At 35.3% G+C, this 72,089-nt stretch overlaps 1 protein-coding gene across 1 annotated transcript; it reads right to left on the minus strand.

Moving 5' to 3' along the window:
* Positions 1–23,826: 23,826 nt before the first annotated feature.
* LOC136205435 (CBS domain-containing protein CBSX6) lies at positions 23,827–29,734 on the minus strand. Its single transcript, XM_065996023.1, has 3 exons — positions 29,131–29,734; positions 28,640–28,992; positions 23,827–24,898 (listed from the first exon to the last, which is right to left on the minus strand). The coding sequence occupies exons 2-3, from the start codon at positions 28,981–28,983 to the stop codon at positions 23,968–23,970; spliced, it is 1,275 nt and encodes a 424-aa protein (XP_065852095.1). The 5' UTR covers positions 28,984–28,992; positions 29,131–29,734; the 3' UTR covers positions 23,827–23,967.
* Positions 29,735–72,089: the final 42,355 nt, after the last annotated feature.

A 72,089-nucleotide genomic window follows, 5' to 3' on the forward strand; every position in this document is an offset into this window, starting at 1 on the left:
GTTCGCAATTTATCAATGAGGTTCTCATTTGGCGATTCGAACCCTATGTGAAGTATATATAATTGCGTGGAAACCTTGCGTATAACTAATCTAACATTACAATGGATTATTGTGTATTTAAAATCAATAATAACTTATATGATGTTTGGAAATCAACAAGAGCTTGTATTGATTCTTGAAAGTGAGTTGGAGATGAAGCTTGAAAGTGGTTTGGAAATGAAATGGAAGTGATTCTTGAAAGTTTTTTATATATATATATACTAAAGGTATTTTCGAAAAATATGTATTGGAAGAGTCTAGTTTGGTAGCATAGAAAAATGAAAATGAGCCTCCTCATTGAGCTAATTTTGTAAAATTTCCATAAAAAAAATAAGGTTTCTTTACAAAATTACCCCAATAGGGAGGCCTATTGACATTTACAGACCAATTTAAACTCATTACACCAAACTAGACACTTCCGATTCAAGATCACCCATAACATCCTTGTTCTATCCAAACTCCTCACAATCTCAGTCATGTTTCAACTTTGCGAAAGAAGAGTGAATTGCGAATAAAAAAACGAAAGGAGATAATGGCGATAAAACCAAATCAAGTGTAAGTTTGACTTGAGTTATAAGTTTATTTTTTATAATTTAGATACTAGTTAAGTTTGACTTTAGTGGTTAAGGGTCTTAAGTTACTTAAACTAAAGATCTCAACATTGAGTCCTAGTGTATGCAAAAATTTTAATTGGGAGAGGATCCACCAACAAGATTCTTCAAGAGCCTCGGTGGTTCGGGTTTCGATGGGGAATGATGTTTGTCTCGTCCACAGGATTTTTCATCGCCCATTGGCTTCCTTCGCCCTGTATGGTGCCTGCAAGGGCTCTTGGACCTAGAATAGACTCGTCTATGTGACAAGCTTCAGGAAAATGCCCTAGGGGTCCCACATGATTCCCCGCTTGATTCATCCTTACAAGCAAGCTTTGCTCGCTCACCCTCTTTCACCTTCCTTAGTTTTCACCGCAGATCGACCATCTCTAGCTCATGAGTGGCTTTCGTGTCATCCATCTCTTTCTGCATGGCCACCAAGTTTTGGGCGAACCTTTGGGAGACCTCTTCAGCTATTGAGGGTCTAACTGAGGCTGGGGCTGGTATTGAGGGTCTAACTGAGGCTGGGGCCTGGCACACTGGTCCATTTATTCATCGTTACTCCGATGGGTTTCCAAATGAACTCGACTGGATTGAGCCATTGCTGAATATTCTGACAAATGGTGGATAATCGAGCTCTACGTTCACCGCACCAATGATAGCTTGTTACCTAAACTTGATCATGTGTCTCAACTGTGATGATGATCCGACGTCGTACTTGAGCCTACAAAAAAATAAGCTAGTCAAACGAGGCCGGAGTCCGGAAAACCCGCTTTGATGCCCAAGTCAGTTTGTGATTAGGAGTGAATGGAAGGGTATGGACTAGTTTAGAGATAGTAGTTAACGTTCCGAACCTTGTGCCTATACCTGTTTATTTATAGTGCATGATTAAGTTCAAAGGTTGTCATCTCCTTAGGAATCCTTACAAGCTTAGAATTCTATAACCCTCAAGGATTCCGAATCTTGGAAATAACCCTTTATCTCGTAGGATTCTAGAAGGTCCTTTGATGTGTTGAGGCTTAGAGGTTTGGACATTTGGTGATGGGTCGCTGCTAGTTGGGCTTGGACCGCATCAATGATTTCCATTCTTCTAAGGTCGTTTTGACCTTTGATATGCCTGAGCCTGACTGTAACGAGGATAATGATGACGCCATACCAGTAACAACTAATGAGCATATAGAATAAGGTCAATCTTCGGATAATCCATCAAATATGCTATAACTTGAAGTCCTCCTTATTAACTAGAAATCCTATCATTCATTTTTTTTATTTTTTTTGCATTATGAATTAAATCCACTCAATTATATTCCTATTTAATGGTGGTTGATGTATAGGATGTGAAATATGATAAATTTGTGTGGCAATAATTTGATTTCAATTCTTTGGAACTAGTTGATTGAGTTGATGGGGTTTATTTATTTATATATATATATAAAAAGAGTTTAATTACTTTATTCTTTTTAGTTCAATTATTCAATCCTAACCAAATACTTTAGATTTACGGTCAGTGCTGAATTTCGAAATTCCTAAATTAGACGGTATTTTTATCATAAATATTTTTACAAAGTGACTTAAAATCTTCAATTAGGTTTCTAATCCCTCCTATAATTGAAATAAAATTTGGTTTGATTTATATTTTCAGTTTTATTTGGATTAATATTCAATTTTAGTAAAAAAAAAAAACATTGTTTAACTAAATCAAAATATTATATCAAAATATTATTTATATATGTATATATATTATTCATTTCGGTTAGGTTTAGTTGATTTTTTTTTTTTTTTTTGCTAAAATTTAGCTCATAACTCAAACTGAAAATATCATATAAAATACTAATAAAAACAAATCGAAATTATAAAAGAAAATCGTTATATATAAAGAACCAAAATTTTTATTTCAATTGATGGAAGGATCTAATTAAGAGTTTCAACATATGTTAAGGATTTAATCGGTGAATTTAGAAGGTTAGAGATTTAGTTGATATTTAAGATGTAGTTTGCGGATCTAATTGATGACTTTAATGGATTAGGGACCTATTTGATTTTTGTGATATAAGTTAGAGATCTAATTGAATATTAAACCAAAAATTAACAATATAAATTTTTATTTTTATTTGGGATAAGGTGCAAACATATAAGCAGGAGCAATTTTACTCTTAACGTTTAAAATTGTGTAATTTTACTTCTAACGTTGGTAAGTTGGGTCAATTTTAGACTTTATTATAAAACACAAATATTTTGTTCCTTATTCTGCACCAACTGTACGTAAGTTGGTTTTAAAAAATTCATATTTTTTTTATTAATAATAGAATTGAAGATTAATATTTTTAAATTCGGTGAAATATTTGAATATTTTTTATCGAACTAGTATAAAATACAATATATTTTTTTTTTTTCAAAATTTTCACGTTTAATCATATGTTTGTGATCTATTACTAGTGAGTGATAAAATGACGTACAGATTGTAGATGGCAAGCTTCATGACCGAGAAGGCAATTTGATGAATAATTTCTCTAAGTGACCCAACTTGTCAACGTTATGGTAAAATTGATCTCAGCCGCCAATATTAAGGGTAAAATTGTATCATTTTAGACATTAAAACTAAAATTGCTCCTAAGTGTAAACATTAGAAGTACTTTTTTTCACCTTATCTCTTTTTATTTTTTTAAAAACAATATGATGCGGAGTATCTCCCTTGAGGATCGGGTCCGGAGGAGGGAAGTCGGAGGAGGAACCAAGCACGGACAATCAAGTGAGTAAAGGGGCCAAAAATAGTCTCACGCTTTGTTCTTTATCGCTGAAAAAAACTGAACTGAACTGAATTGAACTGAACTGAACTGAATGCTACTGAACTGAACTGAACTGAATGCTACTGAATACTGAACTGAACTAAACTGAATTGAATTTAACTGAAATTAAGTAATAAAGAACATGGTCTTATTGGATCAGCAGCCAATCCACGCATCCAGTGGAAATCCCACGCTCCGCATGGCTTTTGCCACGCTATGCTTGGGATCACTTAAAAAGCCTTGTGGATCAGCCTTGCTCCTTACTTCAGCTTCCTCCTATTTTCAACTCTGTCACTCCCTAATTACAACTCATGTCACTCCATATTTACAACCATGCCACTCCTTTACTATTACCTCAATCTACCCTTATCTTTACCTTTTAATTAATTATGTAATTTGCCAACTAGGTTGTGAGGTGATATAAATTCATTTCTTTCTCTTTGTAATGTTTAACTTTTTATCAATACAACTTATCATCTTCTTCATTGAAGCTTTTGTTAAGGTTTTCACCTTTAATTTTCTACGGATTTAGTCTGTAAAATCCGGGATTAACTCCTTCAAGTTTAGTTTGAGAAGAACCTCTATGTTAGTTTACGATTAAAACTAACACGTCCCGAAAACCGATCTGTAACAGACAACTGCCCTGTTTCGGCCACTTTGTACCATTTAGAGTAAAATAACAAAATGAGCTGCAAGAAGAACTAAATGAAAAGTGAAATATATATATATATATATATATATATATATATATATATATATATATATATATGAAAAACTTAAGTGTAATTTTTTTTAATAGTTTATTTCGATTTTTCGGTTCGAAACTTGTAAGACATTATTTAAGTGGATTCTCTCCCGATTAAAGTTTTATGAGTATTGCATGAACTTAAGTGCAAATTTTAAGTCTTATAGTGTTTGGAATATTTTAATCTCTAGATGATTAAACTAATATACATATATGCCCGGCTATCGGAACTATCATGATTAGGGGTAGTTCTGGTTCCACTGTCTCCATAAAATTTGAGGTTGTGGTGATTCCGGCCCTTCTGTCTCTAAAATTTTTATTGGAGTGTTGAAATAGCATCCCAAAATTAACCCAAGTGTCACAGGTCCTCTCTAAATCTAAAATTTTAATTTTTTTTGGGTCTATTAGACTCTCTTAAATCCAAATTTCTAAATTTTTTAGTCTGTTAGGCACTCCTTAAATCCAAATTTCTAATTTTTTTTGTCTATTAGACTTTCTCCAAATCCGGTTTTTTCTATTAGACAATCTTTTTTACATGTTAAGAATTTTAAACACAATTTAGCTTAATTTTGAGAAGTTTTACATTGATACTTAAAAATTGGTTTTTGACCATTCAGATTATAACACGTACATATATATGAAAAAAATTTAAACAAATTCGATGTAACAAAAAATTTTTACACATCCACCTATAAAATCCGCTCAACCGGCCAATCATGTATTCTCCACCATATATAGAGAGAGATAAAACTAGTAATTACTCATTGTTGAATGTTGATTGAGAATAATTTATCTTTTTATTCGGATGATGGAATACGTAAGAAAATGAATTTCTTTGTGATAAAAGGAATTGATCTATTATTTATATTCTGTTAACAAAAAGAGTAACATTGAAAATTGTCGTTTTAATCTTGTAATTCTCATAGGAATTTAAGATGATATAAATTAATAAATCAACGTACTATATCATTTTCTAAAAAATGCTATTATATCACCAAATTAACATATTAAGGGCATATTTGGTAGTTATAGTTAATAGCAAGAGAGGGAGATAGATAGTTGAGTGTTAAGTGTAAAGGACAGTACTTTACAGAGCCTCCGTATCTATTGTAAGGGTTTGTGCTCTACCTGTTGGAAAGAGTTCACTAGTGGATTAAAACTCAGAAGAAGGTATTCTGGGGACTGGATGTAGACAGAAGGCTGAACCAGTATAAATCGCTGCGTAACTATTTCTCTAACTCTTTCCTTCTGACATATTTATATTGCTTGCTTTTGTGTTTAAATCTATAACTTGTGCTTCTGACTATTGTACTCAATAGTGTGTTTAACTAAGTCACATAGAGGCTCTTCCAGTTAAGTGGCCTAGTGTTTAAAACGTTCAAAAGCAGAATCAAGCTTTGTTCTTGCCTAACATAGCAAACAAAGTTTGCATCTGATTCCGAGCTTGCCTTGTGCTATTGAACTAAATTTTGTGAGAAATTTATAAAAGGATTAAATTTATCCAATAGTTCCATTCACCCCCCTCCCTTTTGGAACTAGATTCTATCTCATAAGGGACCAACAAGTGGTATCAGAGCCTAAAGCTCTGTTTATTAAGATAAAACTATCTTGAGCCAGATCCCTAATGGCACACAATAGCACAAGTTTCCTTCCGGGAAATGAGACAACTCAAATCCTCCCAGAAGGATTGTCAATAACCAGACCTCCTCTGTTCTTTGGATCGAACTATACATTCTGGAAAAATAGAATGGAGAACTTCATCCAAGCAAAAAACATGAGTATCTGTTGGCTATAGTGAAAGGCCCCTATGAACCTTATGAAATAGTTCAAGGAGTTAAAACTTTGAAAACTGAAGATAAGTAGTCAGAGGATGACTTGAAGAAGCTCCAGAATAATGTCTCGGCTATCAATATTTTTCATTGTGCTCTAGATGCTGCAGAGTACAATAAAATTCCAGAATACGAGTCAAAACAGGAGATTTGGAACAAGCTGGAAGTCACCTATGAGTAGACCTGTCCACGGGCCCGGGTACCCACCCAGGCCCGTGTCCTTTGGGCCGGGCTTGGACAATGAAATTTACTCTTAGGCCCAGTCCGGCCCAGGCCCGCTAAAGCCCGCCTATTTTTTGGGCGGGCTTGGGCCATTTGAAAATATCACGAGCCGGCCCAACCCGGCCCGCCTAATTAATATTAATTAAAAATATTATATATTTATAAGTAAATATTTATTTTAAGTATAAATTTAATTTTTTATAATTAAAAATTAATAATATTTTTTTAGGTGGGCTTATATGGGTTGGGCTTGGGATTTGATTTTTAAGCCCGAGCCCGTCTAAATTAATACTGGGCTGGGCTGGGCTTGGGATGAGCACTTTTACACAAAAGCCCGTCAGGCCCGGCCCGAACCCGGCCCAGCCCGACCCATGGACATGTCTACCTATGAGGGAACCATCAAGGTTAAGGAGTCAAAGGTCAGTAAGAATATGAGGCTCTATGAACTCTTTGAGATGAAGGAAGGTGAAGGCATCTCTGAGATGAATGCTAGATTCACTAACATCATAAATGAGCCCAAGAGACTTGGAAAAGTCTTCTCAGATGAGGAGTAAGTAAAGAAGATTCTCAGAAGCCTTCCGAAAGGTTGGCAAGCAAAGAAGACTTAACGAAATACAAGTATGATGAGCTAATTGGATCCCTTCTGACTCACGAAATATCAATGAAGAATCTCGAAGCCAAAGAAAAGTCAGAAGATAAGAAACAGAAGTTAATAGTGCTGAAAGTTTATTCCTCAAAAGAAAGCACTACTGATGATGAAGAGATGGCAATGTGCACTCGTAAGATGAAATGGATGTTTCGGAAGAGTGATCAGTATCAGAAGCCATATAAAAGGTCTGAGAGACCAAAAAGAGAACATGGTGAAAGAAAATCTCGGAAGGACTCTCCTAAACCCATCACCTGTTTTGAATGCCACCAACCTGGACACATCAAGTCTAACTGCCCAGTACTAAAAAAAGACAAGAAGTCTAGGAAGAAGGCAATGGTAGCCACGTGGAGTGATAGTGATGAGTCTTCCTCCTCAGAAGGTGATGTTGTTGAGACGGTTCATGTTTGCTTCATGGCTGTAGAGACGGAAGAGTAGAGTGCTGATGAAGTAGAAGCATCAATTGTTGGGGTTTAGTGTCCTATAGACAATTGTTGTAGGATACAAACTTAAATGTAAATGAAGTGTTCTTTATATTATTTGTTTTAATGAGATATATGTTTTATAACTATATAAAGGCAAACCCTTTTTAAGCACTAAATAAAGTCTAATAAAAGGAAATCCGTAAGTTTGTTTAAAGTGATTATAAAGTGTTCATACAAGCATGAAGTGAGACAAAACTTTATAGTAAACTAATAAACTTAAAACCACCCCAAGTCAAGCAATATGTTTAGGATTGACATATCGCGGTTGAGACTTGCATGTAACAATGTCTTCTGTCCGACAGAAAGCTGATCTCACAAGCTTCATATATATAGATATCGGGACAGTTACATGGATCCGATGAAAGGTAGTGCATTAGGATTGGGGACCCGACTTGAGATAACAGGATGGGTAGATTCTTCCTTGTCACCTGTTCATCTCATTGGTATTAATAGGTATAAACAATCCTCAGACTCAAAGGAATGTTAATTGGTATTCTGGATTACGGAATGTGACGCTTTGACTCTGGTGTAACACGATCCTTAACAGAGATGACTCTGGGGTGTGAACAGCAGACGTTGGGTATCACAAGAAGTGATTGCGGGATCGTTATACATTGGATTGAGCATTTATCACTCCCGATAAATGGGAGATATGTCCATGGATCGCTTGTGGAAGTCTTGACTCTAAATCCTTGCAAGGTGATAGCTTGAGATTGAAATGAGATTTCTCTTAACCTATCTAATTGGAGTTGACTCGGCCAGAACAAGTAAAACGAACGTCTCGCTATATGTGACTTGACATCACCCATAGTCATAAGATTCAGTTCAAGGACGTAGTTGATAAAGGATCGAATTATACCATAACTAATACGGAAAGGTCAACGACAGAATCAACCTGTCTTCTTATAGCTCTAGGGGAATGATTACGGACTTGCTAATCACATACTCTGTACATCATTCCGTTATGCAAAGATTAAATATAATTCTTTGAAAGTTATTTAATAAGGTTGCATACGGCTAGAAGCGATAAGAACCTAATGGGTCACACATAAGACTTGGAACCCAAAAGAGAGACAGATGTTAATTAATTGATGGAAGCCCAACTGAGCCCAATAGGGCCCAGTAACCAAGGGGGGCAAAATTTATGTAGTGAAATACATAAATGATTAATTTGATTTTATCAAATCCTAATTAGATTAGGATTATGAATTAAATTAATTAAAGGATAAATAAGTTAGGAGTTTTAATTAGATTATATTACTCCTATCATTATCCAATAAGGTTATCATTATTATCTTTTATATTTAGATATATTAATAGATAATAATTAAGAATTCTATTCCGAATTGAATTCCTATTAAGTAACCTAATTCTATCTAACTAGGGTTTAGATACAAGTGATTATAAATACCCCCCTACTAAGGATTTTCGAAATCCGCGATCAATTCCAGGAGAGAGAATTCGAACCCCCCCTAACCGAGGACGAGTTTTCACCGCTTCCATCCGTTCAATTGATTTTCATCTCTTTCTCTTTATCCTTGATCTTGTGTTGATTAATTAGAGACAATCTACTTTGGTTGTTATAAACGGTTGATTCTAACTTGATCTTCCTTTGTTTTGTTTTGTGCTCGGGAACTCGAAGTAAGAGTTGTTGGCACTTCGTTTGCAACGGTAGATAGAACATCTAAAAGGTATTTCTTCTTATCTCTCTTTGTATGAAATAACGATTAACGGATCTTGGGGTTAATGGAAATAGGTTAAAATTTTTATATTTCCGCTGCTATACGTTAGCCTATTTTCCTTCATTGGTATCAGAGCCTGCGTTAAATCCGTTATTTCATATATGAAAATTTAGAAGTTTTTTCAATCAGATTGAATAAATATTTATAGTTAGGTTGATTAACAAAACTGTTTTGATTAATTAGTTCTAAAAGATAAATAAGTTTTAATTAATTGTTAATTAAAATAGGTTATGCACAAGTTCCTAATAATTTTGGTTGATAATCATTGTAACAAAATCTATTAGTTTTATGGTTAGATTGATAAAATCAATTTTATTCATTCTAAAAGATAAAACGGAAAATCTATAATAGTTTTTCCTATTTTCTGAAAATCGTTTTAAAACTGTTTTAAAACTGATATATATATATATATTATAAAAAAAATTACAGCAGTTCGGGTCGCGCCATACGGCGCGACCCGACTACTGTCGTGGTTGCTGCCGCGCCGCGCGCAGCGGCGGGTCAGACGCCCAGGGCTACTTCCAAACGGCAGCAGCCCAACCTCGGGCCCAGCCCGAGACCCACTTAGTTTTGAATCGTTTAAAAACTAGTTTTAAATATATATATGTATATGTTTCAGAAATTAATAGTTTTCTATTTTGATTATCGAATGAAAATTTATTTAAAAGTTTGTTTTACCTATTTGTAAATCAAAAGGTTTTTAATGAATTAAAATCAAAATAATTAGGACGTGCATAATTGAAAGTTTTGTATAAGTTATATTAATCTAAAAGTTTAATATAAAAGGATACGAAACTATTAGAAGTAAAATTGGATGAAAGTTAATTTGTTGAGTTAATGTGATTAACCTAAATATTACATAAAATACTTATGTAATCAACCAATTAAATTTATTTAATTGACTCTATGCATGTTCGGAGTTATGGACATATTTGGACCCTCTTTAGTCTTTTGGTATTTTTGAAATAGGGCATGCGAGTCCTGCCTTTCTACTATCTATTGTAATTTCTCCTCTCATCTAATTCCCTTCAATTCAATTGAAGTTTTCTTTAGTAGTATAGAAATTAATATGTAATTTCAAGGCGCCATGGAGAAGACGGAGGACCTAAAGAGAAATATGTAATAGTTAGTATTTCCTTAGGTTTGCCCTTTTATTCCGTCTCTGGCTCGACGAAATAATTTAGATGATATGTCCATAACGCCAATATATGTGTCTGATGTATGCTAAAGCAAATCAAGACTAAGTTAGATTATGAGACCTAAAATAAAATCCCTCATTAAAAAGTTAAGTAAATAAGCAAGTTATTAAAATCGGTTGCCCCTCCCTAATATTATAATTCAGCCGACAGTACTGAGGGCCTTTGGGTTGTTGAGTAAACTCAAGCTCGGGGTCTTACGGTAACATCTGAATTATCGAAAATCATTTTTGATGAATATGGGATAATACTTAAATTAGATTATGATAATTGGATGAGTAAACTCATGTTTTCATAAACTAATGGGCAATACGGTTGGGATTAATATGAATAGCATATTAGTTACTAATATAGTTAGTAACCCAATAACCTAGGAATCACATTAAAGATGTGATTGATTACATGAATCTACCTAACGAATGAGACTAGCTTGTTGAGTAAACTCAAGGCGAAATCTTAGGAGTTAGGATCCTAGCTCACTAAAGGATTTGTGAAATTCTTCGAATTAATATGGAGGGCTATTAATTTGACAAAATAGTGGGAGCAATCTGAAATAAACTAAAAGGCCTATAATTTTAGATTGATATACTTTAAAGCAAATGAATAACATACGTTTACTCTTTCTCACTCTCAGGTTTAATTAAACACTCTTAAAATCATGACTAAAACCAATCTGCAAAACATTCTTACTGATAACAAGTTGAATGGTTCAAACTTCACCGACTGGTTTCGTAACCTCAAAATTGTTTTGAAGTTCGATAAAATAGGGTATGTACTTGATACAACGATACCCCCTATCCCAGCTGATGATGCTCCCATCGAAGAAATTGATACTTACCAGAAGCACAAAGCTGATGATGATCATGTGGGATGCATCATACTTGCATCGATGACACCGGAATTACAAAGGCAACATGAGGAAATGGATGCCTATTCCATCATCATGCACCTAAAGGAATTGTTTGGGAAACAGACCAGGTGCGAACGCTACGAGATATCAAAATTGCTATATCGTTGTAGGATGCAAGAGGGCACATCCGTCATGACATATTGTGTCAAGATGATTGGCTATATTACCAAACTTTCTAGTATTGGATTCGCGATGGATAACGAACTAAGCATAGACTTAATTCTTCAATCCCTCCCGGAGAGTTATTCACAGTTCATTATGAACTATCAGATGAATGACTTGCAAACCTCTCTTGAAGAGCTTGCAAATATGCTCAAGTCAGTTGAGCCCAATATGAAAAAGGACAAGACAATATCAGCTCTTGTCATAGAGGGATCAAAGAAAAGGAAAGGGAATTTTCCCAATCCTAAATATCCCAAGAAAGGCAAGGGAGCCATGCCCGCTAGAGCTAAGGGAAAGGAAGTGAAGAAGCCCAAAGGAGAGTGCCACTTCTGTGGTAAAGACAGACATTGGAAAAGGAACTGCAAGGAGTACCTAGCCACCCTCAAGAAGGGAAAAGGCAGTGCTTCAACATCTGGTATGTTTTATATTGAAATAAATACAATCTCACAGTCTGAATCTTGGGTACTTGATACCGGATGCGGATCTCATATTTGTACAAATATGCAGGAACTAAATCAGACTAAGGAATTAAAGAAAGGAAGCATAAACTTGCGAGTAGGAAATGGAGCAAGAGTTGCCGCCCTCGTAATTGGAGATTATGTTTTAAATTTGCCCTCTGGGCTTGTAGTAGAATTAAGGAACTATTTATACGTTCCACAAATGTCTCGTAACATTATTTCTATTAGCCGTCTCGTTGACGACGGTTTTCATATTTCAATAAAAGAAAACCATTGTGATTTTTATAGAGATTTGATCTTCTATTTTTCAGGAATATCACAAAATGGGATTTATGTGTTAGATGACAAAATTTCTGTTTTCGCAATTGATACCAAAAGACATAAGCTAGATAATTCAACTTACTTGTGGCATTGTCGTTTAGGCCATATAAACAAAAGACGCATGCTTAAGCTACATCAAGATGGGCTTATAAATTCAATTGATCCTGAATCATTGGAAACGTGCGAAGCATGTTTAAAAGGTAAAATGACAAAGACACCCTTTAGCAATAAAGGTGAGCGTGTATCAGACACTCTAGGACTCATTCATTCAGATGTATGCGGTCCTATGTCAGTCCAAGCAAGAGGAGGATTCAGATACTTCATAAGCTTCATAGACGACCATACGAGATATGGTTATATCTACTTGATGAAGCACAAGTCCGAAACTTTTGAGAAATTCAAATGCTTCAAGAATGAAGTAGAAAATCAATTAGGAAAGAAAATAAAGACACTTCGATCAGATCGAGGTGGCGAATATCTTTCAGATGATTTTCTGAATTATCTAACTGAATGTGGATATGCTCACAATGGACACCTCCCTATACACCACAACACAATGGTGTGTCCGAGAGGAGGAACCGTACCCTACTAGATATGGTACGATCCATGATGAGCATAGCATTACTTCCAAAAACATTCTGGGGCTATGCCTTAGAAACCACCCTCTTCACCCTAAATCGAGTACCAACTAAATCCGCTAGTTCCACACCATATGAATTATTCGTTGGTAGGAAACCCGTGTTCTCATTCAAGAGAGTATGGGGTTGTTCAGCATATGTCAAACGCATCGCGTTCGACAAACTAGATTCTAAATCTGACAAATGTTTCTTCGTTGGATACCCTAAGGAAACTATGGGATACTACTTCTACCATCCAGATGATCAGAAAGTAATAGTATCCAAACACGCAACCTTCTTAGAGAAAGAGTTTCTCGAAGACACAGAAAAGGGAAGCATGATTGAACTTGATGAAGTTCAAGAACAAGAAACAAAAACTGAAACAACAGAAGCGGTTAAGGAACCCGATGAAGTCCCATTAGATGAGACTCAAGTGCCACCCCTTCGTAAATCACAAAGAGTTCGTGAACTCCCTATTAGATATGGTTTTCTAGTGGGAGATGATGATGAGGTTCCCGTGTTAGACGACGAACCCGAAAACTACAAAGAGGCTCTTAACAGTCCAGATTCTAAAGCATGGCTTGAAGCCATGGATTCTGAAATGGATTCCATGTATACCAACCAAGTGTGGACTTTGGTTGATCCACCCAAATGGATAAAACCCATTGGGTGCAGATGGATCTTCAAAAAGAAGACTGACATGGATGGAAAGGTTAGCACCTACAAAGCTAGGTTAGTAGCGAAAGGATATCGTCAGAAGCAAGGAATTGATTATGACGAAACTTTCTCTCGTGTGGCTATATCCAAATCAATCAGAATAATGCTTGCCATTGCCGCTCACTATGATTACGAGATTTGGCAAATGGATGTGAAAACGGCTTTCCTAAACGGAAACCTGCTTGAGGATGTATACATGATGCAACCTGAAGGTTTCATATCAAAGGATGCAAACAAGGTTTGCAAACTTCAGAGATCCATTTATGGACTCAAGCAAGCATCTAGAAGCTGGAACAAGCGTTTTGACGAAACCATAAAACAATTTGGTTTCGAACAAAATAGCGAAGAAGCTTGCATTTACAAGAAAGCAAGTGGGAGCTCTATTGCATTTCTGATATTATATGTGGACGATATATTATTAATGGGAAATGACGTAGCTCTACTACAGTCGGTAAAAGTTTGGTTATCTGGTAACTTCTCAATGAAAGACCTCGGTGAAGCAGCTTATATACTTGGCATAAAGATCTACAGGGATAGATCAAGAAGACTGCTTGGTCTTTCACAGGCTACATACATTGAAAAGGTGCTAAAGCGGTTTAGCATGCTTGAATCGAAACGAGGTAACTTACCCATGGTACATGGAGTAAAGTTAAACAATCATCAATGTCCTAAAACCGATGATGATAAGAAGTGCATGGCTGTAGTCCCGTACGCCAGCGCAATAGGTTCGATTATGTATGCTATGTTATGCACTAGACCTGACGTAGCGTTCGCGTTATCTATAACGAGTCGTTACCAAAGAAATCCGGGAGACGAGCACTAGATTGCCGTCAAAAACATTCTTAAGTACTTGAGAAGAACTAAAGATATGTTCCTAGTGTACGGAGAAGGGGATCTGAAAATAGAAGGATTTTTAGATGCAAGTCATCTCACAGATGAGAACGATTTTAAATCCCAATCAGGATACCTGTTTATCCTAAATGGGGGCGCGGTCAGCTGGAAGAGTTCCAAGCAAGGAAGCGTAGCTTTCTCTACGACCGAGTCAGAGTATATCACTGCTGCGGAAGCAGCAAAGGAAGCAGTTTGGATTAGAAAGTTCATTACTGAACTTGGTGTGGTGCCTGACATTGTAAATCCCATTACACTGTACTGTGATAACAATGGAGCCATTGCGCAAGCAAAGGAACCACGGTCTCATAATGCATCCAAGCATTACCTTAAGCGATACCATATTATAAGAGAAATTGTGGCAAGAGGAGATGTGAGATTAGAAAGAGTACCTACAGAGGACAACGTTGCAGATCCGTTGACAAAGCCCTTAACCCAGAAAGTACATGATCGTCATCTAACTTCTACTGGGATAAGTTGTAGAAACAATTGGCTTTAGTCCAAGTGGGAGTATGTTGGGGTTTAGTGTGCTATAGACAATTGTTCTAGGATACAAACTTAAATGTAAATGAAGTGTTCTTTATATCATTTGTTTTAATGAGATATATGTTTTATAACTATATAAAGGCAAACCCTTTTTAAGCACTAAATAAAGTCTAATAAAAGGAAATCCGTAAGTTTGTTTAAAGTGATTATAAAGTGTTCATACAAGCATGAAGTGAGACAAAACTTTATAATAAACTAATAAACTTAAAACCACCCCAAGTCAAGCAATATGTTTAGGATTGACATATCGCGGTTGAGACTTGCATGTAACAATGTCTTCTGTCCGACAGAAAGCTGATCTCACAAGCTTCATATATATAGATATCGGGACAGTTACATGGATCCGATGAAAGGTAGTTCATTAGGATTGGGGACCCGACTTGAGATAACAGGATGGGTAGATTCTTCCTTGTCACTTGTTCATATCATTGGTATTAATAGGTATAAATAATCCTCAGACTCAAAGGAATGTTAATTGGTATTCTGGATTACGGAATGTGACGCTTTGACTCTAGTGTAACACGATCCTTAACAGAGATGACTCTGGGGTGTGAACAGCAAACGTTGGGTATCACAGGAAGTGATTGCGGGATCGTTATACATTGGATTGAGCATTTATCACTCCCGATAAATGGGAGATATGTCCATGGATCGCTTGTGGAAGTCTTTGTTGAAACACCGTTCCACATAATTTTGATTTGATAAAATTGTTTAAGTATAATTGAAAAACATATTCTAAACACACTAAGTTTAAATGCTTTGATTTACTCTACTAATGTGTTTGTTCAATGTTGAGTTAAATTGTTTATAAGACATAAGGATTAAAAGGCCCAAGCCCAATACGAAAGTCAAAGCCCAAGTCAAACAACTCAAGATAACTCGGCCCGCGTTTATCAAAACGATGTCGCTGTGTACAAAACGCAACTCAGCAAGAGAAGGATCTAGAAGACCTTCAGGGAACAACTTCGGAACGAAGCTGCTGAGTTGATTCGACAAAGCGTACAAGACAGCAGCTGGCTAAGGTAAACTTCCAGACAAAGTATTTCCACTTTGGGTAAAGTTCAGATGACACAGTATGCTGTCTAGTTGACTTTACCATAAAAGGAGAAACATTCTGCCGAGCTGACCAAAAGCTGACCGAGGACAGAAGATACACAAATCTGATTGGCCGAGAGCTCTGAGCAAGTCAGGATGACAACGACATGAAGCCGTTTCCCTCCAACGGTTATTTCGAAATTCGAAATGACCGATGCCTCAAGACGTCTCTATAAATAGTGCCATCAGAAGCTTCATTTAACACAGAACTTGATCAAGCCATTACGCTGACCAAATTTCTACACAAGTTCTGCAAGCAAGAAGCAAAGCAATCTTACACTACATTTCATATATTTGTGTAAAAGTCTAGAGTGATTATTTAATCATCTAAGGTGTCTTAGCATTCATTGTTTAGGACAAACACTTATCATTTCTAGAGATTAGAAAGGAGAGGTTGAGTACTCGGTCATAGTACTCAGCGAGAGATTAGGATTGAGTAGAGGTATAGAGGAAGGTACTCTTGTTATACTCAGTTGCTAAGATTGTAAAAGGTTTGAGGCTCTACCTTTAAAGAGCTCAGTAGAGGATTCGAAATCTCGGAACGTGTTCCGGGGACAGGACGTAGGCTTAGAAGAAGCCGAACCTGGATAAATCTGCTGAGTAACGTATTTCTTACCTTAAACTCCTTATATATATTTCTTGCTTAAATAACCAAAAACTGACCAAGTAAAGAGGTCAAGCTGAGTTGTGCGCATCGAACATCTGAGCTCAGGAATAGACTTTAAGTGCTATCTCCTGACTCAAGTCAAGAAACTGACCTAGTCACCAGTTGACTACGCCAGTATCTTACTGATCACTCAGCGCCGCTGTTAAAACCTTTTCTCTTAAGAAAAGAAGTTTGCCCAAACTTAAGAAAAAGTTTAAATAGTTCCTAACCCCCCCTTGGAACTATACTTGCAACGTTATAAGGGACCAACAAGTGGTATCAGAGCTTAAAAGCTCACTGTAAAAGGTCTAACAACCTTGAGCTGATCCCTACCATGGGCGAAAACAGTACTCGGTTTCTCCCAGGAAACCAAACAACTCAGATACTGCCTGAGGGGCTGTCCATCACTCGGCCTCCCCTATTCTTCGGGTCTAACTATACCTTCTGGAAGAATAGGATGAAAAATTTCATTCAGGCTACAAATATAAGTGTCTGGCTATCTATAGTTCAAGGCCCATTTGTACCTGTCGAAGTTGTGGCTGGCCAAACAGGTGTAAAAGCTGAGGCCAAATGGACAGAGGATGATCTTAAGAAGCTTCAAAATCACGCTTCGGCTATCAATATGCTTCACTGTGCGCTCGATGCTGCAGAATATAATAAAATCTCAGGTTGTGAGTCGGCGCAAGAGATCTGCAAAAAGCTGGAAGTCACCTACGAGGGAACCAATAAAGTAAAGGAGTCCAAGGTGAATCAGCAGATGAGACTGTACGAGCTGTTCGAGATGAACAATGATGAGGGCATTTCAGACATGAATGCAAGGTTTACCAACATCATTAATGAGCTCAAGAGACTTGGGAAAATCTTCACTGAGGAAGAACAAGTCAAAAAGATACTCAGGAGTCTTCCTAAAGACTAGCAAGCAAAGAAGACCGCTGTTGAGGAAGCTCAGGATTTAACCACCTACAAATATGACGAACTCATCGGCTCGTTGCTGACCCATGAGATATCTATGAAAAACTTCGAGGTGAAGGAAAAATCTGAAGACAAGAAGCAGAAGTCTCTTGTCATGAAAGCTGACTCCACTAACGGGAGCTCAACTGATGACGAGGAGATGGCTATGTTTACAAGGAAGATGAAAAGGCTATTCAGGAAGAATGACAAATATTCTAAGAAGCCTTATAGAAAGTTTGATAAGTATAAAGCTGACTCAAGCGACAGCAAATACAAAAAGGACAGCTCAAAGCCCATTACATGCTTTGAGTGCCATCAAACTGGCCATATAAAGTCAAGCTGCCCCACGCTGAGGAAAGATAAGAAGAATGGCAAAAAGGCAATGGTGGCTACATGGAGCGACAGTGATGAGTCTTCATCAACAGAAGCTGAGGCCACCGAGTCAGCGAAGATATGCTTCATGGCTGACGAACTTGCTGAGCCATGCGTCTCTGAGCATGCTGACCCCTCCGTTGAATCTGACGATGAGGAGCAATCAAATGAGGTAATATCACTTTCTCTGCTCAGAAACGAAATGGGTAATGCCCTGAGTGATCTTTATACACTTATTAAAAAATGTAATAAGAAAATTAGAGCACTCGGCAGGCGCTGTGATGAGGTTGAAGAGGTTAAGCTGAGTGACCTCAGATTCCTTCTTCAGGACAACTCGACTTTGCATGATAACATGAAGATCATACATGAGTCTGTCTCTGAAGTCCAATCAGTTTCAAAGAAACTGAGAAAGGACGTCACAACTATCCAGAACCAATTAAAGGTTCCAAATAAAAGAAACATTCCTCTGAGAACTCAGTACCAAGGTACTCAGCAGAGATGGAATCCCCAGCGAAAAGTCCAGTGTGATTTTTGTGGGAAGAAAGGACACACCACTAAGGTGTGCTGGCACGCTCAGCACTGGGGTGCTGACAAGTCAGTGAAACATCCTAAACAGAAGGTCAGCTGTGACTTCTGTGGAAAGAATGGCCATACTGTCCAAGTATGTCGCCATAAAATGAAATATGATGCTTTACCTGTTGCACCTAACAAGCAAGGACCCAAAAAGAATTGGGTACCTAAAAGTAACTAGTTACAATGCAGGTAAGCCTGAGATGTGTCGAGAAGTCAAAGATGTGGTATATTGACAGCGCATGCTCAAGGCATATGACTGGTGATGAAACTCAGTTCATCACGTTTGAGCGTAAACGAGGAGGAAGTGTAAGTTTTGGAGACAACAAGAAGGGTAAGATAGTAGGGTCAGGAACCATTGGAGGTAATCCTACTATTGAATCTGTCTCCCTAGTCAGCGGACTCAAATATAACTTACTCAGCGTAGCTCAGCTATGTGACAATGGGAGAAAAGTTATATTTGATGCTACTGGATGTAAAATATACTAGGGTGAATCAAATAAGTTAATTTTAACTGCCCCTCGCATAGATAATGTCTTTATGCTAGACTTAGAGAAAAAGTTTTCAAAAACTGTATGCTTAGTATCAAAGGAAGAAAATTCCTGGCTATAGCACAGGAGACTTGGTCATGTAAGCATGGACCTCCTGGCCAAATTAGCAAGAAAGCCATTGGTTGAGGGACTGTCTGATCCTAATGGAACTATCCAAATCCTGTATAAAAGGGTATGGGATCAAAACCATTACCCAGGATGTGTATGAGACGGGTATGAGAATACCCCCAGGGTACCTGGTACCCGTCGTAATTCTTTTATATATTAAAAAATAGTATTGTTTTTTAGATGTAACATGTGATATTCAAACCTTGTTCTTCCTTATAAAAAAACCCCGTTCTTCAACCATTGAGTGATACTATTAAGCTACTTTATTCTTATTGATTAAGGTCCAATTTGTTCAAGTTTTAGATGGATGCTTTATTAAATTGGGTTCCAACTAAGCATTTTTAAATATAAGGCTCGTTTGCTTGTCGGAAAAAAAATTTGGTAAGGAAATTTTTTTATTGAAAAATAAAATATTTTCTAGTATTTTGCTATAATTTAAGGCTTAAAGCACTATTTGGCCCTTGATCTATTTAAAATTTTATCATTTGACCCCTGACTTATTATTTGGTCACATTTGGCCTCTGACCTATCCCATTTGATGAAATTTCATTCAGTTTGTATGAATACTTAACGGAATCGTTATCTCATTGACAAGTAACAGTATCTTGACACTTGAACTTAAAACGTGATATTTCTTAAAGTTTTGTTTGCCACATTATGTGGAAATAATTAATTAGATTAAAAAAACAAATCCTAAACTAGAATCTAATAAGTTCAAGTATCCTATTAAGTTTGAATACAAATTGGGTGAAATTTCACCAATTGGGATAGATAAATGGCCAGATGTGACCAAATAATAGGTCAGGGGCCAAATGATAAAATTTTGGATAGATCAGTGGCCAAATAGTGCTTTAATGGTTTTCAAAATGGTAGGAAGAAATTGAGTAGGATTCCAAAAGGCTAACGAAAACATTTTACTTTTTTCAAAAGGTAAAACATTTTTTTTTCACTTTCTTCATATATTTTTCTATGACTAATCTAAAAAAATTCGTTGACTTTATCTTCTTAAGAAAACAAATGTGAAAATATTTTTCTGCATAATATTTTTCGACAAACAAATAATTAAGTCCCAGTTTGGTAAAGAATTTCAGCACTTAAAATTAATACATTAAGTGTTTATTTGTTTTAAACTTGTTTGATAACACAACTTAAATATTTCAGTTAAGTCACAGAATCACTTATTCTGATAAGTCAAAAGATTCAACTTATTTAAGTTGGACATTATCAACTAATATTTTCAAATTCAGCACTTATTTTTAGCATTTATCAAACAGTTATATATTTTATTTTGAGGATTTATAATATTAACATTCATATTCATCCTAAATTAGAAGAGAGAAAACCAAATATCTCAATCTCAATCCGAAGCATCTGTTATGTTATTAAATTAGGAGTGCACTGAGATTTATTTATTAGATGTAATAATAAAAATTATTTTTCAACTTTAGTGTAACTATTCGGTTCAAAGTGGATGGTGCTGAAGTAGAAGGTATGAGCAAGGAGTGGTCTAAGAAATGAGAATGAATGAGACAGAAATGAACAGAATCCCACATCAGAAATGGAGAGAGAGGGTGATTGGAGCTTATTAGTAAGGCGGAAATCCAATACATATAGACGTGTTTTAAATCCGTGAAGCTCAAGGTGTTGGATTTGGATCAAAACGGACAATATCTACATGGTATTGGGTCAGATTGTTACATTTGGCTCTTGTGCTATCTAAAATTTTATCATTTGACCTCATGTGCTATGATTTGATAACATTTGTCATCTGAAGTATTCTCGTAGGTGATATTTAATCCACTTTGGATGAAAAACTATTTGATTTGTTAATTTTTTTCGCATGACATAATTTTTAACATGTACATGTGTCGATTGTTTTATTTTTTCCATATAGATTTTATATGTGGATAAATAATGAATTGATTTTTTTTATTCACATATAAAGTTTATTTGAAAAAATAATAATTAAAACAATTGTTATGTATACATATTACGTGTCAAAATTGTATCATGTAACAAGAATTAACAAATTCAATAATTTTAATCTAAAATATGCTAAATGTTATCAATAGAAATATCATTTTCCCTTTGATACCACAGAGGTCAAATTAGGCATATTTGGTAAAGAGTTTTTTTTTTTTTTTTTTTTTTTTTTGTTTGTAAAAGTAGAGGTTTGAGTCATTTGACTAGTCAAATCTACGATGTTTTGTGAAGAGATGTTTGAAAGAGTTTATTGGATCTAATAGCTAATTTTGAAAAGACTGGTTTTAGGAGTCTTTTTCAATTAGCTTATTGCTCAATCTCTTTTCAATGATATTTTTACCCTTAATTACTACATGTTAACCCTAAATAAAGGCTTTACCATGTCCTTATTTGTCATTTTACATAAACAGCTATTAGTAATGAGTTAAGTTTTACCAAACAAGCTTACACAATAAATCTTTATGCCCAACCGGGTAAAAAAAAAAAAGACGGTCAACAATATCAACTATTACTAGTCCAGCACATCCACGTCAACTATTACTATTACTAGTCCAAATCCAAAATGTGTAATCATCATGTAGAGAAAGCTAAAAGTAGAAAACATACAAACGACCGAAAATGAGACATTTGAAGTGATTTGCCATAGTATTTCCTGATCTAAGGTGGATAAAAGAAAAAATTCTTCACTTGGGGTGAATTTGATTTACCCCGCCGGTCATATTGGTGGTTACCCCGTCGGCCATATTGGTAGACGTAAGACATTACACGTATGCCAATATAAACAACGTTGAGTCATATATTCTCTGACTCTATTGCTTGTAGAGTAGAGTATATATGCCCCGCAAACGCCTTTATGCTAAGTTCGTCGATCACAGCAACATGTGTGATAGAACCAAGCACGGTTTTTAGAACCGTGGAGTTGGCAAAAAAAGGTCATAACATCGACCTATGAGCACACAACCGCATTTTACTCGAATAAAGAGATCCTTTGTCCGTCTCTTTGAAAACCGGACTTGTGCTCTAAAACTATTTTCCTTCGAAAGAAATGAAAAGCGATCAATTAGTGGTCAACCTAGATGAAAGGTGAGCTGCTTAGTCCACCTTCCATACAGACAGATAATTTTATTTCCGCCTTCATGACATTTGAGTTAGGAAAAAAAAAATTGCAAATTTGAATGGTGAATGAACATATATGCCTTCCTAATCGTGGGAGGCAGTTAAACATACATACCACAAACGTGGAAATATATTTTACCTTATATATTTCCTCTATTGTAAAGAAAGAAATATATATATATTTTTTTTATAAACAAACTTGCATTATAAACCAAAAAAATAAACACCATCCCGAATACAAGAAAAAATATAGAAAGAGAAATCTTCAATAAAGAGTTCCATATGAGAGAGAGTGTGTGCCCAAGCAATCAAATTATGTGCAGCAATATTCGCTTGACGGATCTCATAAACAAACTCAATAGATGCAAATGCACATGCCACCTCAATTATATCACCAAGGATTACACCCAACCGATTTGTCAAATTTTGAACTCCTTTAATTAATGTAATTGTCGATAATGAATCAGATGCAACCAGAATCTCTTGATAACCACAATCCTTAACCACACGCAAAGAAAATAATATCGCTAATAATTCAGCGTGTAAAGCAGACATTGTGGATCCAATAGGCCCTCCACCAGACAGAGAAACCAAGCCATTGCAATCTCGAACTATCATACCGAAAAACCCTTGTGACAATCTCAATGAAAAAGAAGCATCACAATTAAGTTTAAAGAACCTAGAATCCGAAGGCTGCCATCGAACCCTTGATGAATTCAACTCGTACATAGCAGCAGACCCGACCCCAGTTCTATTATGAAAAGTCTGTCTGCTCAATTCAATCGCCTTTCCTGATTCGCCCTCCTTGCCAATTCAGGGCCAATTCGAATTGACCGCAATTGTATCAATATCCCAGCAAATGAGAAGTAAAGAAGAGTGCATATCTATGTTGCACGAACACTTCTCTTTAGTAGCGTTTTTGTATTTTCTTTCCTTGTTCGTACTTGTCTTTCTTTGAAGGCTATTTTACAAAAGTCATATTTTAGAAATAATGTTTCCAATACCCGCTTTTGTATCTGTCTCCGAGCAACATAGGTGCTTACGAATTCTAGGAGTAAATTACATCAATGGTACCTGAATTGTATTCTAGTTCACAATTTGGTACCTAGATTACATTTTGTCCTAAAAATATACCTGAAATAACAATTACCGAACAATTTAATATATTTTATTGATCAATGACCCATCAACGCGAATTAATTACATCAATGGTACCTGAACTTTATCATAATTCACATTTTAGTACTAAGATTTTATTTTATCCTAAAAATATAACTCAATTAACATAAAATTACAATAAAGTTCGGGTACCATTGATGTAATTAACTCACGTTGAGCAGTCATTGACCGGTAAAATATACTAAATTGTCCAATTATCGTTACTTCAGATGTATTTTTAAGATAAAATATAATCTAGATACCAAAGTGTGAATTAGAGTAAAGTTTAGGTACCATTTGTGTAATTTACTCCGAATTCTAGTGTATAATTTGATTCAAATTCAATCGATTCTTCAAATGTTGTCAATCAAGAAACATTTAAAGATGAAAATTTTTGACAACCATTTTTAGTATCACACAAATTACATAATATTAACAGTAGTTGATTATTATTACAAAATCATACAAATCCATCAATAAACTTGTATAGAATACACCTGAATAAATGTAGATGACCTTCAGGTATGAATTTCAGTTACTAATGCCTCGGAAGAACGGCCGATCGGAATAATTGACGTAGGAGGTTTCGTTACAGCGTAGAGAATGTCTGCGTAACCAACCACACCGACTAAGATATCATCATTGTCATCCTCAGTCACCCACACATGAGTCGCCCGGTGAGACAACATCTGAGCCATGACTGCAGCTAGTGAACTAGTAAGTTTACATGTTAACGGTGCACTTCTGCCCCTATACATGCTTCTACCGGTTCCGAAACTTGAACTGCCTGGATTGAACCCAATGCTTCTGCTGCTGAATTTCTTTGGCCTTGCTGATCCGCCACCGTTAACCGTGTTGTTACTTTTATCTCCAAGTATTGAGTTAATTGCCAAATCAGGAAATGACCTTGAAGTTAAATTGTCCTCAACCCCCATCACGAACTGCCCGGACGAAAAATTTGCTAAAGCCCATGCTGCAGCTAAATAGTCGCATTTCCACAATCTGGAGGCCGAAATTTCCCCAATGATCTTAGAACGACCATCGGATGTGGACTCGATAACAGCGACTGCACAGGGATCTTTGGGTGGCTTTTGTGTAGCTTCGATGGCTGGAAGCGAGGCCTGAATCGAAAAGAAGTTCACGTTAATGGCTCCAACAGATGAGATGGGGGAAAGAGGGATTGGAGCTAAAGCACCGAGGCAGCCAATGAGAAATCGGATGACATCTTCTCGAGAGAGACAGCAGAACTTATCCTGGCTGATTGATGATGACGAAGGCCGATTCGTGTTCACAGTGAGGTTGTTGCTGCTGTTGCTGCCTTCGGGATTCTTGAGCCACTTACCGTTGTAGAGAATCGAAAACCGTTTGCTCATACCTTTCCATACTTTGCCTTTCGCAACAAGGAGACGCTTTACGCCGTGCTTCATCATCTCCAAAGCATCTATAAGTCTATCAGAATACAGCAAAGTTACTTAATCAAATCTCGAAGCAACATTTATCACAAACTACAGCAAAAATTCGGTTTCAAATGAGATCACATAATAAAAATCATTTCACACATTTTCTCCGAGGAAGTTATTACAGCACAAGTCAAAAATAGAGGTGGCAACGACCAACAAAACAACATGAACCCAAATTGGGTTAGTATTTTACTAAACAAGTAATAGCCTAGGAAGCACCGACACAGGTACTCGTACGGGTGCGGGTGCGGGAAACAGCAGTTTTAAACAATATTAGACACGAGTACAAAGGGGACACGCTAAATTTATATATATATATATATATATATATATATAAATCATAAATAACATTCATAAATCATTATAAACCATAAATAATATCCATAATAAGTCATTAATTCATCAAAAAGAAACGTTTAATACTTCAAACTATTTAAACTGTCAAAAAAAGGGCGGCTGCTATATTCTTTTTTTCTAGATTTTGATTCTTTAAATAGGGGTTTATTTTATTTTATTTTTATATATCAACCTCTCTTTTCTGTAAAAGCATTAAAATAATCCATATATTCTACTTAATTAACTTAGAAGCTGTGTCCCCGAAGCATCCTAGGAGTGTCCCTATATTAAAAAATTAAAAGAAGAGGGGACACTTATTTTGGAGTATGACACTCGTATTTTGATCTCCTAGAAGTATGAGTGCTTCCTAGGCAATAGCTCATTTTTTAGGTTGACATGCAACTTTTTGGGTTGGGTTGAAGTTGAACGGCTAACTCGAAAATTACACGAATATTTTAAAGTTATTATTACATTGTCTCATGTTTGTACACATTACTTGAACGGAGGTAATAAAATTATAAGTGACCTGCGAACACAACTCGAACCTCCATATCATCCCTAATATAGATAGTAAAACTACACGTGACCTGTACATTACACGAATATAGATTTTAGGTCAAACTTTTGAATGGAGAAAGTTAACTTGCTAATCTAAAAATGACATAAATATTATACGTATTACTATATGCTCCTATATTTTTAAATGTCGCCAGAGGTAGTAAAATTACACGCGACCCGCAAAAAAAAAAACATGTAAATGGTACGAAGCCGATTGGATTAACATGATTATGAAAGATATTTTTTAGGTTAGATTAGAATTGACTCATTTGACATTAACTCAAAAATGGATACGAAATAAAGAAAAACTACTTAACGAATTGTCGCCCCTACCAAAATTTAGATGGTTAAATGGATGGACAGAGAGAGCTATTAAAGGGCGGCCCGGTCGCATTACGCGTCCCCGCTGAGCGAGGGTCCGGGGAGGGGTCCCACCACAAGGGTGTATTGGGGGCAAGCCTTCCCTTGCCAATTTAATTGGCAAGAGGCCGCTCCTAAGACTCGAACCCGTGACCTCAGGTCACACGGCAACAACGTTTTACCGTTGCGACATTAACTCAAAAATGGATACGAAATAAAGAAAAACTACTTAACGAATTGTCGCCCCTACCAAAATTTAGATGGTTAAATGGATGGACAGAGAGAGCTATTAACGAATCTAAATTCTAATTGCTGATAACTTGGTGAGTCGGTAAAACAGAATATGTGATTGCAGAGAAGACTGATCTGATCTGATTATGTTCAAGTGCTACACCTATGTTGCACGGAAACTCTTCTTCAGTAGCATTTCCACGTTTCTTGTCCATTTCCGTATCAGTTTCTTTTCCGTTTCCGTTAATGTTTCCTAGCTATATTTTTTTATAAATAACGTTTCCCGGTGTCTGTTTCAGTTTCCGTTTCCGTGCAAGGTAGATATACACCAGTATGATTCCAATAAACTTCTACCCCAAAGCACTGTTATTATCGATTCGTACGATTCGATTCAGCTCTATTTCGAGCCAAATCTATAGGGCGAATCTAAATTATAACAGAAGCTTACTATTCGAGATCCCAATCATTCGATTCGATTCAGCTTTTTTCGAGCCGGATCCTCATCACCGTTCGTCAAAAACTTCAACAACACTAACTACTAAATTCACTCTCCTCTAGCCCGATTGTTATTTATCAAGTTATCAACTCAAACTAGTTCCATTCGATCATTATTAAGTTCACAACAAGGAAAAACTCAAACTCTCCATCTCCACTAAGCTATGTAACATAGTTCGATTTGTGAATTAGTTTTATTAGGATTGCATTTCCATTATATTTGAATTTTAAGTAATTGGTTGATATTATTTCTTTTTTGACATTAAAATTGTTTTTCTAGATTAATATTTGATAATATTTTGAGTTCAACATGTTAAATATTTTATTTTTTATAGTATTATGAATTTGAACGGAATCACAAGTCACGATTCACAAAATGTGGATTTCGATGCACGAGTCGAATCTTGATTCGACAACTATGCCCCAAAGAACCAGAAGAACAGTGATAAATCCAGAACCACTTCAAATTCAAAGACACTTGAATGACTGCATTGTGCAAGGGCTGTGCAAGGGGAGTCCATCGGCCTACGGGCCAACTGGCCCAAGCATTGACATAGATTGGAGGGAGTATTGATAGGAACATATCAATAGTTGTTCCTCCAACACCTCAAGTTGGTATAAGGACTACTATAAGAGACACGGTTGCTTCGGCGTAGTATCTCCGCCACCCAAGTCAGTGAACAGTATCCACTCTAGTCCGTTGGGGAATAGAAGACCGGCATCTTGTCAAGGTGAAAGCAAGGCAGGATGTATCTATAAGGAAGGAGCCATACGGATACAATAGAGCCATCGGGCTCATAGTGCAAGCTCTTACGAGAGTCGAGATTTGATACATAGAGGAATCTTATGGAACGGTATTCACTTAGATTCCGCTATACTCTAGAAAGTAGGACTTAACGGAGTGCTTATATGGGAGAAATCTCCTCGGTATCTATACAATGGAGCCGTCGGGCTCATAATGCAAGCTCTTATGAGAGTCGAGGTTTGATACATAGAGATTTCTTATGGGACAGTATTCGGAATTGGATAACGAGTATTCGCTTAGATTCGGTTATACTCTAGAAAGTAGGACTTAACAGAGTGCTTATAGGGGAGAAATCTATACAATGGAGCCGCCGGGCTCATAGTGTGAGCTCTTACAAGAGTCGAGGTTTGATACATAGAGGAATCTTATGGGACGGTATTCAGAATTGGATAACGAGTATTCGCTTAGATTCAGCTATACTCTAGAAAGTAGGACTTAACAGAGTGCTTATAGGGGAGAAATCTCCTCGGTATCTATATACAATGGAGCGGTCGGGCTCATAGTGTGAGCTCTTACGAGAGTTGAGGCTTGATACATAGAGGAATCTTATGGGACGGTATTCGGAATTGGATAACGTATTCGCTTAGATTCTGCTATACTCTAGAAAGTAGGACTTAACAGAGTGCTTAGATAAGTCTCCGCAGTGCCACACGGGGCGTTGGCCTAGCCCAACTCCGTCCCCATGACAGATTACATCCCAGCATATAATCGCTACATCCATCCATCATTATGAATAGGGAAAATTTCAAGCTGAGAACAAAAATTTCTACACATTTAATGCAATTTTCAACTTTGCAACATTGAATTTCAGACGAGATAGCAGCAGGAGCAACCTCAAAAAGTATCAAATACAAGTCTGATCATATCAATCTACCAATTATCATCACAAAACACATCTCAATATGACAAATACTAATGAAACAAAGCACCATTCAGATAACTAACCTTGTTGCAGGATCAACCTGTTTCAACAGGGAATTATCAGGAACAACCACTTCAGAAACTGGAGCTTTCATTGCCTTCTCTTGATCCTCTAAGCACTGAGCTTTAGCCAAAAATGCAACAATATCGAGTGAATTAAGGATGCCTACAAACCTCTGTTGTCTACTTTCACTGTTCTCAATCATACCGACAAGCGACCTCCTCTTCCACACCGGAATCCCACATTCCGTCGACTCACCGATAGCCCGAATTGCCGATTCCACAGTCTCAGTCTCCCAAAATTCCACCATCTCCGGCTTCCCCACCGTCAGATCTCCCACAACATGGTATAGAAACACAGATGCCATTGATATTCACTGAAATGATTACACATAATAAACAAACAAACAAATAAATAAATAGAACTCCATCATTCATTCATCAATTAATCATTTATCCTCAATGAACTACCATAAAAGTAAAATGTAAAACGAATTGGGGGAAAATAAACTTGCCTTTATCACGTGAATAACTGAATCTGAATATAAAGATTCCTGATATATTATTGAAAATTCAAATTGTTTAATGATTTAATGATTTCCCCCCAACAAGAGATTGGGAGAAACGCTGAGAAAAAGGTGTAACCCTTTTTTAACTCTTTTCCTCAATAAAATTGGGGGAAACGAAGGTATATCTCGATCGGGATCGGAAAAAGCAAAGAAAGGGGGAAAACAGGAATTACCGGTGACGGAACCGGTAATGAGAGTAAAAGCTATAAAAGAGAGTGGAGAAAGATGAGAAGAAGATGAAGCGCTGTAATAGGCAATCGATGGAATCTCAGAAGAAGAAGATTGAACCTAAGCTCAATTGGTACAGATAAGAAGAAGAATTGAGATTTGGCCATTGAAGAACAACAGCAAGGTTAAAGCCCATCAAAGATGTTCTCTCTCTCTCTCTAGCGCCCCCTTCTGTGGAATCTCTGAGTCTGAGTCAGACTCTCCGGAACTTGTGCGTCGCTAATTACGCAAAAATTGGGCAGTTTCGCACACACGGCAGCGAAGTTTCATTGATGAGGAAAGATGGACTTTTTGGATGTGTGAGAGAGAGAGAAGAGGATGGAGAATTTAATAATAGTGATTTTATTTTATTTTTTTGGAAAGAATTTAATAATAGTGAATTATTATAGAATAATGTTTGCAATAATATATTTAATGATTCGGGTGAAATAAAATTTAATTATTTATTTATATCTTTAATAGATTTAATTTTTTATTTTCACAATTTTTTAGTTTGTCGATGTCGGTTCGAGGCTCGTCAGAGCCTCTTTAGATGAATCTTCTCCCAATTAAAGTGTTCTGCGATTCTTCTTCAAAAAAAAAAAAGTGTTCTGCGTACGTTAAGACTAGGGATGGCAACGGTAGGGTACTCGCGGGTATTGCCAATCTCAAACTCTTACCCGTTTATTTTTTAATTACTCGTACCCTTCCCATTACCCTAAACGGGTATATGTTTTGCATCTCATACACGTCCCATTTAATTCACAGGTACCCTTACCCATTAAGAATCAATAAATAAAACAAAAAATATTAAAAGTTTAACAAAGTTTAAATTTAATAAATCATTCATCTAAAAATTAAACAAATTAAACCTTAATCAATAAAAATAAAGTAGTTTAGTGGTATCATTTAATGGTTGAAAAACAAAAGGTTGGTATTCAAATCTCACATCTTACATTTAAAATAAATAATATTTTTTAATATATAAAAAAGTTAAGACGGGTAACGAGTACCCTAGGGGGTCTTTCTATACCCGTCTCATTACTCTAACGGGTAATGGTTTTGATCATATACCCTTTTATACAGGGTACGGATAGTCCCATTAGGGTCGGATAGTGTCGAGTATCCGCGAATAGAGTACCCATTGCCATCCCTAGTTAAGACTCAAATGCAATATCTAGGTTAAACGATTTAAGACTCTTAACCACTACAGCCAACTTTAATTGGTTCATAAAAAAAATCTAAGGTTTAATATTCAATAATAAAAGAATTTAGGCCATTAATTAATATTGGTTTGATTGGTAAGAATCTTAAGAGCATCTCCAAGAGACTCTTAGTGAGCTCTCTAAAAATAATATAAATAATTGACTCTTAGTGATTTAAAAGTGACTAAGATATATCATCTCCAACAATGCTCCTTATATTCACTCCTTATTTATTATTTTATTATTAAAAATATTCTTTATTGTTACATTACCAATAGTGTGAGGAGAGAGAGACACATCAATAATAAATTATTAATAAAAAATGAAGTTAGGAGGCACTAAGAGGTGGAGAGAGACTCTCTATTAATAGAGAGCATGTAGAGGCTCTTAGTGATTTGAGGAGCCACTAAGAGGCTGTTGGAGATGAATTTTCACTCTCCCTCCTCAAATTTTAACTTAAGAACCAATTTAAGAGGCTGTTGGAGATGCTCTAAATCATTTAAGTTAGAGATCTTAAGTTTTGGATTTTTTAAAAAATTGAAAATTGCGTTATTCGGAATCGAAGTATAAAGCATGATGAAAAAAAAGTTAGGTGGACTGGTGGTCCACTCTAAAGGTTCTATTATAGGTGAGGTAAACTCTTGCAAATGTATGAGCGATATTATTCACAAAGTTCTATCATATGTGAGGTAAGCTCTTGCAAACGCATCAGCGATATTATTCGCAAAACGACTTATAAAATTGACTTTCATGTTATTAAAAGAAAACAAGTTGTTACAATCTTTAATAACCACCTCTTAGCTATAATGAAAATTGTCAAAACGCTATTTTCCACCTCTATCCATCCAACCCTTTCCTCTTCAACCAATTTAGGGCCTCTCAAATCCCAATAGGGTGACCTTCTCTGACTTGAAAATTTACAACAAAAGGACGAACAAAATCTCCACAAAAACGATTAGCACTTGTTGAAACACCTTTCCACATGATTTTGATTTGACAAAATTATTTATGTAATTGATAAAAAATATTCTAACACATTAAATTTAAATGCTTTGATTTATTTACACTAATGTGTTTGTTCAATGTTGAGTTTATTGATCTTTAAGACATTAAGATAAAGAGTCCAAAGGCCCATAAATGAAAGTCAAGCCCAAGTCAACAGATTAAGACCTCACGGCCTAAAAGGATAAAACGCAGTCGTATCAAGTGAAACAACGACTCAGCATGAAGAAGGATCGAGAAGCCTTCTAACCAAAAGCTTCAAGTGGAAGCTGCTGAGTTGAGCGACAATGCAGTCAGGACAGCGGCAGAACAAAATCAACTTCTAGACAAAGTATTTCTACTTTGGGTAAAGTTCAGAAGGCGCAGGAAGCTGTCTGGAAGACTTTGCCAAATATGTCGAAACATTCTGTTAATCGGATGAAAAGCTGCCGAGCACTGACGAAGACAGAAGATGCAAGAATCTCATTGGCCAACGACACTGAGCACGTCCTGAGTGACAACGACAGGAAGCCGTTTGCCTCCAACGGTTATTTTGAAATTCGAAATAACCAGGTTCTTGAAGTGTCACTATATAAAGGCCATTCATTTGCTTCAATCTATGCAGATCTTTAATTAGTCGAAACGCTGACCAAATTCATACTTGAAGTTCTGTGAGAAAAGCAAAGAAAATATCTTACAACAATTTCCAATTATTGTGTAAAAGTCTAGAGTGATTTCAATTCATCTAAAGTGTCTTAGCAATTGTTGTTTAGGACAAACACTTTATCATTTCTAGAAGAATAGAAAGGAGAGGCTGAGTACTCGGTTATAGTACTCAGCGGTAGATATAGGAGTGAGTAGAGGTATAGAGGAAGGTACTCTTGTATACTCAGCTTCTATTGTAAAAGGTTTCGTGCTCTACCTTTAAAGAGCTCAGTAGAGAATTCAAAAAGCTCGGAATGCGTTTCGGGGACTGGACGTAGGCGGAGAGGCCGAACCAGGATAAGTCTGCTGAGTAATATCTTTCTAACCCTTAAACTCCTTAATATATATTGCTTGCTATAAAACTGACTAAGTAACGAACTCACGCTGAGTTAAGTATACTAAGAAGCTGAGTTCAGGAATAGACTCTAAATGCTATCTCCTGACTGAAGGAAAGAAACAGACTTAGTCACAAGTTGACTAAGCTTGTGTCTTGAAACTACTTAGTGACGCTGTGTAAACCTTTTCATAAGAAAAAAAGTCAGCATTAACGGACAAAATTTTAAATAGTTCCTATCCCCCCCCCTTGGAACTAACTTGTCACGTTATAAGGGACCAACAAGTGGTATCAGAGCTTAAAAGCTCACTGAGCAAGGTACAACTACCTTGATCAGATCCCCACTATGGCTGAGAACAGCACTCGGTTTCTCCCAGGAAATCAGACAACTCAGATTTTACCTGAGGGATTGTCCATAACTCGGCCTCCTCTATTCTTCGGGTCTAACTATACCTTTTGGAAGAATAGAATGAAAAATTTCATTCAGGCAACAAATATGAGTGCATGGCTATCTATAATCCAAGGCCCATTTGTTCCTGTTGAAACTATTGACGGCCAAACGGTTGTTAAAGCTGAGACTAAATGGACAGAAGATGATCTCAAGAAGCTACAAAATCATGCTTCGGCTATAAACATGCTTCACTGTACGTTAGATGCTGCAGAATACAACAAGATTTCAGGTTGTGAGTCAGCGCAGGAGATCTGGAAGAAGCTGGAGGCCACCTATGAAGGAACCAACAATGTGAAGGAGTCCAAGGTGAACCAGCACATGAGATTGTACGAGCTGTTTGAAATGAATGATGATGAAGGAATCTCTGACATGAACTCAAGATTCACAAACATAATCAACGAGCTCAAGAGACTTGGCAAGATCTTCACTGAGGAAGAGCAAGTCAATAAGATTCTTAGGAGTCTTCCTAAAAGCTGGCAAGCAAAGAAAACTGCTGTTGAGGAAGCTCAAGACTTAACCACCTACAAGTATGATGAACTCATTGGCTCGCTGCTGACCCATGAGATCTCAATGAAGAACTTCAAGGTGAAGGAGAAGTCTGAAGACAAGAAGCAAAAGTCTCTTGTCATGAAAGCTGACTCCACTGATGGGAGCTCAACAGGCGATGAAGAAATGGCTATGTTCACTAGAAAGATGAAAAGGCTATTCAGAAAGAATGACAAATATTCTAAGAAGCCTTACAAGAAGTTTGATAAGTACAAAGTTGAGTCCAGCGACAGCAAGTATAAGAAGGACAGCTCAAAGCCCATTACATGCTTTGAATGTCATCAAACTGGCCATATCAAGTCAAGTTGTCCTACCTTGAGGAAGGAAAAGAAGAACGGCAAGAAGGCAATGGTGGCATCCTGAAGTGATAGTGATGAGTCATCATCATCTGAAGCTGATGCCACTGAGTCAGCAAAGATTTGTTTCATGGCAGATGAGCTTGCTGAGCCTTGTACTTCTGAGCATGCTGACCCCTCCATTGCATCTGACGATGAGGCACAATCAACTGAGGTAATATCACTACCCCTGCTCAGAAATGAAATGATTAATGCCCTGAGTGACCTCTACACATTTGTCAAAAAGTGTAACAAGAAGGTTAGAGCAGTCAGCAGGCGATGTGATTCTAAGAAATTATGCATAAGTTTGTCTCTGAGGTCCAATCAGATTCTAAGAAACTGAAAAAGGATGTCACATCTATTCAGAACCAACTAAATGTTCCGAATAAAAGAAATATTCCTCTGAACACTCAGTGCCGAAGTACTAGTCAACAGAGATGGAATTCCCAGCAGAATGTCCAGTGTGACTTCTGTGGGAAGAAAGGACACACCACAAAGGTGTGCTGGGGTGCTGACCAGTCAGTGAGATATCCTAAACGGAAGGTCAGCTGTGACCTCTGTGGGAAAAATGGACACACTGTCCAAGTATGTCGTCATAAAATTAAATATGATGCTTTACCTGTTGAACCTAACAAACAAGGACCCAAAAAGAATTGGGTACCTAAAAGTAACTAGCTATATTGCAGGTAAGCCTAAGGTGTGCTGAGAAGTCAAAGATGTGGTATATTGACAGCGCATGCTCGAGGCATATGACTGGTGATGAAACCCAATTCATCACACTTGTGCGTAAACGAGGTGGAAGTGTAAGTTTTTGAGACAACAAAAAGGGTAAGATAGTAGGGTCAGGAACCGTTGGTGGTAATCCTACTATTGAGTCAGTCTCCCTAGTCAGCGGACTCAAATATAACTTACTCAGCGTAGCTCAGCTATGTGACAATGGGAGAAAAGTTATATTTGATAACACTGGATGTAAAATACTCGAGGGTAAAACAAATGAGTTAATTTTAACTGCCCCTCGCATTGATAATGTCTTTATGCTGAACTTAGAAAAGAAATTTTCAAAAACTGTATGCTTTTTGTCAAAGGAAGAAAATTCCTGGCTATGGCACAAGAGACTTGGCCATGTAAGCATGGACCTCCTGGCCAAATTAGCAAGAAAGCAATTAGTTGAGGGAATTGTGCAACGCTTGTCAAGCTGGAAAACAAACCAAACAATCTTTTCATAGTAAAAATATTGTCTCAACTAAGCGTCCATTAGAGTTGCTACACTTGGATCTCTTCGGACCAGTCCAGCCGCTGAGCTTGGCTGGTAGGAGATTTTCCTTGGTCATTGTAGATGACTTTTCTCGGTACACTTGGATCATCTTGCTGAGTAGCAAGGATGAAACCTTTGAGACCTTCTTAACTTTAGTAAGAAAACTGGAAAATGATAAAGACCTAAAGTTGGCTCACATCCGAAGTGATAATGGTGGAGAATTCAAAAACCAACAGTTTGTTGAATTCTGTGAAGCCAGCGGCATTGACCATAATTTTTCTGCTCCTAGAACGCCTCAACAAAATGGGGTTGTTGAAAGGAAAAACAGAACCTTGGTTGAAATAGCCAGGACAATGCTGAGTGAGCATAGGCTTCCAAAGTACTTTTGGGGAGAAGCTGTCAACACAGCTTGCTACGTACTTAATAGGGCTCTAGTTAGACCCATATTAAAGAAAACTCCCTACAAACTTTGGAAAGGACGAAAGCCCAATATTGGATACTTTCATGCCTTCGGTTGTAAATGCTTTATTCTAAATACTAAAGACAGCCTTGCAAAGTTTGATTCAAAAGCTGATGAAGCTATCTTTTTAGGCTACTCAACAAACAGCAAAGCATATAGAGTTTTCAATAAGCGAACTCAAGTCTTAGAAGAGTCAGTACATATTGAGTTCGATGAAACTAACCCTGCAGGAAGAGACATGCAGCTGACTGAGGATGATCCACACTCAGCTCCCGCTGACCAAGAAACAGCCGCTGAGTTATTGCCTCAAGGGCTGACCAAAGGTAAAAGCGAAACTCAAATTGTTTTCACTGACCAATCTACACCTGCAGAGATTGTTGAAACACAACCAGCACAAGACATCAATCTACCAAAAGAGATCATAATACCAAGAGGACACTCAGAGAGTGCCATTCTTGATGCCGCTGAGAATACTCTGATGACAAGAAATCAACTCAGGAGATACCTCAGCAACGTAGCATTCGTCTCAGTTCACGAACCAAAGAACTTCGCTGAAGCTGAGCACGATGAGTTCTGGATGAGTGCAATACAAGAAGAACTTGATCAATTTAGAAGAAATGAAGTATGAGACTTAGTGCCACATCCAAGAAGTCAGAAGACCATAGGAACAAGATGGGTCTTCCGCAACAAGCTGGATGAATAAGGGAACGTGGTCAGGAACAAAGCAAGACTTGTAGCTCAGGGCTACAGTCAGCAATAAGGTATTGAATACGGTGAGACCTTCGCCCCAGTGGCAAGGCTAGAGGCTATAAGAATTTTATGTGCATATGCATCTTATATTAACTTTAAATTATTTCAAATGGATGTTAAGAGTGCATTCCTTAATGGAGTTATAAACGAGGAAGTTTATGTTAACCAACCTCCAGGGTTTGAGGACCCCAAGTTCCCAAACCACGTTTATAAACTTAAAAAGGCTCTATATGGCCTCAAGCAAGCACCACGTGCTTGGTATGAGAGGCTGACCAGTTTCCTGCTGACTAGAAATTATGTCAGAGATAAAGCTGATACAACCTTATTCATTAAGAGGAAGGGTAAAGATACCCTACTGGCTCAGATTTATGTGGATGACATTATTTTTGGTGCCACTAACGAGTCAATGTGCAAGGAATTTAGTAAGCAGATGCAGACTGAATTTGAAATGTCAATGATGGGAGAACTCAACTTCTTCCTTAGACTTCAAATCAAACAAGGAAAGAATGGCATCTTCATCAGTCAAGCTAAATATGCCAATGAGATATTGAAGAAGTATGAACTTGATAATTGCAAGCCAATATTTACCCCTATGGGCACTGACACTGTCCTCTGCGCTGACGAGAATGGTAAGTCAGTAGACAGCAAATTGTACCGAGGTATGATCGGCTCTCTACTATACTTAACTGCTAGTAGGCCGGACATTTAGTTCTCAGTATGTTATTGTGCTAGATATCAATCTAACCTTAAGGAATCTCATTACATAGCTGTAAAAAGAATCTTTAGATATTTGCAAAGCTCAGTGAATGCAGGTTTATGGTATCCCAATACTCATGATTTCACACTCATTGGATACACTGATGCTGACTACGGACGAGACAAGCTTGAACAAAAAAGCATCTCAAGAGGATGCCACTTCCTTAGGAGCTGTCTTGTGTCCTGGTTTAGTAAGAAGCAAGCGTCAGTAGCCCTGTCAATCACTGAAGCTGAGTACATTGCTGCTGGAAGCTGTGTTGCTCAAGTCCTTTGGATTAAGCAATAGCTAGAAGATTATGGTGTTCAGACTAAGACAATTGAAGTCAAATGTGACAACAAAAGTGCAATTGACCTATCAAAGAACCCAATCCAGCACAGCAGGATGAAGCATGTCAGTATAAGACATCACTTCATTAGAGACCATGTACTCAAGGGTGAGATCAAGCTGACCTATGTCCCAACGGATGAGCAGCTTGCGGATATCTTCACAAAGCCACTGGCTCGTGAGCAATTCAACATACTGAGAGAAGCCATTGGTATGTTTAATCCTCTTCAGTAAATTTCAAATACGATGTGTGAGATATGCATGCTGAGTTGATTACTATGCTGAGTGATTAATGCTAAATCAATGTTTATTACATGCTGAGTAGATATACACACTGAGTGATTAAACACATGAATTATCCCTTGCGTAGAACTGATTACTCAGAATATTAAACGTCTAGAACTTTTAACACTGAGTAAAGATCCGTTGCAAAATTTAATGTGAAACACGTGAATTAAATAGCCACCTAGGATGACGTATGTGCAATAATTAGAAAATACATGCGCCGTATATGTCATAAATGCTAGAATCATTGTCGATTGAGAATCTCGAGGTCAAATGGACAACCCAACACTTTAGATCAACTCAATACCTCTATAAATAGTGGATGAAATCCCACTTTTATCTCTTTACGCTTAGAAATCTCTGGTATTCCTATCTTCTCTCTAAAAATTCCCAATCTTCCCAAAATTCTCTAAGAATCATGACGAAAGTTTCTCAAACTGTCTCCGGTGCCGGTTACACCGATAATCGCTCCGATGAAATCCCTTCATCCCCTACCTAGCGTGACCACTCTAAGGTCACTACACCGAGCAAGCAAACCAAAGCTGACCAAGCTATCTCTTCGAAGGGAAAACAACAGCAAAAGGACAAGGGTAAGAAGCTCGTGGAACGCACCTACTCTCAGGTTTACGAGAGTGTGAGGGGGTATAAGGTTGACCACTCTCGATGGTTTTTAAAGGGCTTTGTGGATGCTGAGCAACCCTTCTATGAGTGGATCAAGAAGAACGGCTGGACCGAGCTGTTCTCAGTTCGCGATGCTACTTATCCTGAGCTAGTAAAGGAATTCTACGCTAACCTAAAGGTCACGGATGATAACCGGGACTACATGATCACCAAGGTTCGTGGGAAGGATATCTTCATCAATCCTGCTTACCTTGCCTCTCTACTCAAGCTGAAAAGTGAAGGAGCCATACTTCGTAAATCAGGTGACCAAGATAAAACCAACTACTCCGTTGAGTTTTGTAAACCTCCTGGTCATATAGGGGAAATTTCGAGTACCTCCATGGGTAAGCATCAGAAGATGGCCCATTACATATTTACCAATTTCCTCTTCCCCAAAATCAACTGCACCAACTCAGCGACAAACTTTGAGCAGTGTTTCATCTGGCACATGCTGACCTATACGCCGATAAACATGCATGTCTTCATAATCGGTGGGTTTCAAAGAAGTACTAGAACCCTTAGGCTAGGCTCCATTATCACCAGAATCCTCAAGGATCACAAGGTGGACCTGGTTGAGGAAATCCACACTTGGGGCACAGAGATTACTGCAGCTGCACTGTTTGGTCTATTCTACGATCAACCAATTTTGCCCAAGAAAGGGAAAGCAGTCGCTGTCCAGGAAACTGAGGGATGAGATCACTGACCTTTCAGATATACATTTTAGGTTCTTCTCTGATCCTACTGAGTCTCCACCAGAGCAACAAGAAAAGCAAGCCTCTGTTTCTCAGCCTAAGGAACATACCGACTTATCTGCTTCTCTAAACTAAGATAATCTCGAGCAAGTGCTCGAAGTTCCTGCTCCTCAACATGTTGAGCAAGCTAAGGAAATACCTGCTCAGGTCAATACTGAACTTCCTCAGCTTTCCAAATCCAGTCAGCTTCAGCCTAACTCTGAGCAAGTAACACATTCTGCCGATCATCCTCTTCCACAAATACAAGTGCAGAATCTAATCCAGTCAGCTTCTACTGAAAATCTCAACCCAAGGCCAGCCGCTGATCATGCTGGCACTTCTAATATTGAGCAGAACCAAACACCTCCACAATCCGGTTCTACTCGTATTCCGGCAGCTGAGCCAACAAATGATGGATCCTTCTCATATCTGACTGCCTCTGAGTCTGGTCGAAGAATTATTGACTCAGCTCAAGCTTTGCTCCATGACCTCCATCAAACAAACAACGATGCTGCTGGGTCAGTTCCTGTTGAGCCAACTCAGTTTTCGTCTGTTACTCAGCTTCTCACATAAATTAAAGGTCTGAAGGATCTTCTGAGTGTCATGACTTCATTACAGTCTCAACAGCCCAGGCAGGAATCCATAACAAAGCTGGCCAAACTCCAGCTGACCATGGTAAATCACATGAACTCTCTACAGGGTCAAATTCATCAACTGTCAGCTGCGAACTCAATGTATGCAACTTCTGCCGAAGTTCATCAACTCTTCAACCAGCTTCACACTGAACAAGAGAAAACCAATCACCAACTCTCTTCCTCCTCCCAATGCTCCATTGAGCAAATTAGTGAGGCTGTACGTCTGCTAAATTTAAGAAAGGAAGAGATGGAAACTGACCAGCTCAAGACGAACGAAATCCTGAAGTACTCTCGAGTCACTTTCATCCATGTGCGCCACTCAAATATTCAACGTCAGTATTTTGACTCAGCTTTGCTAAAGATGTTTCATCAAGCCTTCGCAATGCTGACTGACAGTATAACTTGGGTTGGCAAGTCTCAAGCATACATCCTGAGTATGCTCAGCTCCTCGGCAATCAGGATTCCACGTTCTGTCTTGGATGAGGGTGTCCCTGTCTTTGCTGGGATCAATGAAAGCACACACAAGCTTAAGGCATTTTCTGTCCGATTAACTCGTGCTGCCATCGATGACACTTTCATTCCTAGTCCTCCCGATGCTGACAAAACGGGGGAGAAAGAACAAGCTCAAAGAACTCAACATTCAGGAGAAGCATCAGGAAGTCAGTAAAAATTCAAGGGAAAAGGAAAAGCTAAAGAGCATGATGTCCAAATTAACTACAAGAAAAAATAGCTTGACTAGATTTATTGTTGTTAAACTTGCAGTCTTTCCCTTATGTTTTTCTGTTGTGCTGACCCTGAATACAAAACTATGCATGCATCTATCTTTTCAAAATTTACCAATCTTGTGTGATGCTTACTTATGTTTTGTGATAAATCTTTAACGCATCTTCATTAAATCAACTGTGTTAATTGCTTACACTGCGTTATGATTGTATGATGTGTTGATCTATAAGTTGACCTCTTTTATATGTCTTCTTAATTAAGTCACTTTGAACAAAGATAAACTCAGCGCCCTCTGATATCTAAATCTTCCGCATAAACTGAGTTAAAAAGAATATGTTCCATGAGCTGACTTATTTCTGAAAACTGGCCTTAGACTTACTCGATTAAACCTTTAAATGTTTAGAGTAAAACTAAGTCAGTAGCTCAACCCCTACGGGGGAGTAAATTGAGTAATATAAGGTCAACTATCATGGGGGAGCTCAACACTGAGTTCTTGACTGAATATTTTTGCCAACATCAAAATGGGGGAGTTTGTTGAAACACCTTTCCACATGATTTTGATTTGACAAAATTATTTATGTAATTGATAAAAAAATATTCTAACACATTAAATTTAAATGCTTTGATTTATTTACACTAATGTGTTTGTTCAATGTTGAGTTTATTGATCTTTAAGACATTAAGATAAAGAGTCCAAAGGCCCATAAATGAAAGTCAAGCCCAAGTCAACAGATTAAGACCTCACGGCCTAAAAGGATAAAACGCAGCCGTATCAAGTGAAACGACGACTCAGCATGAAGAAGGATCGAGAAGCCTTCTAACCAAAAGCTTCAAGTGGAAGCTGCTGAGTTGAGCGACAATGCAGTCAGGATAGCAGCAAAACAAAATCAACTTCTAGACAAAGTATTTCTACTTTGGGTAAAGTTCAAAAGGCGCAGGAAGCTGTCTGGAAGACTTTGCCAAATATGTCGAAACATTCTGTTAATCGGACGAAAAGCTACCGAGCACTGACGAAGACAGAAGATGCAAGAATCTCATTGGCCAACGACACTGAGCACGCCCTGAGTGACAACGACAGGAAACCGTTTGCCTCCAACGGTTACTTTGAAATTCGAAATAACCAGGTGCTTGAAGTGTCACTATATAAAGGCCATTCATTTGCTTCAATCTATGCAGATCTTTAATTAGTCGAAACGCTGACCAAATTCATACTTGAAGTTCTGTGAGAAAAGCAAAGCAAATATCTTACAACAATTTCCAATTATTGTGTAAAAGTCTAGAGTGATTTCAATTCATCTAAAGTGTCTTAGCAATTGTTGTTTAAGACAAACACTTTATCATTTCTAGAAGAATAGAAAGGAGAGGCTGAGTACTCAGTTATAGTACTCAGCGGTAGATATAGGAGTGAGTAGAGGTATAGAGGAAGGTACTCTTGTATACTCAGCTTCTATTGTAAAAGGTTTCATGCTCTACCTTTAAAGAGCTCAATAGAGAATTCAAAAAGCTCGGAACGGTTTTCGGGGACTGGACGTAGGCGAAGAGGCCGAACCAGGATAAGTCTGCTAAGTAATATCTTTCTAACCCTTAAACTCCTTAATATATATTGCTTGCTATAAAAGTGACTAAGTAACGAACTCACGTTGAGTTAAGTATACTAAGAAGCTGAGTTCAGGAATAGACTTTAAGTGCTATCTCCTGACTCAAGGAAAGAAACAGACTTAGTCACAAGTTGATTAAGCTTGTGTCTTGAAACTACTTAGTGACACTGTGTAAACCTTTTCATAAGAAAAGAAGTCAGCCTTAACGGACAAAATTTTAAATAGTTCCTATCCCCCCCCCTTGGAACTAACTTGTCACGTTATAAGGGACCAACAGCACTATCCCGCAATACAACACCAACACCTCACCGACCATTCCTTCACTTTCAAGTAAGGAGCATCTGGATTGATCCATATACACATCAAAATAGAATCAGACCTAGTCCCACTAGCACGACAGACATTAGAAATTCTCAACTGAGCCTCACGTCAAGCAGTAAAAGAAACACAAACCAAACGATATATATTCACGGCCTCTTCTGCACATTATTCCAATGCTTACTATTTCTCTCAAACCAAATACCCCAAACAATCATAACCCACAAACAACACTCCTCCATATAAACAACACTCCTCTACATTTACAACAGCAGAACCTTTTCCATATACAGTAAAACTTCTATAAATGAATATCGTTGAGATCTGGAAAATTATTATGTTATACGGTGTTATTAATTTATCGATAAATTAATATTTATTAATTTATAGAATAAATTTTATTTTGTACATTATATTTTCCAATTAAATAATTAATTTTCGGTAGCTAAGAAAAGAAAATAAATAAGCAATTAATTGATAATGATGCATTGTATATCTAAGTTTATTAATCTTGTACAAGTGAAAACGAAGCTTTAATGGAATCGTCTATGGATGAAGAACTTATTTAAGGAATAATAGGTATGGAAGACAATGACAATCAAGATCCAGATGATACTAAGGCGATGTAACACCATGTTTCTCCAAAAGAAGTTTTACTTGTCATTGAGGCTTTGATAAATTACTTGCTTCAAAATAAGAAGAATGTGCCGAATGTAGTTTATGTCTTCCAAAAAGTTAAAGATGAAATTGAGTTTAGTTCACATGAAAAGAAGAAACAATTGACTAAAGATACACATTTTAGGAAAATATAAAATTTGAAATAAAAATTATTTAGGAAGTGCTTTATTTTATAAATTATATATGTAATTTTCATACGTATTTAATGAATTATTATTTTATATTTTCAGTGGGCTTCAAGGAATTTTTTTAAAATTATTATCTTATGGATTCAGCGATGTTATTATTTTATCCCATTGGCCCAAAACGGGACCGGAAAAGGTTATTATTTAGTCGAGGTTATTAATTTATCGAATATTCATTTATCGAAGTTTTACCGTAGCATCAGTTGTGCCCCAAAAAAACCTGTTAGATGTTTATAACCGCTTTTGACAGTGTAATTGGCATGAGCTTCATCTAACAAAAACAAGTCATTGCAATATGTGGATGTGAGATGGATTCTAGGATGACACGTCACATCTGAAGTTGCACATATTCAAACATGAAGGCTATATATCTCTAACGAATAAGTTCTGATTTTGACACATGTTTATCGAGTCGGTATATGTCTCCAATGAGAGCCAAAAGAGATAACATTGGGCTCCATCGGCAAATAAGCAATGAATTCCATTACGGGCAAGTGAGAGTTAGAATTATATCCGGTAATGGACCAAATAATAGGGTTCGTCCATTAATGGACATGGTCAGATCCTTATAATAAGTGATTAGGGTTTCACTTTAATTACTACCTATATATACGGATAAGCTTATGATCTTATAACATAAGAATGAGGAATTAACCTAGGATTTCTCTCCTTCTCAATGTGTCGTCGCACCCCGTTATCTCTTTATTTGACACATCTAATTCATGGATCAATCACTTCTTCTTCTATTCATCATTGGAGTTGAGCATCACTGATAATACAAGATTGTAGTGATTCTATCTCGCATCACTGGTAATACAAGATTGTAGTGATCCTATATTACATCCTGTCTGATTACATTTTTTTTCAGATGGATGATTGTAGTAAATTTTTTTTTTGGTCAAAATGAGGACTATGTTATCGACATTTGTAAATCGAGAATTTTTGGGTTGACGTTGAAATTTAGCCGTTAATGACTTCAAAATGAAAATTTTCAAGAATGTAATGATATTTTAAGCAACTTTATTCTTAACTTTTTAGTTTTAATGTCATTTAGGTGTTATTTGATGAGGAGATGGCAAGTTAATGTTTAGAGAGAGAAAGCTTAAAAATGATGGTTTTGAAAAATAAAAAATGTGGCTCATTGTAAATGTGATACTAAATAACTTTAATTTTGAATATTTTCATTTTAAGGTCGTTAACAATCAAATTTGGAATTATCAATCCAAAAGTTTTCGATTTGCAAATCTCAACAAACACAGTCCTTGTTTTGATAAAAGAAAAAATATCATAGTCTTCCATCTGTAAAACAGTACCACAATGTTTCTTTTGTACTTACAACTAATTTATTTCCATTAAGTTTTTTTATTAGACACGTATCATTAGGGGTGGGCACGGTTCGGTTAACCGGTTCATTAGGTAAAAAAATTAACCGAACCGTTATCAACGGTTTTTTAACCATCCAAACCGAAACCGGTCCATATTAATCGGTTAACTATCAACCGGTTAACCATTAATTTTGGTTAGGTTTTTCGGTTAGCGATTTTTAACCAATTCTTACTAGTTAACGAAAAATCAACGGTTAAATTTTTACCCAAACCTAAATTTTTAAACAATATTAAAATACACATAATTTCAAAAATTCAAACGAAACGAATTCATATAAAAGTTTAGAATTCAAATATAAGTACCGAACTAAAAAACAATCCATCAAGTTTACATTTAAAACATAAAGAAATGTAAATAATATTTCGTCAAAGTACTTATTACAACATAAAGCAGTATAATCTATGTTATATATTTATATTTCTCTTGCTTTTGTCGTTAAATGGCCTATATATTTTTTTAAATTTATATTTATTAAATGGTTCGGTTAACCATTAACCGCGGTTTTTGAATACTCTAACCCTAAACCGAAATCGAAACCGGTACCTATCTATTTTTTTAACCATTAAGAAAACCACCGGTTCGGTTAACCGTTTTTCCGGTTCGGATTACCGGCTTTCGGTTCGGTTACCGGTTTGACCGGTTTTTTTGCCCACCCCTACATATCACCATATTTTTATCACATGTATCAACATTCATATGTATATGCCTAAGAAACATATACGGTCTATTTGTTTACCGTTGTTTGATGTTTTTGTTTCAGTTTGCTGTTTGCGGTTATAAAAAAAAACTGTTTTTTTAAAAAGCATAGATTCTCTAGTTTTGTAAAAAGCTATTTTCATGTATAAAAGGAAAACATGAGATTCTTAACTAAACAACTAAAACTTTCAATTTTAAAGTGAAAATGCAACATAAGATGAAAATAGCTAAACAAACACTCCCATAATGTCCTTGTTTGGGAATTAGCTGTTAGCTGATTACATTAGCTGTTAGCTGTTAGCTGATTATATTAGCTAATTTGACTAGCTATTTGTGTAAACATGTTTGGTAAAAATTAGCTGATTGATAATAGCGGTTTGTACAAAATGACGAATAAGGGCATTTCTTTTTTTTAATTTTAGGACCTGCAAACTAAAAGTAAGGTTAAATAAGTCCATTAATTTTAATATTGCAAAACGCTAATTGAAAAGGCTCCTAAAAGGAGCTTTTTCTAAATTAGTGTTTTCATCTCAAAACTCTCTCTCAAACCTCTCTCCACCAAACACTCCAATCAGAGGTTTCAATGATCAAACCGCTAAAGTTGGTCAAACCGCTCTTTTTATCCCAAAACGCTCTTTACCAAATATGGCCAATATTTATTTTTTTTGAAGAACAAACATATAATATTCTAATCACCTTTATTCTAACAAAAAACAATTCTAATAAAATGTTTAAAAAAAATTAATACATCATTAATGATAAATAATTCTTTACTAATCAGGTCGCTAATTTGAGTTTTAGTTTTAAAATATGCATCATATACTTAAATTGGGAGATGAATTAACTAAATGATTAAAAAAAATTGATATTTTATCGGATTTTTCGGTTCGTGGCTCGTCATGCACTTTTTAAGTACATTATTTCCCAATTAAAGCTTTCTGCGTACGTTAGGATTCGAACTCCAGATCTACCTTAAGCGATTTGAAGTCCTTAATCATTCAACTCAACCTTAATTGATTAAATAATAATTGAACGGACTCAAACTAATTAATCGAATTAACTTATAATAATAAATTGTCTATAAAACTGAAAGAAATAATTTTCTTAACTAGGAAAGAGAATTTTTCTTCCAAACTCGTTTTCAAGCTAGAAATCGAACTTACCACAATACGACCATCGGGGATGGAGATAGACCTCTAAGCACATGAACTCGATCTACTGGACGGACTAAGAGGAGGGAATAGACGGGAAGCAAGCATGGAAGTACTTAACCTAATTTACAAAACTTCGAAAGAAAATGCAAAGTTAAGGGTTTGGAAGAATCTGCTAGAAAAGAATTTTGATGTTAGAGACAATATCGATTTTGCGATTCTAATGCTGGAAATCGTGAAATAGAAGAGGAGAAAATCGAGTTTGAAAGAACCTACTGGAAATTGGTTTCTGTAAATTTTTTTTTTTTACTTTTTACTTTATATCTTTCCTAGTCAATAAACTCTTATTTTTATTTATCCACGTCAATAGACTGAATCATCCTAACGATACGTGCCGCCCAAACTCGACAACAAAGTTAAATAAGGGCCGAATCCATAACAGAATCGATGATCAATGGCTCAATATGGAAAAAAATAATTGATAATGGACTTGATCCTTAAAACCAATAAAATTTAAGGGCTTAATTATGCTTTTTGCAATGACTAATAGGTAAAAACTCATGGGAAAATTACACAGAAATTCATCTTTGAAAAACTATTTACAACTATGTCAAATCATAATTTTGGATTATATCAAACTAGTAAAATCAGTATTTTTAATATACTTTAAGGATTGGAATTTATAAATTAAAAGTTTAAAATATATTTTCTAAAATTTATGATTTATGAATTAAAGTCTAGAATTTTTAAATTATAGTGTAAAATCATAATATATAGAAAATAATGACATATTAAAAATTAAATTTAATAATATGACTTAATTATAATTTTGTACTTAATTATGATATTCATGTATTTGACCCAAAACTCATTGCATTTTGTAATTCAGGTTAGGAATTAATTTGTATTTTTGCTTACTTATCTTAATGATTGGATTGAGTAATCCTTTTATAAATCTTTTTTTTTTTTTTGCTTAATGCATCAAAAGCACCTGAACTTTATGTCGAAAGCTTATTGTCCCCCTAAATTTGCAAAGGGTTTAATTTGCCTTTTCAATTTATTTAAAATAACGTGGATTTGTTTAAAGTGACCTATTGGCATCCTGAACTTGTTTACAATGATCAATTAACCCTTAAACTTATTTAAATAATATACATTTCAAATTTTTTAAATATATAAAAAAATTAATTTAAAAAGTAAATGCCTAATTTGTGATTTCAAATCTTTAAAACAAATTAACTTTTTATTTTTTTTATACATTTATGGCGTTTTTATTATGGAATTAATCATTATACTTTAAGTAAATTTAGAAGTAAATTTAGAAGGTTAATAAAACATTATGTAAGTTTACGCGGTCTATCAAACTTTTTGAAAAAGTTAGAAACTCAACTGATGTATTAAACCTTTTTCTTATATATATATATATATAGAAAAGACACTACTTATAATTGGACATGGAAGTTGAGGACTCCCTAATAATTTTCCCTTACGAATCTGCAGGTTTTGGATATCTACTCAATCATACTTTCATCCAATTATCCGAGCTTTGGTAAAGGAAAAGAATAAGGTGTTAAAATACATTTAATATTGACAATCAGAAGTAATTTTATCTCTAACGTTTAAAATATTGTAATTTTATCCCTAAAGTTTGTAATTTTACTCTAATATTGATAAGTTGGATCAATTTCAGACAACATTATAAAAACAAATATTTTGTTCCTTCTGCACGTTGCCTATCAATTAAATCTATTCGTATGATTGTGACATGTTACTAATCAGTGATAAAATATCGTACATGTGAAGTGTAGATGACACGATTCATGATTGAGAAGACAATTTGATAAATTATTTCTCAGATTGACCCAACTTATCAAGGCTAGGGATAAATTTGCTCTTTGTTGTTAATTTTAGGAGTAAAATTACATCATTTTAAATGTTAAGAGATTGCTCTGACCGTCAATGTTGAAGTATTTTTGTACTTTATCCCTAGAGTAAATAACATTAGCCTCGTCTTATCTCAAGCCTAATTATAGAACCAACTTTTTATTTTAGGTGTAATGTATATTTTACACCCTTAAACTTGTGAAGTTTTTCCTAGTGGCACCTTGAACTTTTAAAATAACATATCATACACCTATAGTTGGTTTTAAAAACCAATCACACAACTATAGTTGGTTTTAAAAATCTATCACACACCTATAGTTGGTTCATTCGGGTCTCCCGCACACAAAATCATTGATTTATCATATTTGAGAGATGAGACGGTATATAGAACGAACTCACGCGTTTTTACTTTTTTCTATAGCACGCAACGGATCAACGATTTCGTGTGTAGGAGGTCCGAATGAGGGTCAAATTTAACCTTAACGTTTCAAACGAAGTGTATATTTAGTCTTATCGTATGAAATAATGCAAATTTAACCGTAGCGTTTCCAAGCAAGATCAATTTTAGCATTGCGTTATCGAAAATTTAAAAAGACTGTTTTGACTGTTATTTAACTGTCACATCAGACCTTCCACCAAGTTTGTCGATAAATTGAAACAGTTTCATATATTTTTTTTGTTCGTTTTTGTAACTACATTAATGTCACAATAAATATTTTAGACAGTTTCATAATTTTTTTGTTATTAACCCTTAATTTATGGGTGCTTATTTTGTTTTTAACAAAGTAATGATTACTTTGTTTTTTCCACCATTGGATGGTGATGAACTTTGACAAAGTAAACTCATCCAAGGATAGAAAAAACAAAGTAAAACTTACTTTGTCAAAAATAAAGTAAGTATAGAAGACACCCTTAACTTATATGTAGCAGATTTAGTTTTTAACATTTTAGCAGAAATTTTGTAAATTTGTTAGTAATACACTAAACATTTTAGACATAATTGATATTTGAAAAGTCTGAAGTGACAATTAAATACTAAATTTTTCTAAATTTTTTTTTATAGTGTATTGCTAAAATTGATCTTATTTGGAAATATTAATGTTAAATTTACACTATTTCATACGTTAAGGCTAAATTTACAATTCCTTTATCCCTATTTTTTAAATACTTCAAATCTTTAATTTGTCAAATATAGGGATGTAATCGGGGCGGAACGGCGCAGATAATGCATTTCCCATCCCCATTTCCCGACTAATTTGGGATTCTTCATCTCCGTCCCTGCGAGCTAAAAGGGACAAACTTATCTCCATCCCTGTCTCGTGGGGAATCCTCGTCTCCATGGGGATCCCCATTCCCCATTTACAGATGTTCTGTTGAGCGATTTCCGCAAGTGCACGGTATACGCTTGTAGTAATAAAAGATATCGATCCCACAGGGAACGTTTTTTAAACAAAATTTATTTTGAATCGGTTAAATTTACTTTTAAGGTTTATAATATGGAAAATCGTTTAATCGGTTTTGGTTTTGAAATTGCTAGAATAAGAATTAGATTAGAGTATGAAGATGTTAGAAAATATTCTGATTTAAGAATGAATTTGCAAGACAGGAACTTTTAGTACTTTTTAGAAAAGTAAACAAATGTATTTGTTTGCATTAAGCAAAGAAAACAACTTTAAACTTTGTATGAATTATAAAGATGAAATAAATGACGGAACTAGGCTTTGAACATGACAAAACCCTATTCGGGATAATTGCCCTTAATCAAATTAAAACTCTTTCGAGATAATAATTTGCCTAAGTGTTCAACAAAGTTTCCTTGTAAAATTTTTGAATTAAATACGTTTTAATGAAAACACCAGCATCCACTTCGGATCCTTTACCAAAGTGCTGCATAAAAATCTATCGAATAGAACGAACTTTATTAGATGAAATATAAATTGATACAAGTTTACAGAGAACATGGAGCATGGAAACATTCGACAACTTGCAAGTGAACGGGTTGTCAATCCTTTCCTTGGGTTTCGTTAGAGTTTGTCAGGCTCAGGGGCGGATCCTCTACTCAATCTTCTCGTTGAATCTTCGTAATAGAGACTTGGTCGGTCTACTACCAAAATGAAAACTAAATTGGAACAATGTCTAAACGCTACTGAACTTGTTATTTTTGTATAAACAATGTGTGTACAGCATATTGCTTTTTACAGAATCGAAATCTAACTTCTGAATCACTTGACTCGAAATTTCTGCATAAATTCTATACTAATCTCTTTCTTCTACATATCTTCAACTCTCCATCAACTCTTTATTTATAGATGTTGAAGAGTCTTGATTGAAGTGTCGTGTCCGTTGTGAAGGATCGTATCCGTTGTGAAAGGACGTCTCTATCCACCCAAACGATCGTGTTTCGTCGAAAACGAAAGTGTGCAACTAGGCTTCTACAGACTCCTGCTCGTACCGAGAATATTTAATTCTCTACCGAGAATGGGGGAGCATCAATTGATCTTCGGACGAAGGGAAGGAGAAGCTGAAGAACGCGTGTCGCGACCGAGAATTTGGAGGCCGCGGTCGCGGCACGGAACGTTTTTCACTTCTTCGGCTTTTGTTATCGTCCTCGATTTGGCGTTATTAATTTCTGTCGTCTTCGACTCCTTTTGTAGGGTTTTTTCTTCTGTTTTTGAGCTCTTTTCGTTCCTATTTGGATTTTACCAAATATTTATGTACCTTACAAGAAAGAAACATATTCGAGAGTAAAAGCTTTCTAAACAGTTATAAATAGCATAAATTTGTAGCAATATTGATGTAATTATTGAAAATATTTTAGGTATATTTTGGGCTTAACATGTTCCAAAAACATTATCCACATTCCTCATTTCCTATTCTCTGCGGAGAATCACAGTTTATATTTAAAAAAATCAGTAAAGACAAAAACGTTTAAGAAACAGTGGCTAATAATACAAAGTATCAATAATCATTCTCAAATTTTCCAAATCACAAAAAAAAATGAAAACAATCACCTTATTAAAATGGATTTAAATCATCTAAAAAATCAATTATCATAGGGAATAATCAGAAATCTCCATCGGGGATTATCGAGACGGGGATAGGGATCCCCACAGGATGAGGATACCTTTCCCCATCTACGCTCCATCCCTGTCATAGAGGAAAAAATTATCCCCATCTCCATTCCATAAGGATTCTTATCAGAGATTGTTGGAAAATTTTGAATAAAATTATATATTAATTTAAAGGGTAATTAATTTATTAGTCCTTATATTTTGACAAAACACACTGTTTAGTCCCTGTATTTTAAAAAACACATGATAATGTCCTTAACCTTTTTCTCGATGAACTGTTTAGTCCCTAACGTTTTTCTCAATTAACTGTTTAGTCCCTGCCGTTAGACTCTCATGAAGATTTTGTTAGTCAATTTGAATTTGCGTTCTTCTTTTCCTTTCCGTTAAACTCTAATGCATTTGAAATCAACTTTGAGTGTTCTTCTTCTTGATTTTCTTCTTAATCGTTCAAATTCGTAAGTGTTGGGTCTTTTCTTTTTCTTGTTTTTCATACAAATAGCTTCTTCTTTTAAATTGGATTTCCTTTTTAAAGTTTGAAGGTAAATAGTAAAGGGTAATTTAGTCATTTCTGAAGTCATAAACAGTAAAAAATCAAACAAACAGACGGAAGGACTAAACAGTTCATTGAGAGAAAGGTTAGGGACCTTACCATGTGTTTTTGAAAATACAGGGACTAAACAGTGTGTTTTGTCAAAATATAGGGACTAAAAAATTAATTACCCTAATTTAAATACCAACAAACACCTCCTTTTATAAACAGTCGTGTTCGTACGTGAACAGTTGTGTCTGTCCGTGTACAGTCGTGTTCATTTGTGAAAAGACATAGGCAAATTATTAGAAGCACTCGGTCTTCCATATTATTCGGAGGACCTTCCATACATATTTTGACACGTGTAATATGGACCCACACATATTATAAGAGGCCCCATTATTTCAATTATTACGTGGAGTCATAATACATGTGTCCAAATGTGAATTGGGAGTCCTCCGAGCAGGCCCGTTCCTGAGCATGGACAGGAGGGGCGCCTGCCCAGGGTCCATGGATGAAAGGGGCCCAATAATAGTAATTTATGGTATTATTATAGGTTTTTAAATTATACTTGATTAACTTCAAAAAGAAAATATACTTTGATTAAAAACATTGTCATAGGATTCTTTCCAAATTAAAAATATTGGCATTAGATTAAATTCAAAAAGAAATATACTTGATTAAAAACATCATATTCTTTCCAAATTTCTTAATAAAAATGTTGACATCAATTCCTTAATTTATCTTAGAGTCTTTTCATAATTAACTCTCTCACCCATTAATCCTAACAAAATTTCTAATTTATCTCTCTCGTCTTTGCAAAACTCTATTAGATTATGATTTACTTGGTCTTCATAGGCAATTTGGGAGAAACGCATCAAAATCTTCAAATTTCAAGAACTTAGCCGCTAAAGCCTGTTAAGTGAGATGGTTTTCAAATTTAGTTTTTCATTTTTCTGTTATTATACTTTGTATCCTGAAGAGCATAAAATCTATTAGAACTATTTCATAATTTATTAAATTTGAAAATTTTGCATTTAGAAATGATCATAGGCATCATTTTGTATAAGAAATTTGGTACTTAAAGGAATATAAAATGTTTTTATTAGATTGTTTGCTAAATAAAACAAAAAAAAATGTCATTTTTAAGTAATATTCTTTTATACAATTGACTTTTCTACTTTAGTTTTTATTTGTACTTATTTATTAGGGCCCCAATTGGTAACTCGCCCATGGACCTCTAAAACCCCAGGATCGGCCCTGCCTCCGAGTGATATGGAAAACAGGGTGCTTAATATAAAAACTCAAACATATATCCTTTGAGTTCTATTTATATAGAATAAAATTGTCAAATTCAGTGACCAGAGTCTTGATTGTTGAAAAAAATATTTTCTGAATTTTTTTCTGCTCTCTGTTTGTTTATAGTGTCATGTTTTTCTACTCCGATGATAATAAGTCTACACACGGTTTGAGTTCGCTTGTGTAATCTGTTGTACTCTGAGAGATGATCGTCAATAGCGACGATATTTGTCTTAAGGAAACTGCTAATACAAACTTCAGATTTGTTTAACTTTTTCCTTTTAATTTCTAGTTTTATTGTTTACATGTTTTTCTGTGTTCGATTTATTTTTTGGCTAATCACATTCAACATTCTTAAGACAGACAGACTGATAATAATCTAACATTCTTAAAATAAATATTTGTTTTCGTAAGAATCTAATAAAGATTTTCAATCAAGATGGATCATCGACAGGGACGGGGAATCCCCGCTCCATTTACATCCCTGGTCAAATAACATCCAAAAGTGATGTCCCTCCAAATTCTCGGTGCTTTTTTTGAGAAAAGAAAAAAGCAAAGATGTTTTTTTCCCAATTATGTTCAAATTAGGGGCCCATTTTGTTCTTATCTCATTTATTATTATTGTCTTCCACATGATGATTATTAGTATATTTTCTATAAAAAAAAAACGTCGATTTCACTCATATATTCTTAAATAATAATAAAAAAAAAAATCCAAACTAATATTTCATGTTAACTATTATTCCCTAATATTCACATATTTGGGAACGAAATGTATTCAGTTATTCACTGTTAGATTTACACTTATTAAAATTTTAGAGTTCAGATTTAAAGCATTCTAAAAGGGTGTTTGTTTATCTACTTTTCACATTCTGTTTGCCTTTTCATTTTAAAATACAGAGTTTTAGATGTTTGGTTAGACACTTCCTGTTTGTCTTTTACAGCTGAAAAGTAGCTTTTTACAAAAACACATAATCCCTGCTTTTTCAATGTTCAGGAAATTAGGTTTCTCTAAAAGAGCAACTGGCTTAACCGGCTGAGCACGAAGGGCCTATGCGGGCTTCGAACCAGTCAAGATCGGTTCCCCTAAATAAATTTTTATTTGGATAAAAAGCATAACGGATTCTCGGCGCTTCTGTAATTGGTGGACTCTTGCACAGAAAGGCTGACAGAAGCAACGTTTTATTTTCCAAAAGCAACCATCAAACTATAACAGCAAATAGCCAAACGGGCCGTAAGACTTAAATTTAATACGTCTAGATTTAATGGTGAATGACCAAATTCATTTGATTATAAATGTTATCATTGGTAGTTATTATAGTTAGCTATTAGATCTTTATTATTAGCTGATTAATTATTATTATTTGGTAAACTTGTGATTAACTGTTATATTTATATGTAAAATGTTTAATATGGACATATTTTTAAATTAATCAATAAATAAAGTATATAAAAAAACAAACTCATAAAAAATGTAGTTTCGCTGATTTGTAAATTTGCGCTTTTTTTTTCAAAAAGAGTATTGAGGTTATCGTCATTACCAAACTAGGGATTTTTTAGGTTCACACTCTTAGATTTCACTCTTGATGAACCCAAAATGAAAAGTTCCAAGAGATGATGATATTCTAAACAGTTTTAATTCTTCAACTTTTTAATTTTGAGGTTATTTAGATTTTTTATTGGGAGAGCCAATGTACACTTCTAGAGAGAGAAAGCTCTAAAAATTATGATTTCAGAAAATCGAAAACGTAGTTCTATGATGAATGTGGTACTAAACAAATTTAATTTTTAAACTTTTTTAATTTGAGATTATCAATGATAAAAACTCACAATGTCAACCTAAAAGTTTTTCTTTTTCTAACAGCGAGGACCTTAGTCCTTTTTTAATAACAAAATAAATACGAGCACCATTTGTAAATCGGCGAAACCACATGGTTATATTTGAAATTCGTCCAATAAAAAGTGCAATCCAAATTAATAAAAATAATCTAAATAATTAAATAATAATTAAAAATAATAAATTTATTGATCGAGGAAAAACATTGTTATTTTAACAAAGAAATAGGAATGATATTAAACAATAAATATGTTCAAAAATTAGAAGGATAATTTTGTCAATATCAAATGTATATGAACAACTTTTCAGGAAAAGCTCTAAAATAATGTTGTTTACATAAAAAAAAAATGTTAAACACTGTTGTTGTATTAACCTGAACAAACACTACATTTCATGCGTTTGAAGTGAAACGCTAAACGCTGCTCCAGAACAAACACCTCTTAAGTAACTGCAAGTTTCAATGGCAGATGTAATTGAAAAGGTACAACGAGTGTTTTAAAGGGTGTTTATTTCAACTTTTTGAAGTAAAGTTTAGCATTTCACTTCAAATCACAAAAAATATGGTATTTGTTTAGTTTTATGAAACAATAATTTTTACTTTTATTATGGAAATAGTAGGTTTTGCATACTTTTGTGAAAAACTCATTCTGGGCAGATATTAAGTCCTGTCAGGATGAACTCGTTTGGGCGAAGCATGAGTACAAGCTTTTGAAACCATTGTTGGAGTATCAAGGTAAAGATCTTGCTCAGTTGAGAATTGAACTGAAGAATCTTGTCTCACGTTGCTTTCTACCATATCGTTTGAAACGAAGTTTTACTCTAACATTCCTTGAGTTTTGAGATAGTATCTAATTGATTCGATTATGGAATCGTAAATAGTCATTGGTTCAACCGATACATAGAAATCTCAAATTTGAATTTCTATTGGGAAATTTTTGAAAAAGTGTTAGAAAGAATTCAATTGAATCCCATATTTTATTGTATGAATATTTTATTATTTACAATTCGAATATTCCAAGAAAGGGCTATTAGGAAACTGTTGAGATGCAAGTGTGAGTTAGTTGGTGTTAAAAAGTCCCACATTGGAAGATTGTGAGATTGGTGAATGGTATATAATTGGGAAGGATCCATTAACCCACTACCTTAGGGTTTTGGGTTAAGTGTGGTGTCAAGCCCATTACTATATCCATTCACAAGGCTCAAAGTTTCTCCCTAATCGAAAAAGGCTCCCCGGATTCCCAACAAGTGGTATCAGAGCCGATGGTTCGGCTTGGAATGATGCAGCAGGTGATGCTCCCATGGTTGGCCTCCCCATGTGGAAAGAAGAGTCATATGAGGACTCTCGGTGTTTCCGCTCAGGGGGAGCAAGGCTCAGGCCCAATGTGGAAAGAAACTCACATTTGAAGGGGAGAATGTTGAGATGCAAGTGTGAGTTAGTTGGTGTTAAAAAGTCCCATATTGGAAGATTGTGAGATTGGTGAATGGTATATAATTGGGAAGGATCCATTAACCCACTACCTTAGGGTTTTGGGTTAAGTGTGATGTCAAGCCCATTACAATATCCATTCACAAGGCTCAAAGTTTCTCCCTAATCGAAAAAGGCTCACCGGATTCCCAACAGAAACGGAGGATAATCTTAAGTTCTGGTTGAACATTTTCTCTTTAAACGACTATGTTTACTCTCCTGAGTTTGATTCTTCCTTTTTGTTGCCCGATGGCGATGAGTCTGGTTCTATAGAGCCTTATCACGAAGATGATTCAGATTCGAATGAGGAGGGTCCTATAAATGTTCCTCCTTCTAAGAATCTTCCAGGTAGTATGGCTCAAACTCAACCTTTGACCCCTTTTAAGCGTCTTTGCCTATTCAAACTGTTGATGCTTCTTCCAAAAAGGTTGCAAATGCTTTTATACTTGATTCTTCTGCTGATGCTACTTCATCAAAGGTAAACCTAGGGATGGCAATGGGTAATATACCCGTGGGTACCCGATACTACCCGGTCCTAATGGGACTACTCATACCCTGTATAAAAGGGTATGTGATGGGTATGGGATCAACGGGTAATGGGACGGGTATGTAAATACCCCCTAGGATACCCGGTACATGTCATAATTTTTTTATACATTAATAAATATAATTGTTTTTAGATGTAAGACGTGAGATTTGAACTGCAATCTTTATGTTTTTTTAACCATTGAGTGATACCACTAAACTATTTTATTCTTATTAATTAAGGTTTAATTTTTAGATAGATGATTTATTAAATTTATACTTTGTTAAATTTGTAATATTTTTATTTTATTTATTAATTCTTAACGGGTAAGGGTACCCGCGGGTACCCACGAATTAAATGGGACGGGTATGGGATGCAAAATGTATACCCATTAGGGTAATGGGACGGGTACGGATAATTAAAAAATAAAAGGGTAAGGGTTTGAGATTGGGATTGGCATTACCCGCGGGTACCCTGCCCGTTGCCATCCCTAAGTAAACCCTTAGTATTAATAAAATATTTAGTTTCATGTAAATGATATTTTTGTTGTATTAACAATTAATCCTTGTTATAATACTATTTGTGATTTGTTATCTTTCCTCTTTCCAACAAAAAAAAATATCCCTTTTTGAATTTGTGAGATGAGATGTATGATTTTCGGAGAGTGAATGGTCCCAACATTAATCTTTATGGAAATATTTTTAATTTTGTACGAGGGAGTATGTTTTTGGAAATTTTTTTGAGTTATGACTGTTGATCGAAATCCTTATAGCATGCATAGAATTGAGCTTTAATATAGTCGATTAAGGAATTCCTGTTAGATAACTCAAGAAAGAAGTAACATGTAAGCTCTTGATTAATAATTGATTTGATTGTTGAAGGGCAAGAAGTTACAGAACTTTTGCTAAAGGGGCAAGGAATTCTTTAATCTACAAGAACAAAAGCTGATAAGAGGAAAACTGTTATGGGTCCAGCCCATTTTTAGGCTCATTTATTTGTGTGGTTTAACCTTAGGTATTTAAGGGTTATTTTTAGAGTCTTTGAGCAAGAAAGAAAGAGAGAGTAGCCACCATAAAAGTGAAATCCGAAATCAGCATTTCTTTTTCTTGAGCAGTCCCACGAATTCGGCGATATCTTGAGATCCGACCGTCACAATTGAGTGATTTTTGGACACAACCTTCTTAACATCTTTATCCTCACTTTGAACGTTGGAGATTGGATTTGGAGGTCGTTAAGGGCTGTTCGTATGGGGATCAGTTTGCTGGCAGATTCTTTGTTCTTTTGTGGTATTTTCTACTTCTTAAAATCTCTTATTGTTTCATGATTGTTGGTGGGTTATAAACCTTTTGTAAGAACTTTGTTGGGTTTGTTTTGCCCTCAATTTTATCATAATAAGAGAAGTAGGGTGGACTCCTCAAACGTCCCGTGGTTTTTACTCTTCACACTGAAGAGGCTTTCCACGTATAAAACTCTTGTTGTTGATTGTGGTTTAGATTTCTATCCTTGCGGTTATTGTTGCTGTTTTGATTTGGAACTTGGGTTGTGCTTTGGTTGATTGTTTGTGAGATTGATCATTGTGGTGTTGTTATTCGTATTCCGCGTGTTATTGGTAACCCGTCTCTTGGGTCCTTCAATTGGTATCAGAGCAAGGTTAATTTTGAAGTTAGCTATGGAATCTAATAGCAGTAATAGTTCCATGGTTAAATTGACATCAACCAATTATTCTATATGGAGACCTATGATGGAAGATTTGCTTTATTGCAAAGACTTGTATGACCCAATTGATACAGAAATTAAAGAGGATGGTAGTGTGTCTAAATCGGTTAAACCTGAAAAGATGGAAGATAGAGAATGAGAAAAATTGAAAAGAAAGACATTGGGGACTATTAGACAATGGGTTGATATTAGCATTTTCAACCACGTTTCTCAAGAGTCCGACCCATATGATTTGTGGAAGAAATTAGAAGGTCTTTATGAAAGAAAGATTGCTCATAATAAGGCTTCTTTGATTAAGAGGCTTGTTAATTTGAAGTTGAAAAGTGGGAAGTCAGTTTCTGAACATCTTAGTGATTTTCAAGATATAATCAACAAACTTACCACTATGAAGATTATTCTTGATGATGAGTTGCAGGCTTTATTTCTGTTGAGTTCATTGCCAGATAGTTGGGAAACTCTTGTTGTGACTATTAATAACTATGCTCCATATGGTGTACTTTCTTTGGATGTGATCAAAGAGAGTATGTTTAATGAAGAGATAAGAAGAAAGGAGATGGGAGATGGGAGTTGATAATTCACAAGCTCTTGTTGTTGAGAACAGAGGTAGAGGCAAGAGTAGAGGTCCAAAGAGGCGTGGTAATTCGAGAGGTAGGTCTAAGTCCAGAGATGGGAAAGAGCCTATGGTATGTCATCACTGCAATAAACCGGGTCACATAAAGAAATATTGTTATCGTTGGAAAAGAGAACAATGCAAGAAGCAAGATTCTCAGAAGGATGGAGATGATAAAAAATACTGCAGTTGTCACTGCTAAAAGTGATGATGGTGTTGCTTTGATTTGTGCAACTAGTGAGTGTCATCATGTTGATGGTTCAGACACAGAGTGGCTTGTTGATACAGGTGCTTCCTATCATTGTGTTCCTAGAAAGGAATACTTCTTGAACTACAAAGCAGGAGATTTTGGTAGTGTCAAGATGGGAAATCAGAGTTCGGCAAGCATTGTTGGCATGGGTGATATTCGGGTGAAGACAAGTGTTGGGTGCATGCTTATATTGAAGAATGTGCGCCATATTCCCGATTTACGCCTTAACTTGTTGTCTGCAAATTTTCTTGATCAAGAAGGCTTCAAGCATACCTTTGGAGATGGCAAATGGAGATTGTCCAAGGGTTCATTGACAGTTGCTCGAGGTGATTTGTGTTGTTCTTTGTATAAAACATACTTGAGTGTATGTTCTGGTGAGCTAAATGCAGTCGAAGAAAAGAACTCTCCAAATTTGTGGCATAGAAGATTGGGACACATGACAGATAAAGGGTTAAAGCTTTTGGTAGGTAAATCTCTTATTCCTATTGATAAATCTGTTTCTTTTGACCCTTGTGATTATTGCTTAGCAGGAAAGCAACATAGAGCTTCCTTTTCTAAGAAGTCTACAAAGAAGGAAGGAAAATTGGAGTTGGTACACTCTAACGTTTGTGGTCCTTTAGAGGTGGAGTCTCTTGGTGGCAGTAAATATTTTGTCACTTTTATTGATGATGCTACTCGAAGAACTTAGGTTTACATGTTGAAGACAAAGAGTGAAGTGTTTGAAACTTTCAAGAAGTTTCATGTCATGGTAGAAAGGGAGATAGAAAGAAAATTGAAGTGTCTTCAATCTGACAATGGTGGTGAGTACACTTCTAAAGAATTTGAGAATTATTGTTCACACTATGGAATTAGACATGTAAAAACTGTGCCCGGTACCCCTCAACACAATGGTGTAGCAGAGAGAATGAACAGAACAATTGTGGAGAAAGTGAGATGTATGCTTAAAATGTCTAATCTTCCAAAGACATTTTGGGCTGAAGCTGTTAATACTTCAGTGTACTTGATCAATCGTTCACCATCAATTCCTCTTGGCCTTGAGATACCCGAGAGAGCATGGAAGGGTAGAGACCCTACTTATTCACATTTGAGAGTCTTTGGATGCAAGGCATACATGCATGTGCCAAAAGAACAAAGATCAAAGCTTGATTCCAAGACTAATCCTTGTGTATTTATTGGCTATGGTGATGAGGAGTATGGTTTTAGACTCTATGATCCAGAGAAGAAGAAGGTAGTTAGAAGCAGAGATGTAGTATTCTTTGAGCATGAGATGGGTGCAGAACTTCTAAGTACAAGGTACAATTCTACTCCTACATTGTCTTTTGATACTACTGATGTGTCTTCTGTTTCTACTCCTATTCCTGTTGAGCAGCCAACAAATGAGAATGTTGAAGCAACACTTGATGGTGTTGAGGAGGTACAACCAAATGAAGATGGTGATGCACCAGAATTTGATAATGATGGTGATGGTGTACCAGAATTTGATGATGTTCCACATGATGATCAGAATGATATAGAGGATGTTCATGAGCAGGGGGAGCAGCCGGCTCCTTTGGTGGAAGAAGCACCGGTTCGAAGGTCAACTAGAGAAAGAAAACCTTCTACAAAATATCATAGCTTAGAGTTTATTCTTGTCACTGATGAGGAGGAGCCAGATAACTTTGAAGAAGTGTTGTCTAGTAAAGACAAACATCTTTGGCTTGATGCTATGAAGGAAGAGATGGATTCCTTGAAAAAGAATGAGACATATGTGCTTGTGAAGCCTCATAAAGGCAAAAAGGTCTTGAAAAACATATGGGTTTTCAAGAACAAGAAAGATGGTGACAAGATAGTGAAGCGCAAAGCCAGATTGGTGGTAAAGGGTTGCAATCAAAAGAAGAGCATTGATTTTGATGAGATCTTCTCTCCTGTTGTCAAGATGACATCTATAAGGACTGTTTTAGGTTTAGCTGCAAGTCTTGATTTGGAGTTGGAGCAACTTGATGTGAAAACTGCTTTCTTGCATGGTGATTTGCATGAGGAGATATATATGAAGCAACCTGAAGGGTTTGAAGAGAAGGGAAAAGAAAAGCTTGTTTGTAAGTTGAAGAAGAGTCTTTATGGGCTCAAACAGGCACCAAGGCAATGGTATCGGAAGTTTGATTCTTTCATGACAAAGAATGGTTATAATAGAACTTCAGCAGATCCTTGTGTGTATTTTAGAAATTTCCCTGGAGGTAACTTCATTATCCTTCTTTTATATGTGGATGATATGTTGATAGTTGGACGAGATGCAGGGATGATTTCCAACTTGAAGAAGGATTTGTCCAAGTCATTTGACATGAAAGACTTGGGTCCAGCTAAGCAGATCTTAGGCATGGAGATAGTTCGTGATAGAAAAGCTGGAAAGTTGTGGCTATCACAAGAAAAGTATATTGAACGTGTGCTTGAAAGGTTTAATATGAAGAATGCCAAGCCTGTTAATACACCTTTAGCAGCTCACTTCAAGTTGAGTAATAGAGCTTGTCCTAAGTCAGATAAAGAAAAAGCAAGTATGTCTTCTGTTCCTTATTCATCTGTTATTGGTTCTTTGATGTATGCTATGGTTTGTATTAGACCAGATATTGCACAGGCTGTTGGTTTGGTGAGTAGATACTTATCCAATCCGGGTAAGGTTCATTGGGAAGCTGTTAAGTGGATTTTCAGATATTTGCGTGGTACTTCCAAATTGAGTTTGTGTTATGGAGGTGGCAAACCGATTCTTGAGGGATATACAGATGCAGACATGGCTGGTGATCTTGATAATAGAAAGTCTACCTCAGGTTATGTGTTTACATTTTCAGGGGGAGCCATTTCATGGCAATCCAAGCTACAAAAGTGTGTAGCATTATCCACTACTGAGGCAGAGTATGTAGCAGCTGTGGAAGCGTGTAAAGAGATGATTTGGCTGAAGAGGTTTCTTCAAGAGTTGGGTTTGAAGCAATGTGAGTATGTGACATTCTGTGATAGTCAGAGTGCTATGGACTTGAGCAAGAATGCCATGTATCATGCTCGTACCAAGCACATTGATATTAGATATCATTGGTTGCGGAATGTGATTGAAGAGAAAGAATTGTTGTTAAAGAAAGTCCACACAGATAAAAATGCAGCAGATATGTTAACCAAGGTGGTTCCCGGAAGTAAGCTCGAGCTTTGTAGTAAGCTCTCCGGGATGAGATTCAAAAATTGAAGAATTTGTGTTTCTTCCTCTCCGTGATGGACTGGAGGGGGAGATTGTTATGGGTCCAGCCCATTTTTAGGCCCATTTATTTATGTGGTTTAACCCTAGGTATTTAAGGGTTATTTTTAGAGTCTTTGAGCAAGAAAGAAAGAGAGAGTAGCCACCACAACAGTGAAATCCGAAATCAGCATTTCTTCTTCTTGAGTAGTCCCATGAATTCGGCGATATCTTGAGATCCGACCGTCACAATTGAGTGATTTTTGGACACAACCTTCTTAACATCTTTATCCTCACTTTGACCGTTGGAGATTGGATTTGGAGGTCGTTAAGGGCTGTTTGTATAGGGATCAGTTTGCTGGCAGATTCTTTGTTCTTTTGTGGTATTTTCTACTTCTTAAAATCTCTTATTGTTTCATGATTGTTGGTGGGTTATAAACCTTTTGTAAGAACTTTGTTGGGTTTGTTTTGCCCTCAATTTTATCATAATAAGAGAAGTAGGGTGGACTCCTCAAACGTCCCGTGGTTTTTACTCTTCACACCGAAAAGGTTTTTCACGTATAAAACTCTTGTTGTTGATTGTGGTTTAGATTTCTATCCTTGCGGTTATTGTTGCTGTTTTGATTTGGAACTTGGGTTGTGCTTTGGTTGATTGTTTGTGAGATTGATCATTGTGGTGTTGTTATTCGTATTTCGCGTGTTATTGGTAACCCGTCTCTTGGGTCCTTCAAAAACTAACTTGAAGTAATCTATTGACAATACTTCCTTAATTTTATCGTGTTCCATGTTCGGGGTATGGACTTTCCAATCAGTTGCTTTAACCAATAGGTGTGGAAATTAATGCATTATGCTATCTGGACTGGATCTTCACATCTTCTCCTTATTTTCACTTTTCCTTCGTCTACCTATGATACTTCGGTACTACGTAAGAAAAGGTCTCCTATTCGGAATTGTCTTGGCCAAACCCTTCTATCATATATCGTTTTCATTCGTTGTCCGTGAGCTTCCATTTTGATTGTTGTGTGTTCCTTTTTTTCAACCATGTCCAACTTCTGTCGCATGTTTATCTCATTATCTGCCTTTGAGTAAAATTTCATTCTTGGACTTGCTGATCCACTGTTAACTAGTATACAAGCATGTGTTCCATAGGAGAGGGAGAAAGGGATTTTTCCCGTAGCTGTCTTAGGGGTGGTCCGGTAAGCCCATAACACATTAGGTAATTGATCCACCGAGGTTGACTCTCTAAGCTCCAATCTCTTCTTAAGCCTAACATAATAGTCCGATTTGTTACTTTAGTCATCCCGTTAGTCTGAGGATAGGCCATGGAGGTGAATCGAAGCTTGATTTGTAACTTTTGGCAATAGGGTTTGAAATCCGAGGAATTGAATTGCATCTCGTTATCTGTTACGATTGTTTGAGGTATCCCATACCCTGTGAGTATTTGTTTGTCTACAAAGTCGATAAATGTTGACGTTGTAATAGCTAACATAGGTTTGACCTCTACCCATTTAGTGAAGTGATCCACGACTATTAGGAGATATTTTTTCTGCCTTTTTGTTTTAGGGAATGGTCCCACAATGTCAATCTCCATGTGAGGAAGGGCCAAGTGGGGTTGATGATCTTCATGGACGAAGTTGGGGATCTTATTATTGGAGCAAACTTTTGACATGCTTCATATTTTTGAATGTACTCTGCAACATCTTTGGCCATTAAGAGCCAATAGAAACCTTGTAGTTGTGCTCTTCAGACCAACGCATCTCCTCCTTCATAAGCACCACAATCACCTTTATGGATCTCTCTTAGGACATACTGTGCTTCTTCAAAGCCGTTGCATTTTTTCCATGACCGAGAATAGGATTTTCCATGGGTGACTAAGACATGGCATCTCCAACAATACTCATCATATTCACTCTTTATTTATTATTTTATCATTAAAATTATTAAGTATTGTTATATTTACAGATAGTGAGAGGAGAGAAATTACTCGATAATAAATTATCAATAAAAAATGAAATGAGGCATTAAGAGCTCTGCAATAATAGAGAGGATGACGATTTTCTTAGTGATTTGAGGAGTCACTAAAAAAAATGTTGGATTTAGTTTTTAATTCATCCTCTTCAAATTTTAACTTAATAGCATAATTAAAAGACGGTTATAGATGCCTTTAATTGTTTCCATTATTTTTAAACAGCAGTTTAAAAATCTCTTGGAAATCCTCTAGTAAAGATTAAAAAAAAAAAATCAGTTCATCAACATCAAAATAGTTAGTATTCATGATAATTTTTCCCTATTTAATAAGCTTAATACATCATTTGTTCAAAAAGATTGATTGACCCTCTGAACTTTCAAAGTGTCCCGATAGCCGCCTGAACTTGCATAAAATATTCAGTTAGCCCCTTAAACTTGCGTAAAATATAATCAATTAATCACTCGGTTGCAAAAAAGTAAGCTAAATACGGAAGATGGATTCCACGCATCTTAGAATGTTATTACATAATTAAAAAATAAATTAAAAATGAAGTTATTATTTGCTCAAGTATAAAACTTGTCTTCTTTATTAGAATCATATATCCCGATTTTGATCGTTTTACCCTTTTTTAAGACTCGTGGAATACATATTCCGTATTTAATTTACTTTTTTTGAGGCCGAATGATCAATTGGTTATATTTTATGTAAATTTAGGGGGTTAGCTGAATATTTTATGCAAGTTTAAGACCAATCATACTTTTTGGATAAGTTAAGGAGGCAAATCATATATTAAGCTAAATATCTTAGCATGTCTTGATGATTAGATTTGAGCAATTCTTTTTATTATTATTTTTTTTAAATAAAGCAATTCTTTTTATTATTTATTTATCGTAGAAAGACCTTTTAATAATATTCTTTTATTTCACGCAGTTTGGTGACGTCACTCCAAAATCACGTGTGCCCTTTTTTGAAAAAAGAAAAAAAAAAATCCTTTTTCACAATTATGTTCAAATTTAGGGCCCATTTTGTTCTTATCCCATTATATTATATTATATATTTTTTCCTTGGATTGGACGTGGATTTTGGAAAATTTTCTAAAGAAAAATATGGATTTTACAGATATATCCTTAAACATTGTGTAGTTAAAAGAAGACTTAATACATCATTCAACCCTTCTTATCAAAAAAAAAAAAAGGGTTAAGGTGCAAAAATACCCCTAACGTTTTATGCCAGGAGTAATTTTACCCCTAACGTTTAAAATGGTGCAATTTTACCCCTAACGTTGGAAGCCAAGAGCAATTTTACCCCTAACGTTAATAGATTGTGTCAATTTGAGAAATAATTCACCAAATTGTCTTCTCGGTCATGAATCTTGTTATCTACACTTCATATGTGTGTCATTTTATCAGTAACAAATCACAAACATTCGTTGAGATGTGAAAAAAATAAAAAAATATACTGTCTTTTTGTACGGATTAGACACAAAAAAATTCAAAAAATCCACCGAATTTATAAATATTAATCTCAGATTCTATTATTAAATTATAAAAAACATGAAATCTTTTTTTTAGAACGAATTATTATGCAATTTGTGTAGAATAATGAACAAAAATATTTGTGTTTTATAATAGTATCTGAAATTGACCCAATTTATCAATGTTAGGGGTAAAATTGCTCTTGGCTTCGAACGTTAGGGGTAAAATTGCACCATTTTAGACATTAAAGGTAAAATTGCTCCTGGCCCAAAACGTTAGGGGTATTTTTGCACCTTACCCCAAAAAAAAAAAAACATCATTCAACCCTTAGAGGTGTGTTAGGTGTTTAGTAGTAATCTGATGTTTGACTTTTATATGAAAAACATCATTTTATAAAAATTAGAAAAAAATGACTCTTAATTTGTTAAAAAAACTTGATTGACCCTCTAAACTTTTAAAATGTTTGATAGCACTTCGACTTACTTAATATGTCTTGATAGTCTCTCTCAATTTGCTTAAAACGAAGTCAATTAATCATTCGGTGGCAAATAAGTAAGTTGCAAGCGGAAAATGTATTGCAAGCGAAAAATGTGTTGCATGCGCTTAAAAAAAATAAAAGCATAATACATCACCGGTTTCCTGAACTTATCCATACAAATAGATTGATTCCTTAGTATCTCATCAGCTCTCAAAGTGAACAAGATCAGTTTTTGTTGACCGTTAAAAGCCTTTAGAAAAATATTGTGGAAGACTTTTTATATAGAAAAACCACTCTTCACATATGTTCTAAGAAACGAAGTTCATGTGATAAGCTCGATAATCCGCAGCTCAAAAGCAAAAGACATTGCTCCGGTTTTTTTGGAAAGCCGGTGGCCGCTTATATTAACGGATCCACAAACAGAGAACTCGTGGAAATTTCCGCTTCCATTTCGTTCAAGCAGGATCTGAAGAGTAAAAAAAAATATGTTTACTTACTTATTTCGTATCATTAGCTTCCTAAACTTACTTATTTTGTATTATCAGCTCTCTAAACTAAAGTTCAAGATAAACTAAAGTTCAAGATGTTAATCTATTTTGATGGACAAGTTTAGGAAGCTGTTGATACGAAATAAGCAAGTTTAGAGAGCTATTAAGACACTAACAAAATTCAGGGAGTCAATCTACTTTTATGGACAAATTCATAGAGCTGGTGATGTATTAGGCAAACATAAAACAATCAAGGTCATTCATAGGGATGCAAGTGGGGCGGGGATTCCCCGTCCCCATTGGTGATCCGCCCCGACAGGGACGGGGAATCACCGATAAGAATCTCTATGGAACGGGAATGGGGATAATTTTATCCCCCACGACATGGATGGGGCGGGGATGGGGAATGGTATTCCTGCCCCATGGGGATCCCCGACCCCACCTCGTTAATCCTCGATCAGGAATCCCCGATGGATCCTCAATTATTCCCCATTATAATTAAAATTACACTTTAAATATTATAATTTATAATATTTAATTTAAATTAAATAGACTTATTTTCAAATAAAAAATTAAATGGGATAAATAAATATTAGTCAACGATTAAATGAATATTTTTTCTAACCTAAACTAAACTAAAGGCAAAGTATCTCTGTCATTCTTTCGAACAAAACCTAGAATTAGAAAGGAAATGATATATTAAACCTTAAAAGATTTTCTCAAACAAATATTCATATTAACTATGTAAATGTTATTTAAAAAAAAATTGATGTTCTACCTACTGTTTGCTGTTGTGTTTATTTTTGGGTGTTAGAAAATAATTGTCATTATAAATATCAAACAATAGTTCCATAACTAAACACCTAAAATTTCCATTTTTGATATAAAAATGTAAACAAGAGAAGAAAATAAAGTAAACAAACACCCTTTAAATAGTGTCTATTGCAAACTTACACAATATGTTTTAGCTAGACCTTACAATTATCATATTTGAGTCGTGTTCATGTCGTGTCATTTTCGGATTCGTGTTAAAAAAGGTAAATCCAAACTCAATCCATTTTTTCTGTTACAATCGCGTTAACCTGTTTGAATTAATATCGATTGCGTGTCGTGGTTTCAAGTTGCATGTAATATTAATGATACTTTTAAAAAATATAAGAAGATATGGTATTATTTTTAAATATTTTATGGGAAAAATTATAAAACTGGGTCAAATTGGAAGTCCGTTTACATATTTAGACCTATTACATTATCTCTTACCAAACTTGACACTTTCAAATTACTTTTCCAAAATACCCTTAGTATATATATTATGACTTAACTAATTTTTTCACTCCATTTCTCATCATTTGCAATCCAATTTCGGTTTCATATATCAATACATGATCCATAAATTTCTTTATATCTATGTTAGTTTTGAGTATTTTAAGTTAGTTTGCAACTTTATCGAACGAATTTGCAGATTTTATCAACCTGTACGATTTTCCATACCAGAAGAAGCAAAATCGTGAACTGCGAACTAACAGTTTCTTCTACTGTGAAGCAAAATCGTGAATTGCGAACGAGCAGTTAACAATTTTGCTTAGTAGAATAAGCAAAATCGTGAACTGCGAACCAACAGTTTCTTCTACTGTGAAGCAAAATCGTGAACTGCGAACCATCAGTTACTTCCACTGCGAAGCAAAATCGTGAACTACGAACTCATCGGGTTGATAATATATTTTGATTAAGTCATAATATATATACTAAGATTATTTTGGGAAATTCACAAATAAATAGTCTAAATATGTAATGTGTTGGGTAATTGGTTTAGATATGTAAATGAGCCTGCAATTTGACACAGTTTTATAATTTTCTCTATTTTATGACATTTTAAAATTAATATGTTAACACTAACCGTCGAAAAGTCTACTAATACCATGCTAGGGGGTCATGTAATGTGTTTATAACAATTTAGGAGGTTCGAATTATATTTGCAAGTAATAGTATAATTTTATTATCGTTATTAATAAAGTAACATTTAAAAACACGAGAAAATATAACAACAATTTTAAATATTTATATTATTTCATGTCATTCTTGGATTAACATATTACCTACTAAGCTAAACTCAAATACTAAACTTACGTGTGGATATAAAATGTGTGTATTTTCACCACCTCTAAAAACACCCATAATTTATTGTTCAATTGCAATTAAAGTTGTCGGTAATTTGAATAATCAGATTTTGCGAAAAAAGACAATGTTTTGAATATCAATTTGTATTTTCTCCGACATAATTAACATAAATATTAATATTTTATACAAATATTTGTTTGATGGGACATTAGTGAAGGATATACTTCTTAAAGCAGCATTATTTATGAGAAATATCTTGATGAAAAAAATTAAATAATAAAAAGCAGATTTAAAGCTGATATATGGCCATGGGCCTTGTTGCAAGATAATAAAGGAAGCAGTGTATTTGGGCCGCATGGCCAAATCGAGCCCATTTCCACCAAAAATTGGGTCAAATACATAAATATCATAGGGTCAATTACATGAATATTATAATTAAGTATAAAATTACAACTAACTCATATCATCAAACTTAATTCTTAATATGTCATTATTCTTTATATATTATATTTTACATTATAATTTAAAAAATCTAAACTCCAATTCATAAATCATAAACCCTAGAAAATATATTCTAGACTTCTAATTTATAAATTCTAATCTTTAAAATATATTAAAAGTACTGATTTTAATAGTTTGACATAATTCAAAATTATGACTTGATATAGTTGTAAATAGTTTTTAAAAGATGAAATTCTGTGTAATTTTCCCAATATCATAAGTACAAAATTACAATTAAGTCATATCATCAAACTTAATTCTTAGGGTAGTTAATTTATTAGTCTCTATATTTTGATAAAATACACTGTTTAGTCTATGTGTTTTCAAAAACACACGGTAAGGTCCCTAACCTTTTTCTCGATGAACTGTTTAGTCCTTCCGTCTGTTTGTTAGATTTTTTACCGTTTATGAATTCGGAAATGACTAAATTGCCTTTTACTATTTATCTTCAAATTTCAGAAGAGGAAATCCAATTTAGAAGAGAAACTATTTGTATGAAGAACAAGAAAAAGAACACAGACCCAATATTTACGAATTTGAACGATTAAGAAGAAAATCAAGAAGAAGAACACTCAAAGTTGATTTCAGATGCAGTAGAAAGGAAAATAAAGGAAAAGAAGAACGCATATATGAGAAAAAATAAAGATAATGGTTTTATATATTTAATTTTATGGTAAAGGGTAGTTAAGACATTATTTTAAATAGATTTTGACTCAAATCCAAATTGACTAGCAGAATCTTCACGAGAGTCTAACGGCATGGACTAAACAGTTCACCGAGAAAAACGTTAGAGACTAACTAGTTCATCGCGAAAAAGATTAGGGACCTTACATGTGTTTTTGAAAATACAGTGACTAAACAGTGTGTTTTATCAAAATACAGGGACTAATAAATTAATTACCCTAATTCTTAATATGTCATTATTCTCTATATATTATGATTTTACATCATAATTTAAAAATTCTAGACTTCAATTCATAAATCATAAACCTATAAAATATATTCTAAACTTCTAATTTATAAATTCTAATCCTTAAAATATATTAAAAGTACTGATTTTACTAGTTTGAAATAATTCAAAATTATATAGTTGTAAATAAGTTTTACAAGATGAATTTCTGTGTAATTTTCCAAAAATTAAATTTATAATAGCAGAAACACCAAATTTAACCCTAACGAGTTAAGAGAAGTGTATATTTAGGCTTAACGTACGAAATGGTATTTATAAATTACTAGTGGGTAAATCGAATTCTTATACATTCTATTAGGTTCTCCTTCAACTTCACATTGGTATTCTTGGGACAACTAATAAATTCATAAGTTGACAACACTTGTCAATCACATTTCATTATGCTGTGAAATTCAATTTAATATTTTTCTAGCTCCTAGTGTTTTAATCCTCATTTTCTCTTTGACATTCTTGAATTTCAACACTAGATAAATCCAACCCACTAGATCAGCAGATTATATTAAGCCCGAATTAACATTGTTCAGTTTCACATTGGCATTCTTATAATGTTAATTGTCTAATATAAACCATAAATTAATTCAATGAGAATTAATTTTTACACTAATCACACAAACTATTTGTGTATTAATGCACTAGTGGAGAGTCTCGATACAACTCTTGTATCTTTATCGGATTTAATATTTATTTGGAAGATTATCGGTCTTGCAGTTAAATTAAATTTAACTTAAGGTCTCACTTTGCACATTAACCAATTTTAATTTCTAACATGCAATTTTGCCTAAAAGAAATTTATCTTGAATTAACACTTAATTCAATTTATTAGTTAATGTTTGCACATTATCCAATACACATGCCTTTTGGTGTATTTCATTCTTAGCATTCATCTAATCTTATTGGTATAATTATGGATTGGATAAAATTGAACATGTAATTAATAAAATTATACATATTTATGTAGTAAAATCAAAATTGATTTTATTACATAATTGACCATTTTCGTATAATTGACCCTCAATTGTTCCTAAATGTAACGCTTACATTTAAGGCCAATATATAATTTTAATCACATTTCAATTTTATAACAGCATACGATATATAAATTAGACAACTAAAAATTGCCTAAAGCGTGCCCGCGCCATAAATCTGCAATCTGCCGATTTGGTACTTCCT

The sequence above is a fragment of the Euphorbia lathyris genome, chromosome 9 (genome assembly GCF_963576675.1).
Source record: "Euphorbia lathyris chromosome 9, ddEupLath1.1, whole genome shotgun sequence".
Classification (NCBI taxonomy): Eukaryota; Viridiplantae; Streptophyta; class Magnoliopsida; order Malpighiales; family Euphorbiaceae; genus Euphorbia; species Euphorbia lathyris.

Excerpts from the sequence above, each read along its gene's own strand:
- LOC136205435 (XM_065996023.1), bottom strand. The coding sequence starts at position 28,983 with ATGGCATCTGTGTTTCTATACCATGTTGTGGGAGATCTGACGGTGGGG. Across the intron at positions 24,899-28,639 it reads CAGGTTGATCCTGCAACAAG|ACTTATAGATGCTTTGGAGA; the intron begins GTTAGTTATCTG and ends GTATTCTGATAG.